At 44.3% G+C, this 60,948-nt stretch overlaps 1 protein-coding gene and 1 long non-coding RNA gene across 4 annotated transcripts; one reads left to right on the top strand and one right to left on the bottom strand.

The window, feature by feature from the left end:
* The first annotated feature begins 3,017 nt into the window (after positions 1–3,017).
* tet3 (tet methylcytosine dioxygenase 3) lies at positions 3,018–42,318 on the top strand. Of its 3 annotated transcripts, XM_020654799.3 has the most exons (11): positions 3,018–3,093; positions 3,780–3,839; positions 17,602–20,551; positions 24,223–24,313; positions 28,916–29,009; positions 29,938–30,146; positions 31,713–31,863; positions 31,957–32,046; positions 33,044–33,181; positions 33,277–33,631; positions 34,261–42,318. In XM_020654799.3, the coding sequence occupies exons 3-11, from the start codon at positions 17,650–17,652 to the stop codon at positions 36,003–36,005; spliced, it is 5,775 nt and encodes a 1,924-aa protein (XP_020510455.2). In that variant the 5' UTR covers positions 3,018–3,093; positions 3,780–3,839; positions 17,602–17,649; the 3' UTR covers positions 36,006–42,318. The 3 variants fall into 3 exon arrangements, with proteins under 3 accessions (XP_020510455.2, XP_065818820.1, XP_065818824.1); XM_065962748.1 differs by having other exon boundaries at positions 31,713–32,046; XM_065962752.1 differs by lacking the exons at positions 3,018–3,093; positions 3,780–3,839 and adding an exon at positions 13,207–13,603 and having other exon boundaries at positions 31,713–32,046.
* On the bottom strand, positions 8,599–13,206 carry LOC136182391 (uncharacterized). The gene is made up of 2 exons (XR_010668644.1): positions 12,580–13,206; positions 8,599–12,470 (listed from the first exon to the last, which is right to left on the bottom strand). It is a non-coding gene; the product is annotated as an uncharacterized lncRNA (long non-coding RNA).
* Positions 42,319–60,948: the final 18,630 nt, after the last annotated feature.

Below are 60,948 nucleotides of genomic sequence, written 5' to 3'. Positions count from 1 at the left end.
AAAGAGTCCATCAGTATTAACTCATCCATTCATACACATTCATACACCACTGATGAAGCAGCAGGAGCAACTTGGGCTTAAGTGTCCTGCCAGAGAACACATGTGGCTGCAGGAGCTGGGGATCAAACCCCTGACCGGTTAAGAGCCGGCCGACTCTACCACTGAGTCACAGCCGCCCCCGCATGTGCAGGTAGTCAGTAGCTGCAAAACTGGTTTACTCAAGTCTGTGTAAACACGATCGTGTTAATATGAGTTCAGTCATCAGAAGAATATAAAGGGCTTTTGTTAGAACAAAAAGGAGGAACACTGTTAACACCATCAACTAAACCACTTCCTGTAATGGCAAACTAACTTCCCTGATACCTCCATCTTTATCTGCCCGTCCTGCATCAACCAAACGGACATTAAACAACAAGCCAGCCCGCCATCCTTCTTCATTCCCCCCCCCGATAGGTCGTATTAAAGTCAGAATGTGCAGGAAACAGCCTCAGACTCGACATTAGTGAACAGAATAAGGCTGTGCATGTCAGGATTAGGACGCCGTGTAGGAGAAAATAGGATTTGTGTGTATGTGTGTTTACGCTCTGTAAGTGATTGAAATCTGAAAGAGGAAGGGGAATGATTTGACGGACGGAGAGACGTGTTGTAAAAGGTTTCAGGATCAGTTCCTGCTACGCTGAGACGCCAGTCGTTAGGCGGAGTAAGACAAAGCACAGATCGTTTCTAGTCCTATTAAACGCTTCTGTAGATTCACATGTTGCCTGAAATTCAGCAGCTAGTTTTGATTAATTGCTGGATCTGTTGCCATTTGATTTATAACCAGGTGTACTCCTATCGCCATAGTAACCGCTACTCTCGCTTCCACTGCAGCTTTTATTTTCAACGCTTGCTCTGGCGGGAACAGCGTTTTCCTCAGACTGCAGTTTAAAAGGTCACCTGTTCTTATCCACACCGACGCAGAGGAGACATTCTCGCTGTCCGGCTTACTAGAAACACGCCTCCCTTCACTACATAAAAACACACACACACACACGCAGACACACACGTGGCCCTGTGTGACGTCAGAGGAGGGGATTTCCCGTGCCATATGAGAGCGTCAGACCAAACACTACAAAATGCTGTGTCACTGTGTGGCTGCCTCGCCTCGCACTCACCACGCCACAGCTCCCCTCTCCTTTTTTTTTTTTTTTCTCGATTCTTGCTCTCCGACTGCCTCTCGCACTGTCTGTCCCTTCTCGCCTGAATCCGCTGCATCTTTGCCCTGAACTTTTTCGCTGACTTTGTCTCGTCCACACAGCGGTTTACTAATTCAGCTAAACTCTTGCACATCTTTGTTGTTTTTTTTTGTTCTTCATATCTTAACGGAGCGCTCGTCTGGACCCGTTTTGCTTTTTGTTGCAGCTCCCAGGCCTTTAAAAAAAATCTCATCAGAGAGCGCCTTGTTAAAAAAAAAAAAAAAGAGAACCACATTACCGACAGCGGTGCATGGCTGCTGATTTGGACAAATCTATTTCCTCTTTTGGCTTTGGTGGCTATGTTCAGCTCTCTGGCGCAAGTGTGCACAGGTGTTCTGCTTTTAAAACGGTCCGAGCTGCAGATGATCTCTGGCTCGCAGAGTGTGTAAACATTATGAGCGCAGGCTTCCAAAATATGCCCGGTATGTCCTCCTTAAACGCACTGTGTGTGCAGCTTTGGTGTCGTTTACGGGTTGCAGATTATTCCGACTCTTAAAGATCAACTTGACGGTTCTCTTGTTGTGTGTTTTGAAACTTCAGCGTGCACCTCTCTCTTATATAATCACACACTATCACCCTGCTCACTCTTTGAGTCAGCACGTTTGGGCTTTGCTGTGTAATTGTGCATTTTGCCTGTCAGTTTGGGGAAGGGGGGGGGGTGGTTGGGGGTTGCTGAGCAGCTTTTGAGGGTCTTTGTGTGAGTGTGTGTGTGTGTGTGTGTGTGTGTGTGTGTGTGTGTGTGTGTGTGTGTGTGTGTGTGTGTGTGCACGCGCAGTGCAGTCCAGTCCAGTTATTGCAGGCAGCCCTGACACAGATGGTGCTCAGCGATACCACATACCAGAGGCATTGTTTAGGGAAGGCAAGCTCGAGGAGATAATTGACAGGCATAGAGAGGACCCATCCCCCCCCACCCCCCCCCCCCCCCCCCCCCGCCCGCCCCTCCCGTCAACACACATACACCTCCCGTCCACCTTCAATTTAGTCTCTTTATGTCAGCCTCTCTTTTATGGTGCTGCACACACACAAACACACACACACCCGTTCTCTTTTTATTTTAACCTCTTCTTTTTACTATCTCTCTCTCACTCGCTCTCTCTCTCTGTCTCTCTCTCTCTCTCTCTCACATGCACACACCGCCCTCGCTTGCTCTCCTTCAATTTCACCCTAGCAGCAGAGCCCAGCCCGGCCTCTGATTGGCTGGACGGACTGCCTTTGTGTGCTATCTGTAGCGTGACGTCTCTCCGGCAGGCTGTGTGTGTGTGTGTGTACATTTGTTCATGAGTGTGTATGTTTAAAGAGAGAGAGAGGGGGGAGGGGCTGTAGAGAGGAGGGGGGTTCTCACATCATGTGTGCAAAAGGAGAAGAAGAGAAGAAAAAAAAACCTTGAGCGAGTGTGTTGAAGGAGTGATAGCGATCACAGAGACAAAAAAAATCCCTTTTGTGTGTGTAAGTGTGTGTGTGTGTATGTGTGTGTGTGTGTAAGAGCGTGTGTGCGGTAAATCTATTGGCATACTAGCAGGAGAGAGAGAGAGATAGAGGGAGGGGGGGTAGAGCAAGAGCACAAGTGAGCGAGAGAGAGAGAGAGAGAGCGTGCGTACGAGGGCTCATGTAAAACCAGATTAAAAACACAAGATGGCTTCCTGAATGGGCTGCTGGAACACAGACGAGAGAGAGAGAGAGACCGAGAGAGAAGAAGAGGGGAGAGGTAGAGAGAGAGAAAGAGAGAGAGAAAGAGAGCAAGAGAGAAGAAAGGAATAGAGGGATAGAGGTGAAGACGAGAGGGAGGTCCGAGTCTTCTGATGGGGATTCGGCCGGTGGACGAAGGAATACAAACCAAGGCAGCCCAGAGGCTTGGAGGGTAAATATTCATCACTCCAGACTATTTTAGAATTGATAGGTAGGTGGCTGGGTTGAGGGGGGGCGGGGGGGAGATGGTGTTGGCGGGACTGGGGGAACAGCTCGAGACAAAACACAGCATTTAAACAGAGAGACAACCAACACCATGCATGTAGACAAGGCGGACATGCTGTGCCAGAATGAGGAGATGCTGAACCATGTCAGTCACTTCCATCTTTACATTCATCTCAGCAACACATTTATTATTTTTTTTAAACTAATTTAGCCTTTTTTTTTAAAAACTGGGTTATGCACACTTATCTGCTGCATGTATTTGTTAGGATGCACCCCGGGGGAGACAGACATTACATAATTCTATCATTGTAATATCTTGCTGCTATCTCTCCTTCTCTGTCCCGGGCAGTAGGGGGAAGTGCCGGCTCGCTTGTGAGAGCACAAAAAATGAAAGAAAAAAGGGGGAGAAAAGGGTTTCTCGCCTGCCTTTAAAAAAAGAAAATTGTGATGACAGGATCGATAAGGAGACAGAGACATGGTAGTCCCACTGTCCCCTAATGACAAGTGTTTCTGAGCGTGCCGTTGTCGCATTATTCTATTGATTGTTATTCTCTCCCCCCCCCATCTTCTCTCCTCCGTCTCCTTCCCCACACCCCCCCCCCCCCTCTTGTTCTGTTGAATGGCTGTAAAAAGGTGGAATATTTTGAAGACAACAGTCGAGGCTGCTTGGGAGACGGTGAACTGGCAGCTGAGGTAAGAGAGGGCATGGGAGGGTATATATTTCCCTGCTGTTGTGTGTGTGTGTGTGTGTGTGTGTGTGTGTGTGTGTGTGTGTGTGTGTGTGTGTGTGTGTGTGTGTGTGTGTGTGTGTGTGCGTGCGTGCGTGCGTGTGTGCGTGTGTGTGTCATCTGGGCGTAATCTCTGTCCATGTTGCAGCTGTTGGTTCATCAGCATTGTGAGGCTCTATGGTGTAACTATGGTGGTTGTTAAGAGCAGGGGCCGCTTCCTGGACTCTTTAATCACATGTGCACATGTTGATACCTTCCTGGAGTTTACAAGCGTGCATGTTTCTGTAAACGGGTTTGATGTTTGACACTGAAAGCAGCTCATCACCGTGGTCGCTGGGATGTCATTTGACAAAGTGCTGCTCTCACTTTGGAGAACCCGAGCACCTTTTTTAAATTATTATATATATTGTGGCGGTGAGGTCATAAAGGTGTACAAGACTCCTTTAAAACATTCCGACTCTCCATCTGAGAAGCTGATTATTATTTGAAACATCGCTGCCTGTTTCTTCCGAGCTGTGGTGAAGTGGCGGCGTCCTCGGTTTTAAAGCGTCCCACGCTGCCCGCTGATTGGTTGCCAGAGCCAGGCGTGTGTAAGATGCAAGAGACCAAGGAGAGGAAGGAGAGGAGGAGAAGGGAGGAGGAACCCGAGTGCAATGAGAGAGGGGGGGGCGTCCTTCTTCTTCTCCTCGGGTTCTGAAGTCAAACGAGGTAAAGGGAGTAAACGTTAGTGGGTCACACACGCGTTTGGTGTTAGATTGTCGGCGTAGTAACCTGTGGCGTGTTGCAGCGAGCGGCGTCGGGAGCAGACTTGTGGTGCTTGTGTGGAAAAAAGAAAAGTTTGAGCGGATAGGATTTATTGAGCATCCAACGAGCTGCTGTCAGAGTTATTTCACGTCCTCTGTGAACTCTTTAATTTAACCTGCCGCCAAATGCAAAAGAGAAACACGCCGTTGTCCAACCCACTGTGGGAAAAAGTCATGAAAGACGTGACTCGGTCGGAGGGAATGTACACTCACTTGCGTCACTACAATGTAGGTTAGTCGATCAGATTTTTTTCCTGTCATGGCTCTGAGCTTCACCCTAAGCCTTCTCTGTAATCCCTCTCCACGTGCAGACGCCGTCTTATCTCCAACGTATATTCAACCATCTGCTTTAACACGAGAACAATCTCTGAACTGTCCGCTCATGAGAGCTGGACCAGAGAGCCTGCTTGTGGAGGGTCATGGTTCACATGCAGTGTTTATTTTCTCGGTAGGATCTTGATTCCCCGTCTCCAACCCAACGAGCTGAGGAGCTTTAAAGAGTGAAATTATCAGTTTTTTCAGATTTATTTTTGGGCTTTTTGTGCCTTTAATGGAGAGATATGACAGTGGATAGAGCTGGAAATCAGGGAGAGAGAGAGTAGGGAATGACATGATGACATGCGGGAAAGGAGCCACAGGCTGGACTTGAACCTGGGCCGCCTGCTTGGAAGACTACAGCCTCCATAACCACTAACCACTGCGCCACCAGTGCCCCGAAATAATCAGTTTTAAAGTCTCCTGAAGTATTTTTTAGGACCCAAGCAGAACAAAAACAAAGACGCTGAAACATTAACAAAAACATGGTGTGACAAGAGACGAGCTGTTGTCATCATGTGTTCCACTTTTACAGTAAATGTGTTGAAGTGAATCAAGAGTTTACCACCAACAGGTCACAGAAAGAGACACACACCGCACCTCGTGTGATTCGCTCATTTTTCCACGCCCATACACAGGATTTCCTCTTTATAAACGAGAAGAGGTTCACACAGCACGCCGGTGGGAAAAAACACAGATTTCAAAAAAATAAAACAAACCTCTGAGTGAGTGAGTGAGAGAGTGTGTGACAGCAGATGGAACGTTAGTTAATCAAATGTTTAGCCGGCCGTGGAATCCCAGGCTCGTTTGCAAAGGGTTAACACTGACCTAGTTTCCGTGGCAACACTGAATGTCTGATGACATCATTGCTTTAAATTTAGCTCGAGTCCGGCCTTCGAGCATGCAACAACATGTATGCCTGTGTGTGTGTGTGTGTGGTGGGCTGTTGTGTGTGTGTGTGTGTGTGTGTGTGTGTGTGTGTGTGTGTGTGTGTGTGTGTGTGTGTGTGTGTGTCGTAAAGAGACAGGAAGTGGAGGGTTTGACATCACCTCTTCCACTCGGCGTCAGGCTTTCTATGTATTTGCTGCTCTGAAAGGTTTCCTCTCAGCAGCTCCGTCACTCACCTCGGCTTCGGCTCATGTTTGGAGTTTCTTGAGCGTCTTTATTGAGAGGTTTGAGTCATGATGTCGTAGTCTCTCTTTTGGTCTTTACCTTGTATTCCCTTTTCTTAAAATCAAGAATAAAGGATGTGTCTTAGGCTCTTATTTTGAAGGATATTAATCTGCAGCAGATAGCTTTGCACAGCTACACAATATGTGTTTGAATGTGTTTGTTCTTTGGTGCTGAACATCTTGGTGTTTTCTACAATACTTGGGGCGGAGGTGGCTGGTAGTGGTTAGTGTGCTGCCCCATGTGCGCAGGTAGTATCAATCAATCAATCATTATTTGTATAGTGCCAATTTCATATCAAGTGTTATCTCGAGCAATTTACAAAAAAGAGAATATGGGATAATATGCAGGAAGGATTTCTCCTTTGTATTCCTCTCGTTCCTGTCCTCTACAACTTCCTTGCCGCTGAGGTGGAGGTCAGAGCAGGCCGTGCATGAATGAGGACGGCGGTGGTTGTGGGAACAACATAGTCCGATGGTGGAGGAGCAACCCCGGGTTTGAATCTGACCAGGTGTCATTCCCCAGACTCTCTCTCCACTGTCCTATCTCTAAAAGAAAGTTTTTAAAAAACGCAGAAAAATAACGTAACAAAATCAACACTGCCAAAAACAACAAACACAAAGAATAATCAAAAACACATTTTTAAATCCAGGATGGAAGACATTAGTCTGTTTTCTGCACTGAGGGATCTTTATAGAACTCCCCTGAAGCATCAAAGTAATGATTAGAGGAGTTAAGCTCAAGGTTAACCTCTACCTGCTATTTAAACGTTGACTCACTACGAGAAGAGTAGACTCCTGCCACACACACTGAACCCCTCTTCTGTCTGTGTGTTTGAGACGCTGGCAGCTCTGATACCTGCAGGACCTGAACACATGTTCATCTGCATGTGACATTTGAATGTATAGAAAATAGAACAGTTGTCTGATGTGCATGCAATCCTAACTGTGCAGAAGCTCGATGAGCTGTGCAGCGTTGTCATGTTTCATCTCTGATTAATGGAGCTGATCAGACGTTTGTCAGTCCTGCAGCACTGCTCATAGCCGTGCAGTGAATGTGGCTGCGAGCCTGCGACTGAGTGCCCGAGCTGGATCGATACCCTGCATGGCACGAGGAGCTGCTGTGCTCGCTGGCCCCGGTTGGCATTGTTGGCGGTATCAGTGTCTGATGTCGGAGGGAGGTTGTCAGCCGCCTGGTGCCGCAGTTAATAAAAAATGAATGGAGAGAGAGAAGGGGGTGGAGCTCTCAGCTGTTTGCTGGCGCTCTTTAACTCTCACCTCTCTGGCGGCTGCTCCGCTGCTCCCACCGGGCAGACACTTTTTTTTTTACAATCCTGAATCTCGCGGCTGCTCCGACGCTGCCAGGTTTTATGTAATACAGCACCACAGCTGTTGGAGCTTTTCATCACGCCATGAAAATATTGATTTCTCAAACAATGGGCAATATATTTAGCATTCATTTGACCTGTGCTTATGAGTCTTGGTGATTTAGCAGCAACATGGCTTCATAGTGCACAGCCGGTGTACTGTCCCTTTAAGTGCGTCCATGTCTGACTTGAACATATGGGAAGCTAATCTTAGCCCGAGTCCTGAGAGAGACAAGGCTGGCAAGCAGCCACCGTGCAGCGCCGAGAAAGGTTTTCTTTCTTTCTCTGTTTTCTCTCAGTGTCCATTTGAACATTGTCTCTCACAGAACCATCGAGGAGGCTGTGATGATGTGTTTCACCTGGTTGTAGTTTTCCTGTGTTTTAAAAAGCTGCATTCTGATCAGTCAGATTTGATGGCTCAGCTCTTTTTCAGGACTTAGCAGCAGCTCGCAGGACAAAGTGTTGTTTCCTTTTTCCATCGTCATCTCTCCGCTGCCTTTGTGTAACACCCTCAACTCAACATACATATTGATTACATTCCTCTCCTTCTTTTTTTTAATGTCCCAAATCTCCTGCACAAAGAGCTGCCTCTTAAAAACAGCGCCGCCCCCCCCCCCCCCCCCCCCCTTAATTTTTTTTTTTTTGCGGCTCCACCCAGCCATACAGCCCACCACCTTTCTTTTTTTTCTCCCTCCTCCAAAAACCTCTCCTCCCTTTCTCTTTGTGAGGAGTGGTGAGGAGGGGTAAGCGAGGGTAGCCCCCCCCCCCCCCCCCCAGCTGGGCTATTCGTGCCGACCTGCACGTGCCGAAAGTCAGGAGGTATGACTCAGGCTCAGATACGCTACACTCAGTACTACGATCTACACATTAAACACACCCTGAACACAACACCATCCTGCCCGGGAGCGTGTTGGTCGGGGGTGTGTGTGTGTGTGTGTGTGTGTGTGTGTGTGTGTGTGTGTGTGTGTGTGTGTGTGTGTGTGTGTGTGTGTGTGTGTGTGTGTTGTGTGGGGTTGGGGGGGCAGATGGCAGTGAAAACAAAGACAAAGAGAGACAGACAGATTCAAGGGTAAAATAACAAAATGATGCTTTAAATATGAGCAATATGTGAACAGCCTGTTTGTCACACACACACACACACACACACACACACACGTACCTGTATTTACATGCCTTTACAGAGCGAGCGCTGCTTTAACCTTTATCCTATAAAGTACAAACCTGCTCAGGCAGTCTACTTTTAATTCCAGACTTTCAATCAATCAATTAATGAAATGGAGAAAAAAAGCGGGAAAACAAAGTAACGATGTAATCATGACTGAGAAATGATCCTTTTTGTTTAACCAGGCTGAAGCACTTTGTGTTGCCTCCACTCGCTCTGCAGCCTCTAGTCCGGCCCACCAATAAACCCAGTGACCCTGGAGAACAATCCAATACTGTATGCATACTCGCATGCATGTGTGTGTGTGTGTGTGCATGTGTGTGTGTGTGCATGTGTGTGTGTGGGAGGGGGGGAAATACTTTAAAGCGTGCCTCTGCATTTGTCGTCGGTGTGTGCAGGGTATGAGAAAACAGGCGTGTGTTGGCGGTGGGTGGGTGGGTGGGATAGGGAAAAGACAGTTAAAGATAAAGGGACAAGGGGAGAGAGAGAGAGAGAGAGAGAGAGAGAGAGAGAGGGGGGAAGGAGAGAGTCACAGAGTGTGTCAGATCAGATGACCTTGATGCTATTAGACCGCAGGGCAATATGGGTTCTGGGGGGAGGAGGAGGTGAGAGGTGGAGGGAGGGGGGGAAGGACTCTCACGTCATGACCCTGATGCTCATGTGTGCTTTGTTTTTTGTTTTTTTAAACCTTCGTGGTGCACATTCCCCCCCCCCATGAGAAAGTTGAATGGTTTCTTTGACAGATCTTGTCACACGCCGTACCCTTTAATGTGGTTCATGATCACTAATACGAGCCTTTGAAAAAAAACTGAAAAAAAACACCCAAACCTCCCACTACCAGTGAAAAAAAATGTGCGAGTGTTTCATGTCATGGACTTTAGTTGAAAAAGAAAGATGAGTCAGGCTTAGTCATGCAACGCTCAACCCAACACACAAGCGCTGAGAACAGACTTTTGTTGTCAGTCATCCCTCCTACATGGAGACCTTTTCCTCCGCGCTGCTGAGAAACGCCGAGCGAGAGACAGAAAAGTGAGAGGCAAATGGATAAGAGAGCGAGGAACAAGGGCGTGAAACAACCATAATATGACTTGATTCTGAGATGTAGCGATCAATGTGAGAAAGCAGCCTCTCTCTCTCTCTCTCAATGCCGGGTTACAGCAGGTTTACCGTAAGTGTGGAACAATCAGGTTCATGTTTTTGTTTGATTTTTGATGTCTTAAAGTCGACATGCTCTCCTGGAATATATAACCTGGAACACTTTTAGGACTATTCCAGTTATTAAGTAATCTGTCAGCTTGTTGTGTTGTCTAGTGGGAGAGTAACTCATTGAGCTCCGGAGGTGATCTGAGGACGGCTCTCTCTCTCTCTGTGGACTTTTGTCTCTCTGTTTCATCTCTCTCTCTGTTTGTAACAAGAAGCCAAGTGTAATGGATGTTATTAATGATAATAAAGAGCCATGTTTTTCCCTGAAATGACGCTCGCTTTCAGCTCCCTGCTCAGAGTCATCGATGAATCAAAAACTTCCATCCACCTCTGTACGCTCGCTTTTTTTTTTTAACTTCTGCTTCTGAATCTTCCAGTCGTTGAGGGTTCTTCTCTTTTTTTTTTTTTCTCATCGCACTTCTCTGTTTCATTCAGTGGAGCATGTGGTACTGACTCAGCTTGTGTTTTCACAAACGTGGGAAAGTGAATTATTGTGATCTGTTTTTAGGGCGCTGTACGTTTCTGCTACATCGTCTTTAAAGCTCAAAGCTTCAGAGCCCCGTGTGATGTCATTAATTCATGCTCAAATTTAGCTGTGATGACTGCGTGTTTCCGAGCTCTATTATTAGTTATTGTGATCTGTTTTTAGGCACTGTACGTTTCTAAAAATTTAAATTCTGGTTGGCTTTTTTTTTTTTGGGGGGGGGTTTGAAAATTTAAAAAAATCAGAGAATCGAAACAGACCAAGTACTTTGAGTTTTCTGTTGTGTCTTTCATCACAAGAAGTACACTGATTTACACAAGGTAATAGATAGCCAGCCAATCACAGGGCTGTAATATAGAGACAGCTCATGTAAAAAAACGAACGCTACAGAGCCCGTGTGATGTCATTAATTTATGCTCAGATTGATGACTGCGTGTTTCCGCGAGCTCTAATCAAGACTCGCTCTTCGGTTCGGAAAGCTTTTGTTTTCAGCATGTGGGAAAGAGTCAGAGTGAGAGAAGCAGTTCTCTGAAAAGAGGAAGGGTGCATCATGTGCTTCACTTGCCCTGTGTCACTGCAGCCGGGGGAGTGAAGCCAGCGCGAGCGAGTGAGTGAGTAAGTGAGCATTTTTCTGCGAGTCCGTCCGTCGGTGTGTGGTTTTGGCGGCGGCGGCAGATAGTGGGCACATTGTGTCATCCAAACCCGGGCGGTGAAGGCGAGTGAGCTGGTGGGAGACACACACTGAAGGAGGGTGATGTTGATGATGACGACGCAGCTACGTAATCACCACATGTGTTTCCTAACCTCTCCTCGCTCACTGCTCTCTCTCTCTCTCTCTCTCTCTCTTGCTCATTGGCACTCCCTGGTCATGTGACCTAATGCTCTACTTCTCCTCTCCTTCCCTGCGCCGTGTTTTTCTTTGGGATTGACGCTCGTCTGTGTGTATGTATATATATATATATATATATATATATACATATAGGAATATGTGTGGCACCAGAGAGACAGACAGCGCTCAATGTGCGGGGCCGGAGAGCGGCTGCGTCATGAGGTTTAATGCAATAAGCTATCCTAGAAGAGGAAAAAAGCTTAGGAAACAAAACAGAGAGAGTAAAGCGAGAGAGCGAGGAGGCAGAGGCGCTTTGACAAAGCCGGAGCAAATGAGAGATCAAGAGAGAGAAAGAGGGAAAAGTCAAAGTAAGACAGGCTACTGAAGTCCATCCAGCCACAGCGCCCGGGTAGCCGTCACACCGCTCCTCCTCAGCAATATAAGAGAAAGATACAACGGGAGAGCTGACAGCGATCTGCACGGGGGGGAGACGGCCATGTTTTTTCGTCCTCCTGTTTCAATCTGCTCCAAAAGTCCAGCAATGTTGAAGAGAAGAGAGGAGACACCACAGGGCCAGTCGGCCGGCCAAGTGGGCAAGACGAAGCATCCAGCGATCAGGAAGACGTGGTGATGATGATGATGATGATGATGATGACGGCAAAGGAAGAGCGATGGTGAGGAGAGAATCACAAAAAGGACGTTATTGTAGGCTGGCGCTCAGGAGAGGATCCTCGTCCTGTTCCCAGCGAACTGTGATGGGTTGATTATTTGCAGTTGCTGTTGCCGGCAGCAACCCGCCGCCGCCCGTCTTTCTGTTTGTACCCTCTTCTGCATCATCTTTTACAGAGTCAATCACATGAACAAAAAAAAGTGACTCTTTGCTTTGTTTAGCTCTTCCTCTCGTCCTCCCTGGTCTAATCCGCTCTGTTCCCTTCTCTTCTTCCTCCTGCTACTCTTGCTTTGCCGATGTGTCGAAGTGTCACCCGCTAACTCCCTCTTCATCGCTTTGCTCTTTTAGCCGTTCTGAAATCATCGAGCCAATGTTCCTCCCGTTCTCTAATCCCTTGCAGGTTATTGAGCGGCTGCAGAGAGTCGATTAACGAGTAGAAATGCTAACCCTTAGCTTTCCCATCTCGTCTGTTTTCCTTTTGCCTCTTCTCGGTGGAAGGGGCAAGCATGACGAGCGCCAGCAAGCCGACCGCCTCTCCCTTCGGTACCCAACCTTTCCTCTTCTTTCTTGTGCACGCTTGCCGTGCTTGAGGATCTATGATCGAACAGAGGTGAACTGAAGATTTGTTTTGTTAAAAGTGAGACCATGAATGTTAAATATGGATGGAAAGAAATAAAGATTGAGAAGCTCTTATTGGCGTCACCTGTTTTTAGCCGAGCCGAATCCAGATGTGCAAAACATGGAACAGAATCCCCATAAGGAAGGACCAGCTTTCACTTTCAGGAGGCACACACATTGCTTCTTTTGGCTCCTTTTTCTGATGATTCTGTTGTTGAGTTGAGATCGCGTTTTTGCTTCGGTAGCCGCCGCTTTCGCATCTACACAGAGAACCTCTGTCACAGCTGAAGTTGCATACACTCGGCGTCAGCGGATAAACACAAACACAACAAAGCATTATGTGTAAAAAAATAATCTAATGCAATAAAGCAAGTAGTGTCAGTGGGCATGGAGACAGAGAGAGAGGGGGCTTCTCATTGGTGAGAGCCCTGCTGTTTCCTAGGCTGCTGCTGCTAGTGACTCTCCCCCCACAGCTCGCTCTGTTTCTGCTCACTGCACACTCCTCCATTCCATCGTACGTGCCCGCTGTGGCTCAGATAATGGCCTCTCGCTCTGCCCTACACTGAGGAGAGAGAGAGAGAGAGGAGATGGAGGGAGAGGCTGCACGAGAGGGAGGGGAATGGAGGGAGGGAGGGAGGCAGAGAGAGAGAGAAAGAAGGGGGAAGGTGGGGGCTTGAGAAGAGAAGCCGACTGCATATGTAGCCGAGAGAAAGAAAGAGGATATTGAAAAAAGGGGAAGGGAGGAGCAGACAGGAGATAATGAGAGAGGAAAAAGGAGAAAACAGAAAGCGTCTGCCATAAGAAGAGGGCGAGAGAGAGAATGAGAAACGTGCATGCCGTGCTGGGGGGAGGTGTGTTGTGTTTGTGTGCGTGTGTGTGTGTGTGTGTGTGTGTGTGTGTGTGAATGCATGCATGTGTACTTCGGCGCTCGCTCTGTCTGTGCGCCGCGCGGACTGAAAGAAATCAAATAAAAGGAATACAACCCAAGCAGACCAAGATTGCTTTTAAGCTGCTGTGGCCGGGCTAACAAGTCTCATGCTCCTCCTCTCTGTCTCCTCTTCTGCGCTCTGCTCTCCGACCGGCTGTCTCATCAGGACGTTCAGGACCATGTAAGTATGCGCCCGCTGCTGCTCCTCCAGTGCTCAGCCGGCTTCTTATTGTCAGAGGATCTGCCTCATGGTCCTCCAGCAGCAGCAGCAGGAGGGGACAGGGGATGAAGGAGGTTGTGTATCTTGATGTTTTAGGTTCAGCTGTGTACTCACAAGCTGAACTTGTGAGCAGACAATCTGACCCCCCCTCACCTTCCCTCAAATCTTAAAACATTTTGTCTCCTCCCTCTTTTTTTTTTTATAGCTCTGTCAGTGTTGCACAGTCCCTTTGCTTTGCCCTCATGTTTTAAAGGGCTCCGAGTCTCAGGTGTCTTGTCAGTCAGGTTCTGCAACAATGCAATCTGGTTAGGTGTGTTGCTGCTTTTTGTTGTGTGTCTAGACTGTGCAGTAGTGTGTGTGTCTGAAAAAAGAGTCACACAGAAATAGGACAGAGGTGAGCTCCTGAGTGTAGGCTCTGTCCCGGTGTCAATATTTGTCAAAGCACGCGGTCTGCACAGTCCCAGGCAGCCTGATAGGTGTTAAGCGCTGCAGGTGTGAGTGCAAAAAAAAGCCCATGGAGATGTACATGAAGGTCCTGCAAGGAACTACACATTCAGAGTGTCAGTGTGATATTAATGATCTGCACTGTAAAGTTGAGTGGAGCTTTAAACCCGTGTGACTTTTGTCTGCTTGTAAAGAAGAGGGTCTGTCTGTGTGACTGATAGTGGTTGTGGGTTTTTTTTCAGATTGTGCAGTCTCTGTTTCAACACACTGCAATTCTCATAACTGCCGTGCACAGCTGACCCCCCCCCCCCCCTTCCTCTTCCCCTGTCTACTGCCTCTGATAGCGCAGACATGGGGCCTCTCACGTATTGCATGCCGGCTGTTCACTGCCCACCCCTGACCCTCCCCTCCTCTCCAACCCCACACCATCACCACCACCACCCCGCCGGGACCCCCTGCAGACACACTGCGCAGAAGGTGTATTCAAAAGGCTGCCTCTCCAGTAATTAGCCACTTCAAAGGCTGATATTCAAATGATGGGGAAGCTGGACATCAGGCTCGCTGCAACCGTCAAACGCTGGAGAATCTACAAATACAGTTTCTCTTTATGGAAACTTCTAGTTAATATTGATGTTTGAACATACGGGGTAGGGAAATAAACAGCTTAAGGTTAGTCTTCTGTCAGTGAAGTGTCTGCAGGTCTTTACAGTACAAGCTGCTGAACAGTGTGAGGCCCCCAGTGAATACTTGTTTGGAGTATCTTTATAAAGCCTGTTGGCTTCTTTACATCGATACAGAAACTGCATGTGCAGAATGAGTACACTTGTTTTTCTTCTCAAAGCGTCTCCCAGCTCTGTTAGCTAGCACGTGTTAGTCACAACATGAACTCTGTCAATGATTCCTGGAGCCTGCCCCTTGAGTCCTCTTGTGTTTGCTTTCCCTCCACAGAACTCATTTGATTATAAAATAAGGAGAGCTTACCTGGACTTAAAACAGTCGGAAACTTGTAGGATTGAAGCTCCACATTTTACTTTTGCTTTGTGGCTTTTTTATGTTCTACACTTTGTCCTCATTACTGTCACCCCCTTCCCGCCCCCCCGCCCCTGTGTATCACATCTCATTTTGACACAAGTGAAACAAGGTGATGTGTTTGCAGTTTTCAGTCAAAACCACCAATTTTGGTAACTGTCCCAATTTTGACACAGAGAGGAAGTGAGATATGTGGCAGCTCTGATCGTCGCCTGATTGGTGTGTTTGAGAGGCTCTTTAAAGCTTCTCATGCTGCTGTTTCAAAACGCACGTTTCACACAGCAGCAAAAACAGATTACCTTGTTCCTCTTCTGGTAAAAGGGGTTGATTCACTTGCAGAGCAGGTTATATGGGATTTGCCAATCATCAGGAGCAGCAGTCTTTATGAGCTTTTATCTTCTTTATGAGTCAAGAAACAGAGAGTGTTGATGACAGAAGTTCATGGAGGAATCATTTGAAAAAGATAAATGTAAACGTTGGAGGTTAGAGCACCTTTCAAGAGCAGAGAGTGACAAAGTGCTTTACAAGATGATGAGAACAAACAGAAACAAATCAACATTATACAAAACAAATGAATCAAAAGCAAGTGGAAACAAAGAGGTCTTAAGTTGCTTTTTAAAAGAGTCAACGGTGACCTCAAATCTTAAACCCAGAGGCAGAGCGTTCCGTGTTGGCGCTACAACCTGAACAGCAGAGTCTCCCTCGGTCTTCAGTCTGGTGTGTGGGACTATACCAGCAAACCCTGACCAGAAGACCTGAGAGATCTGCCGGGAGGGTAGGCCGCTTTAGAAGTAAGAATCTTGAAAAGTGTAGTGGAGTGATATGTGACCTTTTGGAGGACCTGGTTATTAGTCTGGCAGCAGCATTTTATACTAGTTCCATCCATCCATTAGTTATACCACTTTTCCTGTTTGGGGTCGCAGGGGGTGGCCTGAGCTGATCCCAGCTGTCATTGGGCGAGAGGCGAGGGTTACACCCTGTACTGTTCTCCAGCCAATCACAGGGCTGACATATAGAGACAGACAACCAGCAACACTCACATTCAGAGTTACCAGTTAACCTAACGAGCATGTCTTTGGACTGTGGGAGGAAGAGAACCCACACATTCACGAGGAGAACATGCAAACTCCACACAGAGAGGCTCCTGTCAGACGGGGATTCAAACCAGGAACCTCCGTGCCCATACTAATTATACAAATATAATAACAGTTACTGTAATCCAAACGGGAAGAAACAAAGGCATGTTTAAACATCTGCATCTGAGCTGTGGGGAAGTTAAGTTTGGCCATATTTCTCTATTCTATTGTATCACCGTTATCCTTTAATGAGGTGATCTCAAAACAGTCACAGGATGTATTTAGCATCTATTTAAACATGTCAACAAATAGTTTAATACTAGATATCCATCTCTGAGCGTGCATCTTCACTTAATCATTTAACAAAGTTTGATTTAAATATGCCCAATGACAACCAAAGATCTTGAAAAAACCCAACTAGAGCATTACTAGACTGCACACTTTATAATAATATTTGCAGCACCTGGCCTCCCTCTCGACTCTTCCTTTATTAGCATTTCATTTGCAATTACATTTTTAATGTTTCTGTAAATATTTGTTCCCTGCTCATTAGGGAGTTCCCGCCCTCTCTAAGGAGATTGGTCAGATAGTTTGAGGGCATCAAACGTTGCTACACTTGTGATGTGAAATTGAACAGTAAAACTCCTGGTGGGAGGGTTCTGCCTTGACAGCTGTAATTATCATGAAGCAGCACATTTTTCAAACTAGACTCTTCTTCACTCTTGACTAATGGATTTGTAGCTCAACCCTTGCAGCAGCTCTCTCTGCCTCAGTATGGTCTAAAATCCCGTCCATAACCGATCATCTTATTTTTTGTACGTACCTGTCTGGAGATATTCAGGTCGTTTCATGCTTGCCTTTTAAGGATGACTATTGGCTGAATATTTTCTTGGGTTTTGAGATCATCTCTCCAGTGGTGTGTATTTCACCTGCAGCTTGCAAACTATTTTTCATGTTTCCGTAGTATTTGGTTTGATATATCCTCAGTGATTAAGACTTCACAGATGTTCTGTGTTTCTCCCCTCCAGTGGTATTTAATGTCTCCCTTTCTGCCACACACAGACATGTTTTATCTCCATCTGCCTGCTTTGCATAGCCCAACTGACTCGGAGCAGAGGGCCGATTTTTCAACAGTGAAACTCCTTCACATGACCTCTGTGACACTCCACTGATACTATAATTAATTTAGTCTTCCCTTGCTCAACTGACCTGGGATTCTATATGTGTAATAAATGTGTAAGAGCTGAATTGGAAACCTTGGTTATGAGCTCAGAAGAAGAGAATGGCGCCTGATATTATTGTGTAATATTTGGGTACTCTGTACTATGTGTGACGTTGATTTGCTCATCAGTCCTGGATTCCTGGGATTCTTGTTGCCTCACTAACCTCCCTCCCCTGTTTGTCTTTCAGACTGTTCGTGAAGTCGCTTCAGTGGATGGCCCCAGAAGTGGTGGCCAGATGGAAATTGGGTCACATGACCGCCTCCAGGAAGGCGTGCTGAGCCTGGAACTGGCCAATGGGCTGAATCCCTACCCTAACAATGAAGACACCTCTATGGAAACGGAACAACACAGGGCTGGAAGCGTGCCCCCAAGACAGTGGGTGTCAGGACATGGCAAGGTCAGTGACACCCCACAACAACAGCAACCATGTTGGAGCGGCAGCAGTAGTACAACCACTGGTGAGCCTGGCCACCACGCAAACATGGAGGACGCCCACAATCTGGTGGCTTTCTCTGCTATTGCTGGCTCCTTGCCTCCTTCTTCCTCCTCTTCCTGCCTCGTGAAGCCCAACACGGCCCAGCTTTATGAGAAGTTCACCAAGGAGATGGGTGCTGAAGGAGCTCAGGCCAGAGTCCCATCGGGGGCTCCGAGGAGTAGCTGCCAACCTCCAGAAGACTTGAACACTCTACAAACAGCACTGAGCCAAGCCAAACATGGACACAAGCCCCCTAACTGCAACTGTGACGGGCCTGACTGTCCAGACTATCTCGAGTGGCTGGAGAAGAAGATCAAGTTGGCGACCAACGAGGATCAAGGCGCCTGCAAGACTGTTGACGCACCTCCGCATTTACAGCCCCAACCACTTAAACTCCATTTGCAACATCGCCCTCAGCCCTACCCCCAAGTGAATGGTGGCCATCATTTTTCTTCATCATTCTCCCAGCATCAAAGCCCTCATACAAACCAAGTGCCCGGCTCCAGACCCCCAATTCCCTGTTCTCCCCAGGTGCTCTCTATAGCCAAGGAAAAGAACGTCAGTCTGCAGACCGCCATCGCCATAGAAGCCCTGACTCAGTTATCTGCTACTGGTCCACAAGCTGCCAGTTCTCCAAGTCAATCCCCGTACAACAGTAACCTCCATCACCACCAACACACTCACAGCCTCCACTCTCAGCCCCCCAATGGCACCAGCTTGATCTCATCCTCCCCCGGCCCTCATTCATCCTCTTCCCGGTCTCAATCCGTCCCTCCAGGACTACACACTAGCCTGCCGGCCTCAATGTCCTATGAGCATCACAGGCCCCAATCCCAGGGCCAGCCGCCTCATGTTACCCCTCTCTCATCTTCTACCTCTCCCTTCCCAAGTCAGGGAAAACATCCAGGCTTCAACCCTAATCCCCAGCAGTGGCAGCAGGGCTCAGGCAGAGGGTCTGAACAGAAGAACCAATGGATGTGTGTGAAGTCTGAGCCTCATTCCAACTTTGCAGCTTCACCTCAGAGTAACTTAGACCCCATGTCCGAGCTCAAACAGCTGCTCGGTGACACCAGTGGCAAATTCAGCAATGCTTTCAAGCATCCAGTCACGCAGCAGCTCAGATTGAGCCAGAATGGTGGAATTCAGGCCCAGGACAACCCAGCATTGGCCAAGATAAAACAAGAGCCAGACTCTGGTGAGCACTATAATCACACTGCCTCCATGGGACATTACGGCATAGCTAATTGTCAGCAGCAGAGTCAGCACTATCCTGGCACTCCCCTGTCTCCTGGCCAGGCAGCCATCAGCCACTCCACTCAGGCAGCTCTGCAACAGCATCTTCACTACAAGAGAAACCTCTTCTCTAACCACTCCCCTGGCTTAGGATCGCCGGGCCCTCGTGCACCAATAGCGTGCCAAAATTTGAAGAAGTGGTGGCCACAGATGGAGGCAGAAGGTTTGCCACATCTGGCCATCAAACAGGAACCTAAGGAGCCCAAGAAGAAAAAAAGCAGCCAAGCATCCCCTGTCATAAAAGCTATGAGTGGCATGGTTTCATTCCCTCCCATGCCCAAACCCAAACAGATAATCATTAAAAAGACCAAGCAGAAAGCCTCGTTGCCAACCTTCTTGCCTCAGACTCAGATTTCAGTACAAAAAACGCCCGTCTACATGATGGACAGAGCCCCAGCCCTGACCAGCCTGCCACCAGGTTGTCCCCCCTCTCTGCCCCTCCACAGTAACTCCACTCAGGCTGCTGCTGCAGGCCTCCCTGCCCCAGCCCAAACTCAGGTATCTCTCTCCAACTCCTCAATGACTCCCTCTTCCTTCGTCCCCTCCTTGTCAGAAAACACTCCAGCCCTCATGGGCCGTCTGCCCCCCCCTGGGGCCCCTGTATCCTATGCGGAGTCAGAGGAAACAGGCAACCAGGCCTCAAGTAACACCAGCACCACCACACCTCTGACCTCCACATCGCCATCTAGCACGTCACAATTACAGAGTCTCACCAACATAGACCCGAAGTATGAAGAACTGATCCGCCAGTTTGAGGCTGAATTTGGGGACTCTGCCCCGGATGCACTTGCCAGTCAGCCCATGGAGGGGACTGCTACAGCCCCTCAGTGGGGGAGCCAGTCCCAGACCATTCCACAAAACCTCAGTACTACATCAACACCCAAATCCCAGTCAGATTCTTTATTTCCTACCACTCAAGCCAGCTCCACAAATCATCAAAATGATCATGAGATGAAAGCTATTAAGGATGAGACAGCGACTCCAATGGAAGAAACCTTAAACCAGGCATCCACTGAAAGCACATATGAGAAACGGCACGAGGGTACCCAACAAGTCCCTCTGGCTCAGGGTAACATTCTAGAGAAGCAGCAGCAGCAGCAGCAGCCGAGTGTATTAGAGGATATGTTCAGCATGCCAGGTTCTCCGTTGTCTAAACGCATGAAGATTGAAGCCTCTGGGGATATAACAGTACTCTCCACCACATGCTATTCTGAAGAGGACACGCCGACTAAGGACAGTCTGCCTTCCTCTCCATCTCTCAAAGGCTTCCTGGAGTCTCCTCTACGCTATCTAGACAGCCCCACCAAGACGTTACTGGATACACCATCCAAGGACCTGCAGGCAGAGTTCCCTACCTGCACCTGTGTGGGTAAGTCAAAGTGTCACAGTTCGGTGACAATTTGGTGACTGTCCATCGACATGAAGATTTCTTGGACATGATTAATTATGCTTTGACAAATAGAAAAACACTCAGAAAAAACTATCCACTCACCTGGGAGTAAAAAAAAACCATTTTATTTTCAAGTATCAGAATTTAGTAGTAGAGGTAGAAGCATTCAAAAGTCTGATGGGTTTCGTTAAAAGTGACATATTCTCCTCGTCTTCAACTAGTTTAAATAAGTCTCAGAGCTCCTCAAAACATGTGTGTGAAGTTTCTTGTTCTAAATCCACTCTGATCCTGTATTTGATCATGTCTATAAACCCCTCTATTTCAGCCCTGCTCAGAACAGGCTGTTTCTGTGTCTGTACCTTTAAATATGTAAATGAGCTGTGGCTGACCACGCCCCCTCCCTGGAAGGGCTTGGGTGTACTCGGTCTTTCTCGCTCCATGTCCTATTGTTTACAGTGAGAAGGCAGACTCAGAGGGCAGAACAAACACCTAGCTGTGGGAGTGTCACCCACCTGGGGGAGGGGCTACTGCCCTTTGTGATGTCATGAAGGGAAAATCTCCAAACGGCCTGTTTGCGCACACATTTTCTGAAAAGTGGAGCAGGCAGAAGATGGAAAGGATGGACTTTTCTCATCATTGGGGGGTTTGTAGACGGACTAGAGACACATGTTAGAGTTAGAGAAACATGGTGAAGTGGATTTTAGATAATATGTGACCTTTTTAGACTTTTTCGGAAGAACTATTTTCTAAATCTAAAGATGTTCATGTCTACCTAAGAAGCTAAAGCCATTATTGTGTCAAGGTATTGGCTTTACTGAACTTACTGAACAACGCAGCTCAACTATGAGGTTTTTCAGTCCTCGTCTGATTTAGCATCTGGCTGCATGTAAAGTGTGTCTATGAATGCGTGTGTGTGACCGGGTGTGTGGCTGTGACCATCCAGACTGTAACAGTGAGAGGCAGCGAAGGCAGCGACAGTCACAATAGCTGTGGTGGCAGAAGGAGGCTTTTGTGTTAGTTTGGGTCTGGCAGGCAAGCAGGACGTAGCCTTTGTTAGCTAGGAAGAGTTCAGTCCCGTGGTTTGAGGGGCACGCCTGCTCAGGTTATTTGTTTACAGCACAGTAGGTGGTCCTACATTAGAAATCAATAGAAATGACTGTGAGGTGAATTTGTAATGGAGGTTTTTACCATTCGATACGCCAACATTATTATCGTTTTAAAGATCTGCTTTTTATTAAAAACCGAAATCTGTCCATGAAAAGATTTCAGTATTTTAGAAACACTGCCTCAGCCTCTGTGTTGAAACACTTTTCTGGCTCGCAGCAATGCATGAATAAAGAGAAGTAACCAGCAGATTACCTCCACTGTTAACTGTAGGGCAATGAGGCTATGAAGGGGTTAACGTTTGGGGAAATCTACCCTTACTGTCCCTTAACAGTGAAATGATTGCACAGCAGGGAGAGAGCAGCTGCAGCCAAACACTTGTTACTAACAGTAACAACAGGCAGACAAACAAGGCTCTTCAGTGGGACTCGGACTTACACACTGCCCCTGTCAACTCCCCATAACAGAACTGCACTGGAATGAGACTCCCAACACACACACACACACACACACACACACACACACACACACACACACACACACACACACACACACACACACACACACACACACACACACAGGCGTAAAGAGTGTGAAACCTTAGTGTGACACACATGCACACTCAACCAGATTACACACAAGAATTTAGTAGGACTCCTCCACTTCCTGCCTCCAGCCACGCCCCGGTGCCTCCCTGCATTAACAGGGAATGTGACCTCATGTTGCCTCTGAACCAGAGATACACTCACCACTGCGTGTGTGTATCCACATCTTATGTCATTAGCTGATAGCGTCGAGCATTACCATTCAGAGCATTTCGCTAATGTTGTGATCCAGAGGGACCGTTACTCCAAGACAAAGCAGCACGGTGTACAGAAGAAGCCATGAAAAAGATCTTCAAAACAATCCAGGTTGAAAATGCGAAGCAAGCTGTGTCGCTGAGCCAGGCAATGCAAAGTTCATTACACACTGTACAGAGCACTGTAGTCATGTGACAGGCATGTTAAGGACAAAGATCAAACACGCTTTGACACTTAAAATAAGGTCATTGTGAGGGTACGTGAGTTCATGTGTGTGTGTGTGTGTGTGTGCGTGCGTGCGTGCGTGCGTGCGTGCGTGTGTGTCTAGCAATGAGTAAAACATTCTCACGCTGTTCAAATGATGACTTGGCTGAAGCTTCAAAAAGGATGTTTGTCTTTACTGATCAAAGTGAGGGTAGAACTGAAAAAATAAAAAGTCCAATGAGATATTTACTCTGTTTAAATTTTCCAACAACCTTCAGCTCCAAGTGGTACTGTTATGTTCTGAGGGACAGTCTTTATTTAAATGTCCAGAAATGATAAAGGTACCTTACTATATAATCAGACATTAAGGAAACATGCTATGTTGAAGTGCTGGCTTCTCTGACAACAATGCAGCAGCCAGTATGTCCTCCTTCTAACTTTAGATTCTGCTCCTGAATGCTCTGGATTTGTTTGGACCAGAGAAGATTAAGATTAACTTTTATTGATCCCCGCAAGGGGAAATTTCAGTTTTTACACTCTGTAAGTCATGAACACACACATAAGCTGAAATATACACACACATGCAGAAACAGGATCCCATGGACATGCACTAATGGAGAGAAGCCAGAGTGACGTAGCGGCCCACAGCGGGCGCTCCTGAGCTGGTGGTGGGGAGGGGGTTTGGTGCCTTGCTCAGGGGCACCTCGGCAGTGCTCAGGAAGTGATCTGGCACCTCTCCAGCTACCAGACCAACTTCCATATTTGGTCTGCACCGGGACTTGAACCGGCGACCCTCGTTCCCAACCCAAGTCCCTACAGACTGAGCTACTGCCGAAGGTAGGCGGTTTTAAGACACACCCCCACACGGCCGTTTTGGACGTCCCTCGGTTTGTCAGATATGAGAGCAGTTATCAGGTCAACAGGTGTTGTAGCGATGGAAGCGGTCAAGAGAAGTGGTTCAGATAGAAGTGATTGTACCCGACCTAAAAAGCCTCTGCATGTTTCTAATAAGCTCCACGAGCAGAAACGTGCTCAAACTAGGATCAATATTGGAGATGCTTTTGAAAAATGGAGAGAGGTTAGAACACAGAAAGGTTTACAGACCCATGCAGAGCTGGATAAACACTGAAGCTGCTGAACAATGATCTTTGATATGAAAGATTAGTTTCAAACTCTTCTGTGCCAATGTTTTATAAAATTCATAAACAGTTCATGATACAGTGTCTGTAACAGGGGTCCCTGCTTCTGTCATGTTGCATAAAAACATAAAAACAAGAGGAACCAGTCTTGAGACCAAGATAAATTTTGAGTACTACAACACTAAAGTGTAGATTTTATACTAATATGAGTTTGAAATACATAAAAACAAGATTTAATAATAATAATATTAAGATCTGATGTTTTCATATCGGAGTAAATAAACGACCACACCACATAAAATCACATTATTAGAATCTGCTGAATACGGTTCAAACATTTATATTTAAAAACATTTTCAGGTGCAGCTATCTCACACTGTCCGGTCTGTTGTTTTTTTTCTAGAACAAATCCTGGAGAAGGATGAAGGGCCTTACTACAACCACCTGGGATCTGGACCTACAGTGGCCTCCATACGAGACCTGATGGAGACGAGGTGAGCCTTCTGTCTTCTCTTCTCTCTCTCTCTTCCTCCTACATGCTCTCCCTCCCCCTCCTCTCTCCCCCTCCTCTCTCTCTCTCTCTCTTCTCCCTCTCTCTCTCTCTCTCTCTCTCCCTCCCCCTCTCTCTCTCCCTCTCTCTCTCTCTCTCCCTCCCCCCTCTCTCTCTCCCCACCTCCTCTCTTTCTCTCTCCCTCCTCCTTTCTCCCTCCTCTTCTCTCTCTCTCTCCCTCCCTCCCCCTCTCTCCCTCTCTCTCTCTCCCTCATCCTCTCTCTCTCCTCCTCCTGTCTCTCTCTCTCTCTCTCTCTCTCTCTCTCTCTCTCTCTCCCCCCCCCCCTCCTCCTCACTGCGTGTCCTCAGGGAATCTGTGACCCAGAATCCAGTAGGAGGAACAGAAAGTACGAGCATCATCAGCATATCAGAGGCAGAGCAGGAGGCTCATGAGTACAGGCAGACGATAGCTGAGAGTGAAAGGATTTATTGTAGGAAGGACAAACAAATAGATGATGGGATGATGACACAAGATGACAACGGAGGGCGGGAAGGAAGATAGAAATACACGTTTTAGAAGAACGTGTGATATAAACTGGGCACTAAAATCAAGTCAATTTGTTTATGCTATTTATAGACATGGCTGGTTTGCAGTTCTTGTCCCTTGTTAGGCTTTTAGGTGCGCCGAATGCAAACAAATAGTTTGGCTAGCAGGCTAGCTAGCTGTCAGCAAATGTACTAATAACTTTGATATGATGCAGTTAATGTAATTTATGTATTCAACAACACAAACTGTAACATAGTACAACATGTGTATTAACAGAATGAACACTAAAAACAACGACTAAAGTTACATTTAGGAGGAAGAGGTATCATTGGCAATGCATTGTGGGATGTGTAGTTCATTGACTCCGGAAGAAACATTAAGTACACAGTCTTGTACCTTAGCCTTTTTCTACGTTTTTAACGCTTTATTGTATATATTTTACAGTCACGAGTATTGGAGTAGCTGGTTGTCATGGTTACAGGCTTAAATCTCTTGATATAAGGAATTTGTGAAACGTCAATGGAGGATTTGAACGGTGAAAATTACTTCAGGAACCAGAGGAGCCAAAAAAGTGGGCGGTCACTGTTGAGCTTGATAGGTTAACTAATAGTTTACCCTCCTAATTACTAAATTTAGCAATGCATATTAAGATCATAATTCATGTTTAACAGCGTCCTAACTCACTATCGGGTAAGCAGTAATTAGGAGGGCAAACTCTTTGTTAATGACCTGTTAACTACAACAAGTTACTAATAAGTGCTTAACAATGACTAATAAGCAGCCAGTATGCTACTAATTAGCATGCTAATTAGCAACTACTTACTGTAATTAGGTCCTCAGCTCACAACATGTACATGACTCACTTGACAGCCGAACCAAAACAATGTAATGCTTGTGTTTGGTATTTATTCAGTGCAGCTTCACATCTGAACTTAAAAATAAAGTGCTGATTTGTGACGCTTGTAGCCGAGTGATTTGAGCATGTACCACATGTACGGAGGCTAGAGTCCTCTCGCCCCAATTTCTATCTCTATCCACTGACCTATTATGTCTAAAGAAAGACCCAAAATAAACCTTAAAATATTGCAAGAGCAATGTGCACAATGTTGTGAATTTCTAAAACCAGATCATATTATTTGCTAAGCTTTATATTTCCAGGACTGATCTTCCATCATTGTCCACCCATCAGGCAGTTACTCAATGAGGATCTGTAGACAAAGGGCCAAACTGGTCATTAGTCTGAGGAACGCTCTGGCTTACTGAGCGGGGATGTTGCACCTCCGCTCTTTGTGGTTGGAGAGATGATGTAAGAGTTAGGTCCTCAATGTCTCTGGATGACCTTTGACCCAACTCTGACCCGGACAGGCCACCCCTGTGGTGATAGAGGCTCCTCCCCTTCCCACTCTCTCTCCACCTCTGGCCGATTCCTTTTCAGACGGGGCCCTTTGTTTTCACTGTCACGCGGGATCTGCTCAGAGCTGACCTTTTTACAATGGTAGGTGTCAGGCAGGCAGGAGACCTGATATGAACCGTGAGCCGACATCTGACAAGTCCCACTGACCTGTCCCCAGATCAGTGCAACCTCCGACCCCCGCATTCTGCTCTCATGCACCCCACCACTCTCCAACAAACCTGCATGTAGAAGCTTGAGGGAAAAAACAACCAGACCTTGTGGACGTTTTTGAGGATGTTTCACTTCTCACATGAAGAGATTCTCTCCAGCATGTTTGAGTAAAAACCGTTCAAACAAGTGAATCGCTGCAAGAACTTCAAGAGTCCAGTTGCCTTTTTGGATCACGCCTTGAACGATTATGACCTCGGGACGAGGGATCACGAGAACCCTCATAGACAATAGTCCTTCTGAAATACACACCCAGACCATTAGAGCTGGAGATGCACAGATGGGGAAAAATCAGGGCAGATTGCAATATGTGCTGTTTTTTTGCATAGCGTCTTGGTAACTCTTTGCATCTTGTTTTCAAAAGTGCCAAGATATTTTAGGTATTCAAATAGTTGCTAGTCCCTCCTCTTGCAATGTCACTGGTGCATGTCTTACAAACTGCATGACTCCAAAGACACTGTGCACATTTTCTTTATCTGACCATCCAAACCAATAAGTTAGTCCAACAGGCGACCTCTTCTGCCTCCTCTCTGAAGCAGCAGTTGGGCGCACTAGCTTGCCAGCATTAAATTGATGCAACACAACAGATACACATGAGCTACTGATATCGATGCATGCCTCATTCTTTGCACACTGGTCGATGTTTGTCAACAGGCCTGATATGGACCAGTACCAGTGTTCGGCTGATGCATCGTTGTGTCTCTCTAATTAGGACTACAAGAAGAAAAAAATAATCTCCAAACACTCCATGATCTGCCAAAGCAGGTGTTTACAGACACATACAAACAAAACACCCAAAACAAATAGGAATGTGTGTACTCAACATAAGCCTGTGCATGCACCTGTGGACGCAAAACAGCAGCTCGTATAACCGAGACAGGACCCTCTCGCTGGCATTATGTGGAGGATAGTGGGATCCTGTTTACTCTACCATGATTGTGAGAATCTCAGCAGAGCCTTGTGAACACTTCTCACCAGCCAGTGCTGCTGATGTGGCTCTGTCTTTGTCCAAGTTGCCTCAAGAGTAAATAGCAAACATGAACTCCTGTGGGCACAGAGCTGGAAACGGCAAATGTATTTAGTTGGCTTAAGACATGCTCACCTTTAATGAGGTCAATTATGACCAAAAAAGAGAAAGTCATGGACTTATTTCTGAGCTGTTCTGTTGTTACGTTTCTGATGCACCAAGCTAGCGGTGTCTCTTTTTCATTAGTCCTGTGTTTCCAGAAGTTTTTGTAATGTGGAACCATTTGACACCAGTCGACCATTTGGTCATCTGAGCGGGTTTGATCTGAGCCGTTGGATCGTTGAGATCAGTAAAATAGTATTTTCCACGTGGTTGTCCTGTTGTTTGTAATGTTGAATTTAATACATTTAAACAGAGCCTACATATTCATGTTGTTTCTAATGTTTTAGGATAGTGAATATACATACAGAGAGCGCACGTCTGACTGGCTGTCAGGCGTAGTCTGGATGATGTAAAATAAGATAATCATTAATGGATCCATAAAGGGGGAACTCAAGTGTTGCAGCAGTAAAAAGACTAGAAGACGAGTGTGAAATAAAAGTAAGAATAGAAAGGAATAAACAGAAATTAAAGTACAATGTATGCTGAACTATTAAAGAAGCAGTATGTAACTCTGACCCCTAGTGTTTAAAGTGGGTACTGCAGTCTAAATTCTAAACATTGTAGAGAGCTGTTTCTCCCTCTCCTCTTTAGAGTCAATGCTCACACAGGTCACCATGTGGTGGACTCTGAAGCTTCAGTGTTTATCCAGCTCTGCATGGGTCTGTAAACCTTTCTGTGTTCTAACCTCTCTCCATTTTTCAAAAGCATCTCCAATATTGATCCTAGTTTGAGCACGTTTCTGCTCGTGGAGCTTATTAGAAACATGCAGAGGCTTTTTAGGTCGGGTACAATCACTTCTATCTGAACCACTTCTCTTGACCGCTTCCATCGCTGCAACACCTGTTGACCTGATAACTGCTCTCATATCTGACAAACCAAGGGGCGTCCAAAATGGCCGCGTGGGGGTGTGTCTTAAAAGCGCCTACCTTCTCTGGTCCAAACAAATCCAGAGCATTCAGGAGCAGAATCTAAAGTTAGAAGGAGGACATACTGGCTGCTGCATTGTTGTCAGAGAAGCCAGCACTTCAACATAGCATGTTTCCTTAATGATCATATAGTAAGATACCTTTATCATTTCACTCACTACACATCTCACTGATTGGACCTTTAAATAAACTATACACCCATTAACTGCCATGCCAAAAAAACATGAGGCCCAAAAGAATGTTGCAGAGTTTTAGCAGTCAGTCTTCTTCTGGTGCTCGTTCTTTGAGTCCACCCACATCAGTGCTACCTGATTGGAGGATAAAGTTTTCTGTTAAAGTGGATGGACCTGCAAGAGCTAAACTGTGTTTTCCTCCCTCTGCAGGTACGGAGAGAAAGGGGACGCCATCCGGATTGAGAAGGTGGTGTACACAGGCAGAGAGGGGAAGAGCTCCCGAGGATGTCCTATCGCTAAGTGGGTAAGTGGTATCACATTACATCACATCTTCTTCCATTTGGTCGAGTTTTTTTAGAGCCTTACAGTCGATACTTTTACATTTAAGTGACGGCATGGAGATAAAGAACACAATCACTGAGGTGATTTACTGCAGAAAATAAACATGACAAAAGCTACAGCCAATCAGCAACGGATTCTTTTGGTGTGTGCGTGTGTGTCCATGTGTGTTTAATGAGGGGTCTTGGGAAGAGTCCTGGCTGTGTTTGTCCTGCACAGTGAGCAAATCAGTTGGAGGTCTAAACAACTGCCCCGTCTCCCCTGTGTGTGTGTGTGTGTGTGTGTGTGTGTGTGTGTGTGTGTGTGTGTGTGTGTGTGTGTGTGTGTGTGTGTGTGTGTGTGTGTGTGTGTGTGTGTGTGAGTGTGAGTGTGTGTGTGTGTGTGTGTGTGTGTGTGTGTGTGTGTGTGTGTGTGTGTGCGTACATGCATGCATGTGTGTTGGAGAGAGTTAATAAAAGTGAAAGAGGTCGGGGCTTTCACATTTTTTTTTTCTGTTCTGGGAGAAAACGATTGTGAGGAATCAGTTATCGAGATTTAAGAAGCTTGGTCAGCTTGTGTTTTTTCATGGTTTAAGACTGTTCCTGGTTACTAGTATGACTCTCCAGCTCATTAAATATGAAATAAAGCTTCATTTAAAGATTGGTATCAGGTCAACACATGCAATGGTTTAAATGACATCACAACAATTCCCTGTATGACACAGTCTAGATGTGTCTGATCTCTAGAGAACAGATAACACATGCTGTAAACACAGAATGGATCAGAACTTCTTCTGGTTTATTCTGAATTACGATCAGCGATTGGGGAATTTATAGGTTGAAGTGGTGGTTCAATGCCGGACCTCTCCTACATGAGATAAACATCAAATAACGCTGAGCTTGCTCTTCCGTCAGGTGATCCGCCGTAGCGGCGAGAAAGAGAAGCTGCTGTGTCTGGTGCGGCATCGCGCCGGCCACCACTGTGCCAATGCTGTCATCATCATCCTCATCATGGCCTGGGAGGGCGTCCCCAAGCCCCTGGCCGACAAGCTGTACCGGGAGCTCAGCAACACCCTCACCAAATTCGGCAACCCCACCAGCCGACGCTGCGGCCTCAATGATGAGTGAGTATCTGATGATGCTGGTTTTCTCACCTACAGGTTTATGGACGATTTTTAAATCTTACACACCAGATGATTCAGCCAGAGACAACACAAATAACCCTCTTGTTTTAAAAAGTTTCACTCCTGATTCCTTTTGGACAACAGGTGATCCACATGGCATCAAACATTTTCCCTTTTCTCACTTCTAGACAGAAATCAGAGTCATAACTGTGATCAACCTAAATGTTTACGTTTTTAACTTTCAAAATTAAGAGTCCCTTTTGTTACTTGTTAACCTTAACTGGATTACCTACAGAAGCTGGAGAAGTAGAGTCGGCTTCTCTGGCGCAACTTCACCGACTATCAAAGTGCATGAAGAGTAAAAGGCTTGAAGAGGTCAAAAAGCTCCAGCAGCACTTTGTAGTATAAAGATCAACTTTATTAGACAGACGTGTTGTGGCTTCATGATGAATGCATCGGTCGAAAAAAGTTACTTACAAGAGCTGTCATATTAATTTAAATATGAAGTCCCATTATCCATCAATCCATTAGCTATACCGCTTTTCCAGTTCGTGGTCCAGGGGGTGGCCTGAGCTGATTCCAGCTGTCATTGTACGAGAGGCGGGGTTACACCCTAGACTGTTCACCAGCCAATCAGAGGGCTGACATATAGAGACAGACAACCAGTCACACTCACATTCACACCTACGGGTAATTTTAGAGTCAGCAGTTAAGCTAACGAGCATGTCTTTGGACTGTGGGAGGAAGCCGGAGTACGTGGAGAGAACCCACACATGCACAAGGAGAACATGCAGACTCCACACAGAGAGACTCCTGTTAGACGGGGATTCAAACTAGGAACCTCCTCACTGTGAGGAAACAGCGCTAACCACTGCACCACTGCGCAGCCCTCAAGAAAAAATATATTCAATCAATCTTTATTTGAAGAGCATCAATTCATAACAAATGTTATCTCAAGACACTTCATTAAAAGAGCAGGTCACCTTACTCTTTTTTTTTTATTGTATTCACCAAAATGTGCATACACACACTCACACAATAAAAAAAAGAGATACAAACAAGAGGGGAACTGTGGTACAATACAGTTTTTTAAGCAGATTTAGACAAAAACAAACAAACAAACAAAACAAAAGGAAAAGGGTCAGTATATAAAATGAATTAATTAGAAAGAGGGACAAAATAAATAAACAGGACAAAGAAAAACATGGGGACAGTATAGTAACAAAATTATGTAAAATAAAAACTGGTGGGATAGGTTGTACACATGGTGACGATTTTTTCTTTGACACTCACTTCTGCTTGAGTATGCTTGTATATGCAGTCAAGGGGTTGTTATTGGTCTTGTTAGGCCGGGGTGGGACCTGTTCTGTGCACGCTGCATATAAATAACTCGGAGACTAAAAACATGCTGCTGTGACATTAATGCTAATTTCCTAGTTGGCATTTGCTATGTTGTTTTATCGCTCTCTGCACAGATAACGAGGTGTACATAATGATGTGAAGCATCCAGGTTTACAAATCGTTCATGTATTAAACTTTGATCCTGCTCACTTTCTCCCCCTGCAGTCGAACCTGTGCATGCCAAGGCAAGGACCCTGACTCCTGTGGTGCTTCCTTCTCCTTCGGCTGCTCCTGGAGTATGTACTTCAACGGCTGCAAGTACGCCCGGAGTAAACTGCCGCGCAAGTTCAGGCTACAAGGAGATCGCCCTGAAGAGGTACACATCACATCGATATCTAACCATTGTTATACCATTGTTAACCACATGTTATTTAAGCTTCCATTTCAATGCTCTTTTCTTCTTCATCAGGAGGACAAACTCAGGGATAACTTCCAGCATCTGGCAACTGAGGTGGCTCCTTTGTACAAGCAACTGGCTCCGCAGGCTTACAGTAACCAGGTTTGTTGTACAATCAACCAATCAGTCATTATTTGTAAAGCGGCCAATTCATAACAAGCGTTATCTGGAGACGCTTTTATTTTTTTATTATTATTTTCTTCATTTTATTGCACTTAAAAAGCAAAACAAAACAAACTAACATAATAGATCAATGGAAAAACAGACAGTACATAATGATTAGTTAATTAACAAAATATACATTTTGAAAGAAATGTGATGGAGGAGCCAAATAAACCCAGAGGGGCTTGTCGAGTGGCCCTCCTAAAGAGAAACATGTAACACAGACATATTATTAATGTCGTCAAAGCAAAAACAATAAAGCTAACAAGAACACATACTCAATAAGGTGTAAAAGAAAGCAAAACAAGAGACATCTTAAAGAAGAGGGGAAAAAGGAAAATAAGCTCTTATGGCAGAGAATGGTTATGATGGTGCATTGGTTAATTGGCCAAGCAGGAAATAAATGGTTTGTTTTTTAAATAAGTTGAGGCTGGTGCTGTTTCTAATATGATTGGGTAAATTGTTCCAACAATGGTATGTAGGTTTCTGGGTATAAATAACATGTATGAGCTTTTTTTTGTATTGAGATCAGATATAAATCATTGATATAAATAAGAAAGAGTAAAGGACCAAGGATCAAGCCTTGTGGCACCCCACAAAAGAGCATATGGGATAATATGATATCTGTATGATATATAATATTTACTGTTTGAACCTTTAGACAGTGACAAACTGAAGCAGCACCAGCTACACCCGTCATCTTCATAGTCTGCTTTAAGTGCCTCACTGAAAAGCAGACTATGAAGAACTTGGCACATAACTTACAAAAAGTTCCCACCTCTTAGCAAGAGAGGAAGAGAGAATCTGAAAATACTCAAATGAGCAGGGACTTAACATGTTGTGTTGAAAAAAATAACATGTGAAGTGCTGCCTTTAAGAAGGGGGCGTATCCAAAATGAATGCATGTAAACAAAGTTATCTCTGTCCTGTTCATCAGTGTCAGTCAGAGGAGAAAGCTCCAGACTGCAGACTCGGCTTGAAGGAAGGACGGCCGTTCTCTGGAGTCACTGCTTGTATGGATTTCTGTGCCCATGCTCATAAGGATCAACACAATCTCTACAACGGCTGCACAGTGGTAAGATAACTTTAAAACTGCGTTCTGTTGTGTCATGTGCTGCCTAAGAACAGTCTTACATTACATGTTCCGCTCCCTTCCCTTCATCCACCCAGGTGTGCACTTTAACTAAGGAAGACAACCGAGCAGTGAAAGGGATCCCTGAGGACGAGCAGCTCCATGTGTTGCCTCTGTACAAGATGTCTGTGACGGATGAGTTCGGCAGCGAGGAGGCCCAGCGCCTCAAGATGCAGACGGGAGCCATTCAGGTGCTGCAGGCTTTCCGCCGTGAGGTGCGCAAGCTGCCCGAACCTGCCAAGTCCTGCAGACAGCGCCGCCTGGAGGCCAAGAAGGCGACCTCAGAGAAGAAGAAAAACAAACTCCTGCAGCAGGCGGGCGAGACTCCAGAGAAAACTGTGGTCAAGGCTGAGGTCTGCATCACGGCTTCCCCTCAACCCCAAGGCAATAAAGGTAACTTAATGTTGTGTTGTTTTGGGTCTTAAAACCGATATTATACTTTGTCTGTAACCAACACATGTCCCGACTGTTAGGCAAGGCAAGTTTATTTATACAGCTCATTTCAACAACAAGGCAATTCAAAGTGCTTCACATCATGACAGAGGAAAGAAAAGAAACATTAAAATAGAACATTTAAAAATCACTGAAATTATTAAATCTGAAAATATGTTCAAATAAAAATAATTCAAGTGAAATTAATTGAAATAAGTAAAAAGTAAAAGTAAAAATATAAAAAGAGTTAAAAGTTACAGTGCAGAGTTTAAGTTTAAAATCTTATTAAAGCTGTTTCATGAAAGGCAGCTGTAAACAGGTGTGTCTTCAACCTGGATTTAAAAGAGTTGAGAGTTTCAGCAGACCTGCAGTTTTCTGGGAGTTTGTTCCAGATATAAGGAGCATAGAAACGAACGCTGCTTCTCCGTTAGGCACATTATTTAAATTATAATCTAAAGTGCCTTTAACTAGAGCCGAAACCCTCAGCTGGTAGGTATAAGAACTTTGATAGAAGTCATAAAATATAAAAAAACTGACATGCAGTCGACGTTCACTTTCTAACAACTTTTCGTTTTGTTTCAAACACTCAGCAATTATCAAACAGGAAGTGAAGCCCAACATCAAGAAAGAGCCCTTCAACGGATCAATGGATGGATACCCCGTGCAGGCAGCAGACCCTTTCAACAATATCTATCCACACGCTGCCTACTATGCAAGGGGAGGCCACCCCCCGACCGGCCAGCCCTCTGCACCAGACCCGGTTAACGGTTACCATCACAATCTGCACTATGGCTACTACAACTACCCCCCCAACGCACTTTTCCGCCCTAAGCTAAGGACCTACGAGGGTCGAAATGGCTCTCTGCTTAAAGCCGGCATCAAGGCCGAGCAGGTGGACGTGAAGCCTGATTTTCAGAGCCTTCAGGCTAGACTCGCCCAGTCCTACCCGAGCCACCCAGAGCAAGCCAACCAGCTTAACCACAGCGCTTACACCCAGCCCGCAGACTACAACCAATCCCGTCCTTCCTCCGTCTCTTCTGAACCCTCCAACAGGGGCACTCCAGTGATCAAGCAGGAACCTATGGACATGCCGGTGTATGAAGGCAGCCAGGCCGGTGCCAACACACCCAGCACTACCCTCCAGCCCTCGGCCTGGCCAGGACACAAGCTCAATGGGAGTATCGTTCCCAACAACTGGGAAGGCCATTTGAACCCCAAACCAAGCCCTGATAGCTCATTGTTGAATCCGGATAAGCAGCAGTTTCACCAGCATTCCCAACAGAGGCAGCCCTCCCCTTACCCCCAGCAGTGGACATCGTACCATGGCTCAAACGCCATGATGACCTCACCCATCCCATCGCCCTCACTACAGGTACCTTGCTCTCTGTCTCCGTCCCCTCATCTCCAAGGATCCACACGCTCAATCACCCCACGCCCAAGCACCCCTGGTTGCTCTCACTCAGGCTCAGTCACACCACAGCCAGGCACCCCAGGCCCAGGCACCCCAAGGCACTGGGCCAGTCCCGCTCCCAGTCCCCAGCCGAACGCTTGGGGCATGGGGACCATGGCGTACAGCCCCGGTTTGAAGCACAGCCATCCCGCAGGAGCCTACCCGGACAAGATCTGGTCCAAGACGGGGGAAAGTCGTTGTTCGACTCCTCTTGGGCTCCAAGAGAAGGCGTGGAAATCTTGCGGGGGTTCAGTGGCAGGCAGTACCCCATCCCCCGCCCCTGAGGGTCGCCTCTTCCCCGACGCCCTGCAGCAGTCGGATCAGGCCTGCTGGAACCCCGGCAGAGCGGAGAGTAACGCCGAGAACCACAAGGGCCGCGAGTTGGACGATGACGAGGTGTGGTCCGACAGCGAGCACAACTTCCTGGATCCTAACATCGGTGGTGTGGCAGTTGCCCCGGCCCACGGCTCCATCCTGATCGAATGTGCACGTCGGGAACTACACGCCACCACTCCGCTCAAAAAGCCGGACCGCTCCCACCCGACCCGCATCTCCCTGGTCTTCTACCAGCACAAGAACCTCAACCAGCCCGTGCACGGCCTGGCTATTTGGGAGGCCAAGATGAAGCTGCTGGCGGAGCGAGCTCTGCAGAGGCAGCAGGAAGCGGCGCTCCTCGGGCTCTCCCAGGAGGACATCAAGGCCCTCGGCAAGAAGCGCAAGTGGGGGGCTACGGTGGCAGGTGCAAGTCCAGGACCCGGACAATCTAAAGACAAGAGGGAGGGGCCAGTGACGCGATTAGCCCCCACTTTCCATACCAACTCTACGGTTACTGTGTCTCCCTATGCCTTCACCCGCCTCACCGGGCCCTACAGCCACTTTGTCTGAGGTCACACAAACACAGACTGACAGCTACAGGGTGGTGCAGTGGAGGCCCCCGGAGAGAGCGTGGTGAGCAGGGTGAATGTTTCTCAGCCATCCAGCCGCCTGCCGCCTCTCCATCCTGCCCCCCTCCGTAGTCCACTTGGAGGGATGTTTTTATTGTTTTTACCTCATGTCAGGCAGTGGTTTGGGCTTCAAACACACTGCCTGTGGTGCTCTTCCTCTTCTCTTCCCTGGAGAGGAACTCCATTGCTTTTTTTTTTCTTGTTTATAGAATTTTAATGATTCTTAATTATTGCTATTATCAATATTATTATGATTGCTATTGTTACTGTCAATGTTGTTATTACAGGTATTATAATGAAGACTTGTTTGTTTTTATTATTGCTGTTTTCATTAATGTTATTATTAATGACGTGATTGTTTTTTTTGGTTATATATTTTTTTAAATCAATCAGTCTGCGTCTGTCAGACTCAGACATTTTGCTTTTTTTTTCCATGTTTGGAAAACGTGTACCCTGTTTTCTATTTTGATTTGAATTGTTCTTGTCAATCTTCCAGCTGTACTGCGAGGAGGAGCAAACGTCTGTCAGGCCGAACAGCTAAATCAATATTTCAGTAATCATACGGAACTTATAAAAAAAGAGCCTTTTTATTACGCTTAGATATCTATCTCTATATGAACAATATGAAGATATGTAGCTTTAATTTTTAAAGATTTAAGGCCTTCACAAAGGACTAGAGCTATTATTTTTCACCTGGGTACAAAACTAAACCTTCTCCAGTGGTCATTGGTTAGACCACTGGTTCTTTAACCTTCTCTGCCGACCCCCCTCACCCCTCAACATGCACACAGATACACTAAAACCCAGCATCAGACCCCCTTTGCAAAACAAACTCCCTCATCTTGGTGGCTATGTGCACGGTGCAGGTCTTCCATATGATGATGGTGTGACTCTTTATCCAAAGCTTGATCCAAAGGTAACTGGACTCGGTTGAAGATCAAGTCCAGGTGCCTTTGGGTCAAGCCCCTGCTGCACCCCTGCAACATAAACCCCCAGTTTGGGAACTCCTGGACTTCACCAGAAGCTCTGCTGTCTAACACACCAAAGACAGACTCACTGTACTGAGACACCCTTTTTTCAAAATCATTCTCTTTTGTCTCGAACTCACAAAAACTGTAATTTCAGATTTTTTTCCAATCGCCGATATCGAGTATAAGATACAGGTTTACTGTTCCATTTTTAAATGGTAGGAGGAAACATAAGAGCAGACATTTGATTCTACTTTCCTGTATTTCTGTGAGTGAAGGCCGAAACTGAACTTTTTAGTCATAAACAAATCATCAAGCTCCATCAGATGTGAATATGATGCCCGGTGAGAAACTAATTGTTATTGTCCTTTACTTGATACTGGGAGAAACTAATGCTGCTGTTCTGGTTGTAAGATGATGCTCCTTCTCTGATTCTGTGCACCCCCTCTCCTCCCCACCCCCACACACACACAGCTTTCGACTGGTGCTCAACTTTCAACCCTGAATGATTCTCATTCTGCTTCTCTTCATGGCACTTGATGCTGAACTTCGGTGCTTTAACTCTTTAAATCTGACTCAACTAGCATTTGCGTATATGTCTTTGTTTTGACCTGGAGTGAGTACCAGATGGTGATGATTGGATCGATTCCTTCATTAAGACGCATGAGCTGGACATTTCTCATGCAAAGAAGAGTATAATGAATTGCCGTATAGATACTCATCTTTGCCATGTATTCTCTATTTCTTAAAGTGCACACATCTGGTACTCATCAGAGGTTCAAACAAATGATACTGTCTGCAAATGTCATTTGAACTAGATCTGCAAATACCACACAGAAATGAAAAAACATGGCAACTTAACCTTCCTTTAACGTTCAAGTAGAGGTGAGCACTTCCCAAATGTGAACTCTAGAGGGCAGCAGAGACTTGGATTCCACTCTGAAGCCAGTAGAGCCTCACCTTGCTGTTTTAACCATCCACGGCCAGCAGAGGGGGGTATCAGACCCTGTTTGCTGACCAGTGATGGGCAAGGCCGTGGTTTATCCTTGTCTGTGTGAGCATAGTCTGGAGATGCTTTTGGGAAGCCTGGGTTAAAAAGGCAAAGGAAACAGTGTTAGGACAGCGGTGCTTTTGGTGCTCCTACACAAACTCTGGTGCTGTCCTTTTTACACTTGATAACCAGTGAAGGGCCCGCCTCTTCCTCTGCATGGTGCTGTCATCTTCAAGCAGAGCGGGGCGGGGGCGCCTTGACCTCCAGAGAGCCAGCCAGCCTGTAAGCGGCTGCCCTGCGGGTACAAAGCTAATTCTTTGGACTTGAGAACTGGTTAGATGTTTATGCATTTTTATTTTTATTTTTTTAAATGACAAATGCATTCAGCCTCAAAGACACACTGTCGAGGTAACGAAAGCACAGTCACTGAAACCATTTCAACCCATTCAGAAAAAAACTAAAAGTACTGAGAGTTGAGGGCAAACTTTGGGAAATGACGGATTCTGGGAGTTAGCGCCAAATGCAGATGGATCTCTCACTTTGTGTGTATGTGTGTGTACGTGTGTGTGTTTGTGTGTGTGTGAGTGAAAGAGAAGAGCCAAAGAGAGAGACTATTTGATAGCCTATTTGATAGCCTTCATTTTCACCCCATCAACTAAACAACTATTTGACTCAAACGGTTTCATGGTTTGAAGCGTTGAAAATGAAAAGTGAGTAACTCCCAGATCTGGACGCAGGCTCCCTCCTTTGATACCGGGTGGTTGTTAGGGTTTGGGGTCATGACCCCTGGTCGTCTGTGAAAGACCCTGTTACCTCTCCCCCGGGGGGGTCTCCAGCTCTCTACCTCACGCTGTAGAGACACTGGTCACAATCACAACTTGCTACTGAGGGCGGAGAATCAACACATATTATGACCCTTTGTGTGCTCAAGATCACCACACTCATTTGAACCTGTTCTCTTTTTGTTTTTTTGTTTTTTTACTCTTATTTATTACTACATGGTGATGATGATGATGATGATGATGATTGTCTTTGATGTTTGTTTTTTTTTCATCTTTTTTATATAGCTAATACAAATTGTACATAGAGAAGAAAAGATTTATAAAAGCACTTTTAATCTTGATTTTAATGACAAAAAGAAAGAGCCGATTATTGACAACTTGAAGCTTAAGGGTTTTTTATTTTGTTTGTTTGTTTTTTTATTTTCTCACAAGAGAGATAAGAAATGTAAATATTAAAATATTTAGGTAAGATTATTTAACTTGGTGAGGATAGTAACTAAACCGTGAATGACAATGGGGTATTTTGAAGTCTTTGACGACCCTCAACGACAGTCACCAACACTTGGGTCTCCACGTGTTGTGTGTACTTTGTGTGCTTAGTTACACTGCTGTTTTCGCTTTTATTGAGTACTGTAGCCCTTGACAGCATGTAACTGACCTGTCACTTTCTAACAACACATTCGTTTGCCCGGTTATGTAACATGAAGCTATACCTAACTCAACCTGTCACCCTGACCCCTGAACCCTGTATCTAACACCAGATGAATTTTACAGTTTGAGATTTTCTACTAGACAGCCATGAAGTTTCTGACTTTTTTTAAAGGCGGTTAAATCAACCTGGTTCTGTTGTACTCCAGCACAGTGAACAAAGGGACACATGTAGAAGGAGCATGTGCTGCTTGTTGCTTAAAGGGAGAAGAACACGTTTATTGACGGGTTGTCTGATGTTAGTCCGCTGAATGTGGAGCTGAAGCCAGCAGCTGGTTAGTCGAGCCAAGCATAGAGACTCTAGAAGACGAGAAGCGTCACTCCAGTGTTGTGGTACTTGAAATCGGACTTGAGACCACTTTTTGAAGGTCTTGTCTTGGGATCAAAAGCATTTTTACTCGGTTTGTCCTGGTTTCAGACTCGATGGACTCTGGATTTTAAATCAAGACCGCCACTGATCGCCTATTTATCCACATCACTCCTGTGATTAGAAGGAAAACTCCTCCGGTTACAGCCGCAACCTTCCGCCCCCTGCACTCAAGATGATGATTTTTCAGTGATATTTATGGTCTTGTCTTGTCTTGGTCTCATTCTGCCTTGGTCTTGGTCTTGGTCTTGGTCTTGGTCTTGGTCTTGACTCGGTCTCGATCCCTAAATGTCTTGGTCTTGTCTCGATCCCTAAGCCTTGCCTTGGACTTGGTCTTGGTCTTGGTCTTGGTCTTGGTCTTGGTCTTGGTCTTGGTCTTGGCCTTGCTCCCGGTGCACTCTGGTCTCAGGTCTTGGTCTTGTCTCGGTCTCGCCCTGCCTTGGTCTTGGTCTTGGTCTTGGTCTCGACCCCTAAATATCCTCTTCTTGGTCTCGGGTGTCAGTCTTATCTCGGTCTCACCTTGCCTTGGTCTTGGTCTCTTCTCGGTCTCAGAGTACTCTGGTCTCGGGTTAGTCTTGGTCTGGGTTAGTCTTGGTTTTGACTTCAACACTCCCTTGCTCCATCGACACAAACACCTGGACCTTTAAAGTGACTTTTCATATACGTCTTAGCATGTGAAGAGGTCGTTTCATCGTAGTAGTCGTGTTGCTACATTACTCCTCCCAGTTACCATAACGACCAGCAGCGATCCACAGAAAGTCACCGCGTCCAGCGAAGACATTTAACTCCCGTTGTGTGGATCTTTGGTGGGAGGATTTTGTGCCTTCGCTCGCAGCTACGCTCGACCTTCTCCCTCGTTTCAACCTCGTCGTTTTGCCGAGCTCGGCTTACTAGGTGCTGTCTCTGTTTCACATTTCCAAACTTCCAAAAACTCTTCAGTGCGATGCTCTTTGCTCAGTGTAACCACAGACCATGAGCAGGACACAAATCAAAAAGGATACTCTAGTTAAGGTTGCTCCGAGGTTTATAGCCCCGCCTACTTTTGTCAGTTGTGTTAGATTATCAGGTAAGAGACTTCCTCCCTGCTTGTTTAGACGTATCTATCATTATTATCTACTCTAGTTCTCAGAATAGTAAGAATGCACTTGGTACAAAAAGGAGGACATGTTTTAGTTTATGTTCATCATTTGATACTCAAATCACGTCCAACCCGTCGTTTGACTGGTGCAGCAACGTGGCCCGTTTGACTTTTAGACTGCACGGCCCAGGTTTCACACACACACACACACACACACACACACACACACACACACACACACACACACACACACACACACACAAGCCTACTGTAACAATGGGTGCTGAGGATACAGTGTACTTGATATCTTAATAACTCTGTAAATTCTTAAATGTCTCACTAGCTCGGTGGCTGGTTTTCTCATGAGAAGCGACGCCTCCCGAGCGGGTCGTTCAGCTGGTGCTATGAAGCTACAACCTACAAATCTCACTGTGTAAAAAATAGAAAATAAAAAAAAATGTGAGGGGATAAAAAATCGACGACCACAAATATTTTTCTGAGCTCTTGGAATGTCAAGAAGAGTCTACGCAGTTTGTCGACGGTGAAGCTGCCTCGGTGCTGACTTTGGGGAAAGTCTTTTGTTACAACGCTAAATACTAAATGATATCTCTTTTTGAGGGGGGGAGGGGGGGAGGCGCGCTCAAAAAGGTTCATTACATCCTCTCTCCCTCTCTCTCTTAATAATCATTCCATGTTGTACTTGAACTCATTAAAAACCAGGGTGAGATATGGAATCATGTAACCACAAAGACTGTTAATCTGGGTTTCCTGTTTGGCACGGTGCAAGTACCAAACGCTTCTGAAATAACCTTTTGAGTTATTTCAGATGTTCATGTTCATGGTAACTGAATGCTAAGATATTTGAACAATATGAGAAGAGCAACTGTGTACTGCCTCCCTCTTCCTCGTCCTCTCCCCCACACATGCACTTCCTTTTACTCACATCCCCCCCTTTTCTCTTATCACCTTGTACATTTAGTCTCACACACACACACTCATCACATTTGCATCTCACTGTGTATGGCCAGCTTTTTAAAACACCTTAATTTATGAACACTTTTCAAAAATTTGGGGGATGAAAGACTTAGGACCCAGGCCCATATGAGAAGAAAAAGAAATACACAAATGAACCTACACAAGTGGCAGCTACATTCCTCTTTGAGTTTTTTAGGATTGTTATTTTGGTTCTTTATTTTCATGTCAAGGATGCAGTATGTAAAAAAAAAAAAAGTGTTTTTGTTCAGTCTCTCTCTCTTGTAGCTGTATGGTGTATTATGTGAATACATAGTGTATGTGGTAAAAAAAACCCACAATATTGTTTTATGTTGCGCGATAAATAAAGACATTGAATTGAAATGTGCTTTGTGATGTGACTTTTCATTTCTTTTTACTGCCAGCACTTTGTTGCAACAGGAGACTAAGGCCCAGTGTCCACCTATAGCGTTTTTTCCGGGAGTGTTTGCATGAAGCGTTTGTGCTCTGAGAAGAAAAGCGCTGCAAGTCACTGCTCCGTTACTTTTTACTGCATGTTTTATATTTGAGGTCGTTTATTCCTTGATCGGACACGGAGCGAGGAGGATGTGGGTACAAGAGACGCGATCTCTAGGCGGCAAAAATACGGGGAATATCAAACAATTTGGAAAGAGTGCCGGTGATGTCAACAGCGGCATTCTGAAAAGTTGAAAGATTTTCAAATTTAGTGCTCAGAGCAGCCACACAAAAAAGGTGGCACGCTCTGAGGATAAGACTTAGGCGTGTTAGGCCCCGTGTCCACCTAGCATTTTTTTTTCTGAGCCCCAGCGTCTTCTTCAATTGTTTTCAGTGAGTAGAGAGCGTTTGCAGCAGAAAGCGGAAGCCTGGAGAAAAAGTGCAGTGTCCAGCGTCTTTTCTCTTCCGAGAGCTCTATCTTTTTTGTGCGGCTGCTCTGAGCGCTCAAGTTAAAAATCTTTCAAATTTTTTGCCAGCGCTCTTTTCTAAATGTATGACATTCCCCGCATCCTCCTCGCTCCGTGTCTGATTGGGGAATAAACGATCTCAAATATTAAACATGCAGTAAAAAGTAACGGAGCAGTGTAGGTCATACAGCAGATGTTGTCAGCAGACTGTTGTCATAGAGACAGGACGGACGTGCAACGCTTTTCTTTTCGGCGCACACACACTTAATACATACACTCCTGAGCGCACAGCCAGCGCTTTTCTCCCCGGAAAAAACGCTAGGTGAACACGGGTCTAATGCTGCACTATGACCTGAAAGTAAACAACAGGGCTGTGGAGGAATAGGTTCCTGCAGCGTGGCACAGTTTGGCATTTTGATCCATTTAATGGAGATCAGCTGTGTCAGAATCACTGCCGTATATCTCTGTCTCTATAAACACAGAGAATGACCTTCTCTCCAAGGTCGTGCAGAGGACTTTCAGAAGAGCAACGGCTCAAATTCACAAAATTTTCCATCCATCCATTATCTATCTATACCCAGTGGTATAGTGGTGTCTGAAGAAAAGTGTATACTATTAATTTTTACCCAAAAGTGTCCCTTCCAGCAGAGGATAAACGGCCTCTGTTATAAACAGTGACATTTAAGACTCCTCTTGCATATTTAGTTAATGTGTACTATCCATTTAGAGACAGAGTAAGGAGGGGCGACCCTCCTTTGCAGCATACTAGTAAATATTGTCAATCAATAAATGGTGTGAATCCGAGAGGATTTAGAAGTGGGTAAGCACTTTGGAGGCTGAAAATACAAGTGGGATTACATTGTATAGCTGCGTCTACCCTGCAGTAAACAACTGTATATACCACTATACGATCATCAATCTCAGCATACATGGGAGCGAATCCATCTATTATCTATTATAAGGCTTTTTCCAGTTCGGGGTTGCAGGGGCTGGAGCAGATCCCATTTGTCCTTGGCAGGAGGCGGGGTTGCAGCCTGGACTGTTCTCTAGTCAATCACAGAGCTGACATATAGAGACAGACAACCAGCCACACTCTAGACTAGAGTCAGCAATAACCTGACGAGCATGTCTTTGGACTGTGGGAGGAAGCCGGAGAGAACCCACACATGCATGGGGTGAACATGCAAACTCCACACAGAGAGGCTCCTGTCAGACGGGGAATCAAACCAGGAACCTCCTCACACTTGTATAAATGTGTCTCTGTCAATTAATGTACAGTTCATGCTGTTTGGTTTTTGCTTGTCATTGTGGTTTTATATAAATTTGTAAAAATGTGTACCACCAACACGCGAAAGGGACTACAGATAGAAAAATGAATGTGCACTGTTCTTATTTAAAATGAATGAAATGAATGAATACATATTGCTGTGAGGCAACAGCGCTAATCACTGCACCACCATGCAGCTTAAAATGTTTTTAAATTAAATCAATAAACACCTGGAAGGACAAGTAAAACAATCTCATAAATGAAACTTCAAACACTGAAGCAAATCAGTTAATTACTTATACATGCAAATCATTTATCAGAGCTGTTTCTGGAGGTAAGAGTGTGTAGGATTGTCTCTTCAGTTCAGTGGTCATTTCAAATACAGTTTGAAACCCTCTTCAAGGAGACAGACAGGTGAGGAGCGCAACTCAGGTTTTTACTCACACCAGACTGTGTCGTCCCACAACCACCGCCTGACGTCCAACCAACACCATCAGACTGTGTCGTCCCACAACCACCGCCTGACGTCCAACCAACACCATCAGACTGTGTCGTCCCACAACCACCGCCTGACGTCCAACCAACACCATCAGACTGTGTCGTCCCACAACCACCGCCTGAGGTCCAACCAACACCATCAGACTGTGTTGTCCCACAACCACCGCCTGACGTCCAACCAACACCATCAGACTGTGTCGTCCCACAACCACCGCCTGACGTCCAACCAACACTATCAGACTGTGTCGTTACCACAACCACCGTCGTCCTCATTCATGCACGGCCTGCTCCGACCTCCACCTCAGCGACGAGGAAGTTTGGACAACAGGAACAGGAGAAATACAAAGGAGAAATCCTTCCTGCATATTATCCCAGATGCTCTTTTGTAAAGCATCTCAAGATAACACTTGTTATGAATTGGCGCTATACAAATAATGATTGATAGATACTGCCACATGAGGCCACACCACATCAGCTGGGTCCTGTATAGTTTTCGACACGGCCCCTCAGTGGCTTCAGGTTGAGGCTTGGCCTACAACACGTATTTTAATAAACACTCTTTACATGTAACCATCCTAACCCTCACCTCTTTGGCTGACATCTGAGTATATGTGGTAAAGATGCACTTCCTCTCTCTCACCTCACCTCTATATTCATCCTATAACACCTCGTACAGAAGGTTGAGTAAGTAATGGGAAATAAAAAGATGCTGATGTTGTACAGTGAATTCAACATGGCTATGTGGCGACAAATGAGTTAAATATAATGTCCTATACAAAAAACCTTGAGCTTGAAAAAAATCTGCTATTTAGGCCACATGTTTTTAACTCTAGCTTCAAAAAGGATGTCTTTGAGTTTTTCTTTACTGATCAAAGTGAGGGTATAACTGAAAAAATAAAAAGTCCAATGAGATATTTACTCTGTTTTAATTTGCCAACAACCTTCAGCTTCAAGCGGTACTCTCTCGATACTAATAAGTTATGTTCTAAAGCAGAGAAAGTATTTATTTAAAGGTCCAGAAACGATAAAGTTACCTTCCTGTATGATCAAACATTAAGGAAACATGCTATGTTGAAGTGCTGGCTTCTCTGACAACAATGCAGCAGCCAGTATGTCCTCCTTCTAACTTTAGATTCTGCTCCTGAATGCTCTGGATTTGTTTGGACCAGAGAAGGTAGGCGGTTTTAAGGAACCCCCCCACACGGTCGTTTTGGACGCCCCTCGGTTTGCCAGATATGAGAGCAGTTATCAGGTCAAACCAACATGTGTTGCAGTGATGGAAGTGGGCGAGAGAACTGTTTCAGATAGAAGTGATTGTACCCGACCTAAAAAGCCTCTGCATGTTTCTAATAAGCTCCACGTGCAGAAACGTGCTCAAACTAGGATCAATATTGGAGATGCTTTTGAAAAATGGAGAGAGGTTAGAACACAGAAAGGTTTACAGACCCATGCAGAGCTGGATAAACACTGAAGCTTCAGTGTCCACCACATGGACAGTCACTAACCACCTACTTTCCTGGGAGCTCTTGAGCTCTCTTAGGCTCCTCAAGATCGTTGGTTGACGGCCTGCCAGAACAACCCCCCCACACACACACCCCCTCCCCACCGGATTGTTGATGGACGGCCTGCCAGAACAACCCCCTCCCCACCAGATTGTTGATGGACGGTTCGCCTCCCCCCACCCCTTGCTCCCTATCCCTCTTCCTGCATCTTATCCCATCTCTCCCCCTATCTCCATCCAAGCCCGGCGCAGCCTAGGCCTGTGAAGGCTGTTTCGTCATGAGTCGGGGATCCGGCCAAAGGTTTCTGCCTTTTAATAAGGCAGTTTTTTCTTACCACTGTAACTTTTGCTGCTTTGCTAAAAGTTCTCATGATAACCTGCATGAGCATCGACTCTAGAGAGGAGGGGGGAGACAGTCCTCTACAATGTTTTGAATTTAGACTGCAGTACCCATTTTAAACACTAGGTGTCACAGTTACATATTGCTCCTCTAATGGTTTTTGGTGACTTTCTCTTCGACTTAAAAACTGTTTAATTGTGAAATTTCAACCAAAAAGGCATATATTTCTGTTTGTTCTGTGTCATTTTGCTTGTGTTGTATTAGTGACGTGCTGTTTTAATAACTAGTCGGAAAAAATGACAAGATGCATATTTGTATGTTTTTCATTAAATTCATGAATATATTTTAACATTATAGTTAGTAAGTTGTATTTGAGAAGAAGGCTTAGGTACAATAATGTGTACATAATTTTTCTTCTAGAGTCAAGGAACTACCCATCCCTTAATCCATTGTGAGTGGAAAGTGATAGACGACACTAGTTGCTTTAATGACTTCATTGTAATTGTACAGATTTCAAAAAGCTATCTGTGGTAACCCTTACTCAGTGCTTTTAAAATACGTTAACGTTTGTGTTCACACTGATCAAATGAACCAGACTTTTCGGTCAAGTGTACTCAGGCCCATGTCCCTAATGTGAAACTTCCCTAAGCGACCCTGGAATAATGTGAGGAATAATAAATAGAAGGAAGTCTCAAGAGATTTTTTCAAAGTTTCCATGAACTGAGACTTCCTGGAAATCATTATATAACAAACAATTCCGCAGAGATAGTGATTTAATTTTGTCTGTATTTCCAAAACTGAGAAGATCAAAGAAATCCTGAACCATTAAAGGATGCGAACATGACAAGTGTTGGCTTCCCCTGAGGTTTAGTTGCAGCATCAAAAAAAGGAATGTTGATTTGTGTTTGTTAAAGATTAAGCTTAGAGATATTTGCTGTTTTTGAAGCAGACAGAGACTTTAAAATTTCCCATGGGTCTCCACGATCTGGCTTCACTAAACTTAAAAAAGTTACTAACGCTTAGTGTTCACACGGCTCGGTTAACAACTTCATGAGTCAACCCAAGTTTGCCTCATCAAGCTGTTAGCACATTGACATCAAAGGGGCAGGATAATAAATAATAATAATAATACATTTTATTTAAAGGCGACTTTCAAAACTCTCAAGGTCACCTTACAGAGCAGAGATAAATACAACAAAGTAACAACACAACGATAAAATTAATATTAAAAACACAAAAAACACAAATAGAGTTATAAGACCGGATGGAAAATGATCAGACTGAATATGCCAGTTTAAAAAGATGTGTTTTGAGATGAGATCTGAAAATGGAGAGAGGGTTGATATTACAGATTTGTGGTGGGAGGGAGTTCCAGAGGTGGGAGGCAGAGCGGCTGAAGGCCCTGGACCCCATGGTGGACAGGCGGGCGGGTGGTGCAGTGAGTTGAATGGAAGAAGAAGACCTGAGAGTGCTGCTGGGTGTGTTGATGTGCAGGAGTTCAGAGAGGAACAGCGGAGCGAGGTTATGGACGGCCTTAGAGGTGAGGAGCAAGAATTTTGAAGTTGATGTGATATTTAACTGAGAGCCAATGAAGCTGCTGAAGGACAGGAGTGATGTGATTAACAGAGGGCGTTCTGGTGATGATGCGAGCAGCAGAGTTCTGGACCAGTTGAAGTTTGTGGATGCTGGTAAGGATGCTCTCGATGATGAAGTGGTAGAAGTTCAACGGACTCTGAGGGGACAGATGTACCTTCTTTAGTGTACTCAAGATGCAGGTGAGCCTTCTCTAACAGGGTTCAGGTACTGATGGTCCAAGAAAGGTTCTCAGAGAATAGGACACCCAGAAACTTGACATGGGAGACAAGCTTGACCTACATCTCATTTATGCTGATGACGTTGTGCGTGTCACAATAAAGTCCACAATTAGCTCTTTGGTCTTTTGGTGTTGAGAGTCAGATTGTTATTAGTGCCCCAGGCTGTGGACTGAAATGTTGTCGCAGTTGTGTCGTTGTGTGCAAACTTTTAAATAGTATTAGAGCCGTGTACTGGTTTGCAGTAGTAGGTGAAGAGGGAGTAGAGGAGAGGGCCTAGTACACAGCCCTGGGGGACACCAGTGTTGAGGGTGAGGATGGTAAGTTTTTGCCCTTACTTGCTCCATTCAGAGAGGAAACTTAGTTCTAAAAAGTGAAATTAATTTTATTTTTTCAATGTCTGGCATCAAAATAATCCCTGGGAAAGTTCCCCCCCCCCTCCTTGCTCATCGTCAATATGTGGACAAAGCAGCTCTATCAGCATGAGAGTTCAGCTCTGTGCAGAGAAAAGTCGCAGACAGCTTTTCTCCACATTCAGATGCAAAATAGGAGCAAGCTGTACGGAGCTACAACTTTTTGGGGGCGTGTTTTTCTGCCTTAACTTCATTGGTGCAATCTCCTTTGTGAATTAGACCTTGAGACGGAGCCGATAGCGGGAGGGAATTATGTGCAATTTTGAAGCTATTAATGGCTGCATCAGCCCCTTAGTATTCACTTTAGTGACGTGTGTTCTTCAAGTGTGTGTACGACATTTTTCATCATTCAAAGCAGTAAGTACACTTACTTTCATCTGTCACTGGAACAGCCAGTATATGCTATAAGGCTTTGTGCTTTCATCAGTCTCTGGTGGAATATGACTAATAATTATGTTATACAATGACCCCCTTTGTCTGAGGCCAACAGGGTAAAAAGTGATGAGAAAGACAGAAAGGGGCCCTCCCACACAGGACACGGACCTCAGCAACAATAGAGCTCGCCCCCTGATTGGAGGAGAGCAGGTACCACCGGTGGTTTTGTCGTACTCATATCTTATCTGTCTTGTATCTATTGGGTTATATTTAAATCAAATGTGTTTTCCCCTCTAAATTAATCTAGTTTTTGCAACAAACAACAAATCTGCTCAATTTATGCTCACGCGTACACAGACATAAACACCAGGAGTACACCTCGCGTTTTGAAAAGTTCCACTTGATATTCTGTTATTTATAGGAGTTCAGTACTGAATCAACAGAAAGCAGCTGTAGATCTACATTAACAGATATTCTGTTATTTATAGGGGTTCAGTACTGAAACAACAGAAAGCAGCTGTAGGTCTACATTAACAGATATTCTGTTATTTATAGGCGTTCAGTACTGAAACAACAGAAAGCAGCTGTAGGTCTACATTAACAGATATTCTGTTATTTATAGGAGTTCAGTACTGAATCGGTGGCAAGCAGCTGTAGGTCTACATTAACAGATATTCTGTTATTTATAGGAGTTTAGTACTGAATCAACAGAAAGCAGCTGTAGGTCTACATTAACAGATATTCTGTTATTTATAGGGGTTCAGTACTGAATCAACAGAAATCAAGAACCTTTCAGCCATTTCTAGTTGTTGTAGTTTACCGCCCTCCTGGCCCATATTCTGAGTTTCTATCTGAATTTGCAGAATTTTTTTTATCAAATTTAGTCCTTAGCAGTGATAGAATAATTGTTGTAGGTGACTTCAATATCCATGTGGATGTTGATAATGATAGCCTTAGCACAGCTTTCATGTCATTATTAGACTCTATTGGTTTCACCCGGGGTGTAAACGAACCTACTCATCGTTTTAACCACACCTAGATCTTGTTTTAGCTTATGGCATTGAAATACAAAACCTTACAGTTTTCCTAGAAAATCCTCTTCAATCAGACCATTTCCTTATTACTTTTGACTTTGTCTTACCAGAATTATCTCTGCTTAATAAAAATGTGCTCTCTAGAAGTTTATCTGATAGTGCTGTAGCTAGATTTAAGGAAGCTATTTCAGCTGCTTTTGATTCAGTACCGTGTTTCAACCCAGTTGGAAACTCTTATGATAGCTTTAGGCCCTCTCAGCTAGATCAGTTTGCTAGTGCAGTGGATTCGCTGAGAGTTACTCTTGATTCGATTGCTCCCCTAAAACCAAAGGTTATCAAACGGCAGAGACTAGCTCCATGGTTCAACTCAGAAACCCGTACTCTAAAACAATCGTCGCAAATTTTTTTGAAAGAATATGGTGCTCAACCAAAACGGTAGAATCTTGTTTATTCTGGCAGGATAGTCATAGAAAATATATGAAGGCTCTACGTCACGCTCGAGCTGCCTACTACGCCTCTCTAATTGAGGAAAACAAAAGCAATCCTAGATACCTTTTCAGCACTGTAGCCAGGCTGACAGAGAGTCATAGCTCCATTATGCCTTGTATTCCTTTAGCCCTCAGCAGTAATGATTTCCTGAGCTTTTTCAACAACAAAATTGGTAACCTCCTGCCCTTACCTGGTGCAGATATGTCTGATACAGCAGAGACAGTTCCAGGACCAGATATTAGTCTAGACTGTTTTTTTCCAATCGACCTTTCAGAGCTAAATTCAATTATTTCTGCGTCGAAACTGTCAACCTGTCTTTTAGACCCAATCCCAACAAAGCTGTTTAAGGAAGTATTTCCCTTAGTTAGCAACTCTATATTAGATATGATCAATATGTCTTTACTGGCAGGCTATGTACCACAGTCATTTAAAGTAGCGGTAATCAAACCTCTACTCAAAAAACCTACTCTAGATTCAGGAACTCTCGCTAACTATAGGCCTATATCCAACCTTCCTTTTATCTCAAAGGTCCTGGAGAAAGTGGTAGCTAATCAGCTGTGTGACTTTCTCCATGACAACAGTTTATTTCAGGAGTTTCAGTCAGGATTTAGAGTCCACCATAGCACTGAGACTGCACTAGTTAAAGTTACAAACGATCTACTTCTAGCTTCAGACAGGGGACTTCTCTCTGTGCTCGTCTTGTTAGTCTTAGTGCTGCTTTTGACACTATTGACCATCAGATCCTATTATATAGACTAGAACATTTACTTGGAATTACAGGGACTGCTTTAAGTTGGTTTGAATCCTACTTATCAGACCGATCTCAGTTTGTACATGTTAATGATAAGTCCTCTATGCACACCAAAGTTAGCCATGGAGTGCCACAAGGTTCAGTGCTTGGACCAATTCTCTTTACATTATATATGCTTCCTCTGGTAAATATTATGAGGAAACACTCCATACCGTTTCATTGTTATGCAGATGATACTCAGCTTTATGTAACAATGAAGAATGATGGCACCAGTCAGTTATGTAAGCTAGAAACGGGCCTTAAGGACGTTAGGACCTGGATGACCAGAAATTTTTTGCTACTTAACTCAGACAAGACTGAAGTTATTGTGCTAGGCCCTAAAAACCTCAAAGAGACTTTTTCTAGTGATTTGACTGTCCTTAATGACATCAGCCTGGCATCTAGCACCACTGTTAGGAATCTAGGAGTTCTATTTGATCAAGATATGTCCTTTAGCTCTCGCAAATTTCAAGAACAGCCTATTTTCACCTTCGTAATATATCCAAGATCAGGAATATCGTGTCGCAAAATGATGCAGAAAAACTAGTTCATGCATTTGTTACCTCCAGATTGGATTATTGTAATTCTCTTTTGTCAGGGTGCTATGGTGGATCTCTAAAGACTCTTCAACTAGTCCAGAACGCTGCGGCTCGTGTACTGACTAGAACTAGGGAAAGGGACCACATTACTCCTGTGTTGGCTTCTCTGCACTGGCTCCCTATACAGTCTAGAATAGAATTCAAGATCCTTCTTCTTACTTACAAATCTCTAAATGGTCAGGCACCATCTTATCTTAAGGAGCTACTAGTGCCGTACTGTCCCTTGAGAACATTACGGTCCCAGAATGCAGGCCTGCTAGTGGTACCTACAGTCTCTAAGTGTACTATGGGAGGTAAAGCCTTCAGTTATTGGGCTCCTCTCCTCTGGAATCGTCTTCCTGCCGGGGTCCGGGAGGCAGACACAGTCTGTATTTTTAAGAATAAACTTTCCTTTTTGGTAAATGTTATAGTTAGGACTGGTGCTGGTGTAGACCAGCTCCTAGTTATGCTGCTATAGGCTTAGACTACTGGGGGAACTAGCACCTTAGGCTCCTCGAGATCGTTGGTTGACGGCCTGCCAGAACAACCCCCCCCCCCCCACCAGATTGTTGATGGACGGCTTGCCAGAACAACCCCCCTCCCCACCGGATTGTTGATGGATGGCTTGCCTCCCCCCACCCCCTTGCTCCCTATCCCTCTTCCTGCATCTTATCCCATCTCTCCTCCTATCCCTTTCCAAGCCCGGCGCAGTCTAGGCCTGTGAAGGCTGTTTCGTCATGAGCCAGGGATCCGGCTGAAGATTTCTGCCTTTTAATAAGGCAGTTTTTTCTTACCACTGTAACTTTTGCTGCTTTGCTAAAGTGCTCATGATGGATAGGCCGGGTCTTTGTAATATAGCCTAAGTAAGGTCTTTTACCTGCTTTTTGTAACATAACAATGAGTAAGGTCTTTTTTTACCTGCTCTTTTGTAATGTTAAAAGACAAAGAGTAAGGTATTTTACCTGCTTTTGTAAAGTGTCTCGAGATAACACTTGTTAAAAATTGATTGATTGATTGATTGAAAGCAGCTGTAGGTCTACATTAACAGATATTCTGTTATTTATAGGAGTTCAGTACTGAATCAAGAGAAAGCAGCTGTAGGTCTACATTAACAAATATTCTGTTATTCATAGGAGTTCAGTACTGAAACAACAGAAAGCAGCTGTACATTAACATTTTCAAAACGAAGCCAGGAGATGCGTACATGCATCAAAAGTTGTGATGCATGTACGGACAGTCGCTCACCCTCTCTCTCTTGCTCTGAAGCTGATTTTTGTTATGTTGAACGTAGAGCCTTATAATACAAAGGCTCTGGTTGCACGGAACCTGCACTCTCTCTCTTACGCTCTCTCTCTCTCTCTCCCCCGCTCTCTCTTTCTCACTCTCTCTCTCGTGCACGCAGCAATTTTATGAAAAAAATAAAAGTTAAATCAGAACAGGCTGGAAATATACATGGGTCCAGGTATCGTCTTTGTGTGGGAAACACTGGAGATTAAATATTCTCAAACAGGTTATTGGTATAAAGTTGTCATTTTTATTGTGCTGCACTTTTTTTGATTTGGGAAAATGTCAGAGTTGTGTGGAGTTTAAGTGACAGTTCTAGCGCTAGCCCTTAGTAGGCCTACAGCGTTGCTGCCAACAGTCAATAATAAATAATATTCTTTTTATGAATATATTTGCCTCCTGTGTAAAATCTGTGTAAAAATAGGCCTACAGTGTATTTTAACATCTAACATAATGGTGGTACTTGAGAGCCAACTATTTTCGGAGGTGGTGTGCAGTCTAAAAAGTTTGAGAACCACTGATGTAAATACAACTATTTTATGTGCTATTTTATGACATCGTTGACCTCAGAGGGTTTTAAATCACCTTTCTTACATGTAAAGTATTAACAGCCAAAGACTGCATCAGGTTGTGCCTGTGTGCATATCTGCTTCCCTCCTGCACTGCAGCACAGCCACGGAAGATGTCTGTTGTGAAAACGTGTTTTAACCAATAAGAGCACAGTCCCACTAGCCAATCACAGTACATGGAGGTAACACTTGGGAAAAATTGTGCGGTTACAACTGTAATATTTACAATCTATGGGTTACATGTATTCATGTAAAACCGACTCTACCCATGTGTATGTACTGTACCAGAAAGCTATCACTCCCAACATGTGGCAAAATGGAGCCAAGACCTCAAACATCTCCAATTCAAACACAGCAGACCGTGAAGATGAAAAATGTCCACAGATAGATCTGCAGGAGAACAGGGTAAGTTTAGTTTCCTATTGTTATCTAACTGGTTATCTTAATGGACATTCATTATAGATATAACCATGCCCACTAGCTGGCTTATGTTAGCATGCTTCATCATAATGTGTCATTATAGGTGTTAAGTAAAGTTTAATGCATTTTCATTCATTTAAAATAATTGACTATGCAGGATCATAAGTTTGTGTGAACCCCATACACACACACACACACACACACACACACACACACACACACACACACACACACACACACACACACACACACACACACACACACACACACACACAAGATTTTTACATTTTGTCATGTTACATAATAATCATTTACTTACCAACAAAATTTAAACATTATGATAAAGCATGCTTTATTAAAGATGCATCAATATGTACTTCACTTTACTTATTCTTAGTCTTAGTCTTAATCTTTTCTTTTCATGTTTCATTTTCTCTAGAGCTATTACAAGTTAGAGTCGCTTCAACAGAAGTTCAAAGTTCACTCATTTTGTGCCATTTTGTGTACTGACCAATTATTATACAGACACTTTTTTATCAACCACCATTGGTGGTTTATTGACCCAGTGACAGGCAGCCACACACAACCTGGACAGAGCTGGCCTTATAGAAGGAGAAGGCATGGCGATGAAGAGGGACTTGGACAGAGGCCGTGCTAAAAGATCATCTCTCACTATTTGAGTGGACCTACTGGTTAGCAAAAGGTCACAAAGATTGTCCTTTGGGAATATTAATTAAGGACACAAGTCATAGGTACCGCTTGTAGGAACCCCACCTCACCCTCTCTTAAACCCACCTTGTCCAGGTATTCTGTTTTGGTGTTCATGTTGAAGTGAATTAGTCCTTAATCTTAGAGAGCATTCAAAAACACGTTCTATATGGTTAACTCCTCTTGGAGACTCTTTACTTTTAGTTGAAAATGTTGTTTTCAAAATAAGATGCAAGGGGCACGTCTGTGAGAAACAGTGAAATTGTTAAATCTCCTTTCTGCTAATTCTTTCAAAGAATGCTAAAATTCTTACAGTTTCTAAATAAAGAATGTTCAGCATGAAGTAAAAAGTCACTGTCTTTTTTACATTTTGAATAAGTGTGGAAAACAGATGGTTGTCATGATGATTGTATTCGATTTGTTAATGTTTCCATGAAGTTTAATAGCTCTGTGATTGTTTCAAATTTACAAGGGTCACAAGTGCATTAGAAAATGGTTAATTATGTTTAAGTCATTAACCTTAAATAAACATTAATAAAATCAGTTTTGTCTTCATGACATGACTTGCTGTGAACCTCAAGACATGCTTCTAAATGAAAATCTTTATCAAGCATTTAGTAATATTAGTTAATAGGCTTAATTAACATAACGTAAACCCTTAATTAATGTTAACAAGAGACATCTGTTAAGGGTTTCTTAATGTTTATTATTGTATTAATTTACTGTTAATTAAGGCTTATTACTGCATTAACTAATGTTAATTGCATCCTAATAAGGATTTAATATTGTATAAATTAATACCGTAGTTAACATGAACACCCTTAATAGATGATTACTAGACACATTAGTTAACTATTAGTAACCATTAGTTAAGGCTTACCTCTCATGGGAGGTGAGGTGCACATGCAGCACGCAGCAGAAAGACACATCTAGATGATGCAAAACAATGTGACTCTTGGCCTGTGACAAACGAAAATGGGACGAAAATGGCACAAAAGAAAACCATTACTGCAGTTGAAGGAGAGTTGGAAGAGATAAAAAAAATCTCTGAACTTTATGTCGGAGGAGCTCAGCAAAGTGGCTAAGCAACAAGCTATGCTACTTGAGCTGATGAATGAAGTGAAACAACTAAAGAACGCTGTCAAAGAGAAGGACAGACAAATTGAGGGCATGGAGCGAAGAATCGAAGACCTTGAACAATACACAAGGATGGATGATCTAAATATAAGCGGACTTGACACAAACATCGAACCTATGCCAGGTCTCTGTGTTCTAGTGTGTTTTGTTAGACTCTTGAGTTCTGTGTGTCTTTAGTGTTTCATGATTTATTTTGTATTGTCCTCAGTGTTTCTGGTCTTGTGTTTCTCCCTGCATTGATTGCCCTGATTGTCTTCACCTGTGTCGTTAGTCTCACCTGTGTCTGATTACCCCATGTCTATTTAGTCTCTGTGTTTCTTTCCTTCTGTGTCAGTTCATTGTTGTTGTATGTCAGATGTCAAATGTCAGTTTTCTAGTGCTTCCTTGCGGCTCCTTGTTTTCTCCTGTTGGATTTTATTTGTAAGTTTTGTTTGCCTTTTTGTTTGAAGAATAAATAGTTTTTGTTGATTCTGCATCTGGGTCCTCCTTTTGGTTTTCTCGATCCATGACAGAATGAACTGACCAACAATGGACCCAGCTGATTTTTTTTAGTTTCAACGAGCCTTCTCCCTGGGAGGGGACTCGTCTTGCCTTTTTCTCTGGCACTCGAGGTAGGAGGAGACGCAGTCAGGGTCTTCGATGCCAGGCCTCAACCCAGCTTAAACCTCAGCCTCCCTGTGCCTCAGAGCCACAGCCTCCCTGTGTTCCTGCAGAGCGCCGTCTGCCCCCTGTTCCTGTTCCAGCAGTGCGCTGTCTGCCACCAGTTCCGGCGGAGTGCCGCCTGCCCCCTGTTCCTGTTCCAGCAGAGTGCTGTCTGCCACCAATTACGGCAGAGCGCTGTCTGCCCCCCATTCCGGCCGAGCGCCGTCTGCTCCCTGTTCCAGCAGAGCGCCGTCTGACTCCCATGTCTGCGTGGGAGGTTCTGTTCACTCCTGTTTCATGGTTGGAGGTCCAGCCCACTCCTGTTTCATGGTTGGAGGTCCTGCCCACTCTCGTGTCTCCGTAGGAGGCCCCGCCCACTCCCGTGTTGCTGTAGGAGGCCCTGCCAACTCCTGTTTTCTCGTTGGAGGTCCTGCCCACTCCAGCGCACTCGCCAGAGGCCCTGCTGACTCCTGCGCCCTCGCCGGAGGCCCTGCCGACTCCTGCGCCCTCGTCGGAGGTTCTGCTAACTCCGCCCACTACTGTGTCTTCGTGGGAGGCTCGGCCTCTCACTCGTACCCTGTCATCTGGTGGGCCTCCAGGTCGCCCTCCTGATTTGCTGTCCGTGTTCAGTCGGCCTTCCGGGCGGCCCACCTGAACTGTCGTGCCTTATGGTCTTCCTCCAGGCCACCCTCCTGAACTCTCTGGGCTATGTGACCTGCATCCAGGCCGTCTGCCTGACGGCGGTTACCCTTTTCTAAAATCAAGGCTTATTTGTGTCAATTACTAAAGTTCAATGTAATTGCTGTATCTGAGACATGGCTTGACAATGACAAAGTTTCTGATGTGCAACTGGAAGGATATGAGATGATCACTATTAACAGGACTAAAAAAAAAGGAGGAGGAGTTGCCCTGTATGTTGATAACACCTTTAAATGCAGATTGGTTAAATGTATGTCTGACACTATCGAAAATGTACTGGAATGTTTAACAATTGATATTGAAAAATCCAATAACATAATCCTTAGCTGTGTATATAGAACACCGGGATCCTGTCTTGATACATTAGCTGGTATGTTTGATAAAATGAATGACAAGAAGGTCCAAATTGTGTGCGGAGATTTTAACATTCATCTGTTAAACCCAAATGGACATAACAGGACAACAGACCTTGTAAATACTATGTACAGCAATAGCTTATTCTCTCTGATTATAAAACCAACTAGAACAACAACAGATACTACAACATATTCACAAATAAAACGGAATGCGAAATACTAAGTGGACTTCTCAAATGATATAAGTGACCACCTTCCTGTTTGTGTTGTTTTTCCAAATGTTTTTAGACCACATAACGAAATCAAGTCGATCACATGCAAACTTGTTGGACTTAAAACATCAGAATCTATTGCTGCCCTCAAGGTGGACCTAGGAAAACAAAGTTGGAATGAGGTTTGTGCAAAGGATGACCCCAACAAAGCTTATGAGATGTTCATGACCATACTAAATGCAGTATATGAAAAAAACTGTCCGTTAACAAAACATACAAACAGACAAAACTATGCTGTGCCATGGATTACTAAGGGGATAGAAAACGCATGCAAAAAGAAAAAAATATTATATAAGAGATATTTAAAATATAGAACAAAAGACTTAAAACAAATATAAGACATATAAAAATAAATTAATTAGCATCACGAGATCTAGCAAGAAAGAGCTAGATATTGGAGCAGAATAAGAATAACATGCAACGAACATGGAGAGTGCTAAACAGTATCATTTAAAAGTATCATTTTACTTTGTAAAAGATCACAACACAATGATAAATACAACAAAAGAAATTGCCAACGAATTTAATCATTATTTTGTTAATGTTGGATACAATTTACCAAATGCGATAGTACAGCCGACAAATAAAGGAGTAGATGAAGATATTGTTTATACAAACTCTGACACCATCTTTATTAGTGGTGTTGATGAAAATGAAATACTTGACATCGTAAATAAATTTAAAAATAAAAAGTCCACTGATTGCTCTAATATTGATGTGTCACAAACATTATTGAATGTATTGTTAAGCCATTGACACATATCTGCAATCAATCCCTCCAAACAGGTATACTTCCCAACAAAATGAAAACAGCAAAAGTCATTCCTATCTACAAAAATGGAGATAAACATACATCTTCCAATTATAGATTAATCTCTCTGCTTTCCCAGTTCTCAAAAATTTTTGAAAAACTGTTTGTGCAAAGACTCGACAATTTCATTGAAAAACACAACATATTGAGTGACCATCAATGTGGATTTAGAACAAACAGGTCCACTTCCACGTCCACTTCTTCTGCAATTGACAATAAGGAATATAGTGTGGGGGTATTTATAGATCTAAAAAAAGCATTTGACACAATTGATCATGAATTATTATTGAAAAAACTAGAGAGATATGGTGTTAGAGGAACAGCACATGCATGGTTAAAAGGTTACCTCAACAATAGATATCAGTATGTTCAAATAAAAAATGTGGATTCAGATATGTTGAAAGTTACCTGCGGGGTCCCACAAGGTTCGGTGCTAGGCCCCAAACTGTTTATACTGTACATAAGTGATATCTCTCGAGTGTCTAAACTGTTAAAATTTGTTTTGTTTGCTGATGACACTAATTTATATTGCTCCGGAAATAGCTTGGACCAGTTGCTCAAGACAGTGGAAAGAGAAATGAAGAACATTAAGAAATGGTTTGACATCAACAAGTTGTCACTGAACCTAAGTAAAACAAAGTTCATAGTATTTGGTAATAGGCAAATCAAAAAGCAAGTACAAATGATGATTGATGATGTTGAGATAGAAAGAGTGTATGAGAATACATTTCTGGGGGTGATAATTGATCATAAATTATGTTGGAAACCACACATCAATAATGTAAAAACAAAAATATATAAAACCATTGCAATATTATGTAAAACTAAAGAATTCCTGAATCAAAACTCACTGTATATATTGTATTGTGCACTCATAGTTCCATACATTACCTACTGTGTGGAGGTATGGGGAAACACATACAAAACCAACATTCATCCTATTTCCATGCTACAGAAAAAAGCTATAAGAATTGTAAATAGATCTGATTATTACGAACCAACTAACGCACTATTTATTAACATACACGTTTTAAAATTCAGCAATCTAGTCGATCTAAAAACTGCTCAGATAATGTACAAGGCACACAATCATTTGCTTCCGAACAGTATTCAGAGGTTTTTTTAAACTAGAGAGAGCCGGTATGAACTAAGGGGAATAGGTGTGTATAAACCAAAGGTAAGGACAAACATAAAGAACAGGTGTATTTAGGTAAAAGGGGTTAATTTGTGGAATACTTGTGCCATGGAATTAAGAATGTGTAATTCACTTTCCAGATTTAAACTTTTGTTTAAAAAAATGGTGTTTATCAAATATAAAAGGTCGGTTTGATTATTTTTTGTGAGTGTGACTTCTGTTTTGTTTTTTGTTTGTTTCATTTGTTTTGTTTTGTAACCAAACTAGTAGTGTCTTAAATAATAAGATTTGTAATAAGTGTAGGTGTAATAAGCTAAAGCTTCTGCCTACACCTTTTTGGTCAAAAAAAAAAAAAAAATGTTTTTGTTTTTTCTTTTGACTGAAATAAATGATTACTACTAATACTACTACTACTACTGCTTAATAATGCCTTAACTAATGTTAATTAATGTACCCTTATTGTAAAGTGTTACCGTCATTTTTAATGTCACTGTGGGGATATCTGTCAGTTATCCAAAAAGTTAAGTAAAAAGTCTGACATGATGAGAAATGTTGTTGACATATAGCGTTGTAGTTGGATCTTAACTAGGCATAGTCAGTTTATAAAAGGTAAACACACAGTGAGCGTCACAAAATGTAATGTTTGTTAGATTTTAATAGGTCAATAACTTCCTGTTTTTGTCTTGAAACAGATTTTTATTTATTGAATGTCATAGTATTATTAAAATGTAATGAGCGAGACTGTGATATAATATTTCATTTAGTCACATTTACAATAAATAGGACCTTCTCTCACATCCTAAAAGCTGGCATGCCAACCACTTGAACTGCACAAGTAAAGCTTTTATTGATCAGAAGATTAGAAAGTTAAGAAGAGTAGAAAATGTATTTAACTGTCAAGAAGAACAACAAAGCTAAAGAAATACAGTTTTGTAAGAAATACATTTGTTCTAAACAGACAGAACA

The sequence above is a fragment of the Labrus bergylta genome, chromosome 2, assembly GCF_963930695.1.
Source record: "Labrus bergylta chromosome 2, fLabBer1.1, whole genome shotgun sequence".
Lineage (NCBI taxonomy): Eukaryota > Metazoa > Chordata > Actinopteri > Labriformes > Labridae > Labrus > Labrus bergylta.
This window is presented reverse-complemented; position numbering and strand designations above follow the sequence as displayed.

What these genes read in the sequence shown, in the direction of transcription:
- tet3 (XM_065962748.1), top strand. Translation starts at nt 17,650, where the DNA reads ATGGAAATTGGGTCACATGACCGCCTCCAGGAAGGCGTGCTGAGCCTG. An exon ending in CGCTGCGGCCTCAATGATGA is followed by an intron (nt 30,147 to 31,712) that starts GTGAGTATCTGA and finishes CTCCCCCTGCAG; the next exon opens with TCGAACCTGTGCATGCCAAG. An exon ending in TCTACAACGGCTGCACAGTG is followed by an intron (nt 33,182 to 33,276) that starts GTAAGATAACTT and finishes TCATCCACCCAG; the next exon opens with GTGTGCACTTTAACTAAGGA.